Raw genomic sequence first — 62,342 nt, forward strand, 5'->3', positions numbered from 1 at the left:
TATAACTCAAGTAGGAAATGTGTATATACTGGCAACTGCTCCATCTTGGTTTTAATATCACAATTTCACAGAAAAATTCAATACAGCGGATAATGTGGTTTTAATTTGTTCGTGAACTTTGAAATCATGTTCCTCAAATCCATCACATTATGGATATATGCATGTTGACAGGTTTTAACCGGAGGATTTCCATAAAAAAATACATAATCTGTATTTGTAGCACGTTTTAATACATGGCTGTGTTTTTCTCATTTTGAAAGGTCCAGTTACATGCTTCCAGAGTGATGTGATGAATCGCATGAATTGCAAAAAGCTGGAGCTCAGAAGCACAAAAGGTTAAAATACTCTTATGTAAAAAAAAAAAAAAAAAAAAATATATATATATATATATATATATATATATATAAAAATAAATGGATGAATTATTGCATTACATCTTAGTATGAAGCAAATACAACCTTAGAAAGACAACGCCATTATTAACTTAACAAACAGAGTAAAAAACCACATGGGCAACACTAAGTACCCTCTTGGTTTTCTGTAGGATTTAAGAGCGTAAGTTGCTTTTAGTCATCAGCCCTTGATGAATTGATCATCAGCAGGTGTGCAGATCTCCATAAAGGCAGCTTTTCTGCAAGTGTGTGGTAACACAATGCCAAGAGCGAAAGACCTAATCAATGATCTTTGAGAAGAAAATATTAGCTCACTATAATCTGGAAAGAGTTATAAAAACTTTCCAAAACAATTAAAGTTTCAGCAATTTGCAGTGAAAGAGATTTAAGTGGATTTAAGTGGGAAAAGGCTGTAAATCTTCCAAGGTGTGGACGTCCATTATTTACCCCAAAAGTCAGACATAATGCTAAGACAAATGAAAAACAACAAAGAACTCCATCTCAGGCCCTCCTTAGTTACTTTTATCTATTCATACAATCTATCGGCTTCGTTGAGACTTTTATCATGGTAACTTCCTCCGTGAAAACCTTGTCCCATGATGTTTTACACAAATTTTAGACATAAAAGGAGCATCTTTCATTGAGGAGCATTCAAATGGAACTGGAACCTGAAAGAAGATCACATGAAGATCTTCATGATCAACACAGCTCATGCACTGCAGGATAAAATGAAAATTTTTTTTTTTTAAATGAGTTTAAAATTGAACTTTTTAACAGAAAGGCGTGATGATTTGGAGACGTGGATCTACTGTACAAGCTGTGGGCTGTAATCACTTGGTATTCCCCATATGATCTTAGAAAAAGTATTAAAATCTGTTTCTTGCTTACCCCAAAAGTCGGACTGAATGCTCAGAGAAATAAAAAACAACAAAGAACTCCATCTCAGGCCCTCCTTAGTTACTTTAATTTACTCAGACAATCTGTCGGCTTCGTTGAGACTTTTATCATGGTAACGTCTTGTGTGAAAACCTTGTCCCAAGATGTTTTACACAAATTTTAGACATTAAAGGAGCATCTTTCATTGAGGAGCATTCAAATGGAACTTAAATGTGCTACGACTTCAATATGTTCAAGCCTGAAAGAAGATCGCAGATGAGGCTCTTCATGATTAACACTGCGCAGGGTAAAATGATTTTTTTTTTTTTTTAATTAGTTTAAACTGAACTTTTTATCAGAGACATCTTGTACTCTGAGGGGGGATGATTTGGAAAGGTGGATCTACAAGATATGGGCTGTAATCCAGTGGCGTCAATTCAGTCGAAGCTAAGGTATGGCAAGGTTTTGAGTCACAGAACTTAACTAGAATATCAATCAACACGTCCAGCAAATACTCATCACAGAAGTCTGCTATGTAGCTTATCTGTGTGGTCAAGAAAATTGGAACTTTTTCAAATGCAGTCTCGCTCACTGCAAAAACTCAAAATCTTACCAGGAATATTTGTCTTATTTCTAGTTAAAATGTCTCATTTTTAGCCAAAAAATCTTTTTACACTTAAAACAAGAGTCATTACCAGAAAAATAACTTATTTGACCATTTTCAACTGTTTCAAGTAAATTTTCACTTGAAATAAGTAGAAAAATCTGCCAGTGGAACAAGATTTATCTTTTAATTACAAGCAAAAAAATCTTGTTCCACTGGCAGATTTTTCCACTTATTTTAAATGAAAATCTACTTGAAACAGGTGAAAATGGTTGTTTTTGAGTCTTGTCTTAATGTAATGAGATTTTACTAAAAATTTGACATTTTAACTAGAAATAAGACAAATATTCTTAAGATTTTGAGTTTTTACAATGTAACATAACTAGTGAAATTGTTCATGTTGTTCTGATTTGCATTTGTAGTTATTCTATATGTATTGAGTAATAGAATAATCAATACAAATAGACAGAGTAATTCCATAAATGTATTTAAAAAACAAACATTTACATTTTCCCTTGAAGCCAAAGTGTGGCGGCTGCCATACCTTGCCATACCCAATTGACGCCCCTGCTGTAATCCCTTTGTATTCCCCATATGATCTTTGAAAAACAAAAGTATTCAAATCTGTTGCTTAACTTGTAGATCATCAACATTCAACATTCATAACTCCAAAGGGAGTTTCATAGTTTTTACATCCTCAGACTGCAGACTGGGCTCCGTTTCTATCTAATCACATTCTGTGTTGCATGAAGCTGGTAAAAAGTGCGTGTGTGTGCGTGTGTGTGTGCTGGATGAGAGGGCGCAGTGTGTTTTCCTGTAGATGGGGGGGCCGCTCACAAAATGAGAGAGTTGTCTGCGCTGGAGCGGCAGATGCGAGAGACGCGCAGCGAGAGCCAGACGCGCCGCGTTAATTAGCGGCGGATATATTAACGGGAATAACCGGATTATGAAGGATTTGAGCAGGAGAAATCGCATGAATCCGGTGTCATACAAGGCGAGGGATTAAAGTTGTGGCTCCACGCCTCCCTCCTGCCCCGGAGCGCAGTGATGGGGATCGACCGGCGGCGGAGAGCCTGGCTGGCTCTCACCTTGAACTTGGTCGCCCTGTTCCTGGCCGTGTCGGCGCTGACCACCAGCTACTGGTGCGAGGGGCTGAGGAAGGTGGTGAAGCCCTTCTGCTCCGGCCCCGTCACCACCAGGCAGTCCTTCTGCATCATGTTCAACAGCTCCAACATCAACGACTCGCGCCTGGTCCAGTACATCTGGGAGACCGGCGAGGACAAGTACGTGATGAGGAAGTTTCACACGGGCATCTGGTTCTCCTGCGAGCAGAACATCAACATGACCGGTAGGACCTGCTGCTTATTCCAGTCAAACTAACTCAACAATTAACCCCAGGAATTAGTTCAAACGTCAAACGCTTCTGTGTTGAGGTTTCTGGATTCTTCAAAAATCATGTATGTTCAGATGATCTTTAAAGGGGGTATATATCAATCAATCAATCAAATTTTATTTATATAGCACCTTTCATTCAGGTACATGAAATACAAGGTGCTTTGACATTTTGATTGAAAAATAAGCATAATAAACAAATAAATAAAAACTGGGAGACCAAAAAATAAAAACTGGGAGACCAATGCACCCTGACTTACAATATAGAATATATAAAATTTATAAAGTTCAAGGATTAAGGCTAAAAAATAATCAGTCCACAACAATAAAAAATAATAAAAAACATTATAAGAGATAGATAAATAAATAAAACAGATACCTTTAAAAAATGTTAAACAGAATAAAACTATAAAATGTGATGCTACATAAAAGCCAGACCAAATAGATGAGTTTTTAGTCTACGTTTAAAAATGCCCACATTTCCAGCTCCTCTCATATATTATGAGGGTTTTTTTTCCACCTTTGGTGCTTCTGATAATTAATTTTGGGTTTTTCCAAGTAAAACAGTGGCATGTTCAGATGATCTTTAAATTGGATACATTATGGGGGATCCCCCCCCCTTTGGTGCTTCTGATCATTCATTTTGGGTGTTCCAAGTAACAAAACGGTGGCATGACACAACTCTTACTTTCATATGGACTCAGTAGCTCTGCAAATCTGCCATTTAGTGAGTGGCTGTGACGCCATAGACCAGGATCTTCTCCTATTAACAATCAACTAAACTGAACAATTAACCCCAGGAATTAGTTCAAATGTGAGATTAAAAATAACCTTCTGCTTTGAGGTTTCTAGATTCTTTAAAATTCAGTTACATGTTCAGATGATCTTTAAAGGGGATGGATATATTACAGGGATTTTTTTTTTCCTCATTTGGTGCTTCTGATAATTCATTTTAGGTGTTCCAAGTAACACAATTATGTCACATCACAACTCTGTTATTTTCATATGGCCTCAGTATCTCTGAAAAAATGCCATTTAGTGAGTGGCTGTGACGTCATAGACCACATTGGGTATAATTATCCAGCCTCCACGTCTTTAACTCCTTCCAACGTCCCTTCACTTTGCATTCACACCTCAGAATTGGCTTGACTGAAGCTGTAACATCTTTCTTTAAAAAGGCTCAATTTTCAGAAGAAAATGGGAGAAGCCACGACACGTTAAGTGTCTGACACTGCCCCCTAAAACCATTTGTTATGAAGGGAGCTGTAAACAGTAAACACATGGTGGGAGCATTTTTATGTATTTTGATATTTCTTGAAGATCCAAAGAAACTGTAGAAACTTCCATTAAAATATAATAATAATATTGATAACCTTATGTCATAAAAGCAAGGTTACAGGTGGATGGTTAAGGTGATGTTTAATTTTCTGTTTGGTATGATACAGGACAGGTCCAGAAATATCTGCATGGTTCCCCAGCTGTGGATGTATATGAATCTACAGATTATGTGTCTGTATTCAGAGCACCATGAACCATGAAAACATGTTTTGTGTCTCAACAGTAAAATTCCTGTCTGCTATTTGGGGGGTGGGGGGTGGTGGCAGACCTTGTTACTGTGCTAACACAGGATGGAAATCCCTTCCCAGATTGGATCAGAATGTGATTTTATTTTACATCCCAGCTTTATCCTTGTCTCACGGAGTCTACCTGGGCTCTCAATCCCAGTCTGATACCATGACGGAATACAGATGAAGCCCCTGTGTCACTTATCAGCATGTTGCAGTGGGGGCTGCTATCATCAAGTGTCAATTAAATGTCTCATTTGCATGTTTTGTTTTGTGTTTGTCTGTTTTTTTTGCAGGTGAAAAATGCAGGAATTTTATTTATGTTGCACCACTGAATGAAAGAGGTAAGAATTTCATTTATATACACTGTCATTTTGACGTTGGAGCATTCTGACTTCAATATAAGTGTTGTAATGGTGTTAAAAATGGGAGGGGATGGGGTAAATCCACCAAGCAAAGCAACACTTTGGGGCTTTTTGGGGGGGTTTGTTTATTTTGAGGCATGAACTCTGGTCTCCTGCAACACTGAAGCTATAAGAAAGCCGCTGAGCCTGAAATTAATGTTGAAAAAAATGAGATTTAACGCAAAATAATGGCCAATGTGCTTATAAGAATGCAATAAAGCTGTGCTTATTGGGTCAGTTAAAGGTATCCAGCAGTCTGAGCTGGCAGTTGTTTCCATGGTCAGACTGTTTAGGGCTTTTATTTTTTTATGTGAGTGGCTCCAGTTTTTTATTTTATTTCATTTTTTGTGGAAAATGCAGATCATCAAATGGCTACTAGGGGCTGGCTCTAAATGTGAGGCTCCAGTGACCCCCATGTTAAAATGTGGAAACTTACAGGAAACGAACTGTTACATCCTGATTGATTGATTGATTGATTGATTGATTGATTGATTGATTGATTGATTGGTTGGTTAATTGATTGATTGATTGATTGATTGATTGATTGATTGATTGATTGATTGATTGATTGATTGATTGATTGATTGATTGATTGATTGATTGATTGATTGCAGGAATGTACCACAGACTGTTTTAAACAATGGACGAAGCATTAGGTCACATGACTTTTGGTTTCTGAAAAGTGGTTCTGAGGTGCAGCCATGTTGCTCAAGAAGCTGAAACACACCCACCCATGTCAATCAAAGTTAGCTTTGCTCCCAGCTGCTTCAGCTGAACGCTGCAGAGCTGCCGTCCAGCAGGATAAGCCGTTCAACAGGTCGACTGGACTGTAAAATCAAAAATGACCTGCATGTTTAGCCGAAACTGGGATAATACAAACGAGTGGTTGCTTCGCTGACCGGGGTTGCATGACGTTTATGGATGAGGAAGTGATAGCGCCTAGCCATTGGCTGAGCCAACTGTCAATTAATCATATTAGAAATATTGATAAAAAAATTTATATAAAATCTCCTCTAAATTTGGACATTTTAACATGGAAGTCAATGGAGACCGGGGTCTCTGGTGGCCAGTCAGGGAACTACAACCAATCTTAGTTCCAAATGAGCTTTGACCCAGAAGTTAGGTGGTTGGCGCTTTTTAACAACACATGTATTCGTTTGGCACATTGGTCAAAAACAATATACAATACGTACATGACGTGCAGTATCGCGTTGACCTCTAGAGGCGCTAGAGCAGGTAAGTGAGCCGTCAGCAGCTCTGCAGTCGGCTGCACTGGTGTGGCGTTGATCAGGCAGAGGAATCCTACGCAACGTGTCGATGGTCAAACCTCGTGGAGCACATTCACAGATACCGTCAGTGTTTCACGTTGCAAATTTCCTGCATCAGTAAAGCCAGAGAAGCAAACTCTGCGCTCAACATCTTGCACCGCTGTTTTTTCTGTGCTGCAACCCCAACAAAACAGTTCAATCCGGACACCAGCTGTAAGAAATGCCACTGGAAATTGGCTAGTGGTTAGTTGAGTACCGTAGCGTCGGCAGTCCTCGTTTTACCTAAAGCTAAAACTACTAACTTGTGCTTAAAGGTATTGTGACATGAAAAACAAATTTTTCTTGATTTTTTGTGTTTTGTTGGGTGTCTTGACATCAATTACACCCAAAAAAACCGAACTTTTAACATTCAGTGTATTGTGTGCTTTCTGGGATTTTCCGCACAATTATGCAAAAACGGCGCATCTGGTTTGGTGGCGGACCGTTACGTAACGGTCCGCTAAATCACCGCCCCCTCCACCCAGCTCCCTGCCTCCTCTCCTCTCCAGCGCACCATAAAGGCTGATTTATGGTTCCGCGTTACACCGACGCAGAGCCTACGGCGTAGGGTTACGCGGCGACGCGCACCGTACGCTGAACCCTACGGCATAGGCTCTGCGTCGATTTAACGCGGAACCATAAATCAGGCTTAACACGGAGCTGTTTAGAGCCTCTTTTGTTCTAATCACCGGAGGAAAACTGCTAAGAAGACCCGCGGCGGGGCTTTCAAGATGGCGGCAAGCTAGTCGGACGCATTTCTCTCGCCTCCGCTGGTGTGTTAGAATTATCTAAATAAATGAAACAGAATATTATGGAAAAGTGAGCTATTTTATCCCCATAACCAAAATCCTTGATGGGAGACAGAAAATCGAACAGACTCCGAGGCAAACATCAAGCTAAGTTGGAGTTCAGTTCTATTGGAGGCCGAGGTAGTGGAAAGGCTAGCGTTGGTAGCATTAGCATGGACCCGGAGGAAAAGTCCGGCATGGAAGACGGAGGGGAAGGCGCTGGAAATGCGCTGATTCTAGAAGCTATCAGGGATCTGAAATCTGACTTTTCTAAGAGACTGGACTCAGTCATGCTGGCAATAGAAGGAGTGAAGAAGGACGTTGGGGAATGTAAAGAACGTGTCAAAAGTGCGGAGACCCGAATCTCCAGCGCGGAGGATACTGTGGCTGGGCTACAAGCCAAGGTGCAAAGATTGGAGAAACAGCACGCGGAGATGGCCCAGAAAGTTATTTCCATGGAAACGAGGTCCAGAAGACTGAATTTAAGACTAGTTTCTCTGCCTGAACATGCTGAGGGGAGCAATGCTTGTGCTTTCCTGGAGAGGTGGCTCCCCGAAACGCTCAGAATAACGTCTGGGATAACCGTGGAAGCGGCTCATAGGATCGGTCAGCGGAGGGACGGCAATGCTCCACCAAGAACCATGATCATGAAGTTCCTGGATCGCCGGGACCTGGAGAAGGTGACGCAAGCCATTAAAGCTATAACCACAGCCAAGGATCAAACCCGGGGTTCCCCTGGGAATATATTGTTCGAGGGAAAGCCCGTCAGGTTCTTCCCGGACCTGCCGGCTGAAGTGATCAACAGGCGGAAGGAATTCAACTCGGTGCGGGACCAGCTGCGCGGGATCCCTGGGATCCGACAGGGCATGCTGTTTCCAGCTAAACTGTTGGTGACCTATAAGAACGCGACTCGAGGCTTTGAGAAACCTGGGGACGTCAAAGACTTTATTCGCCAAATCCAGGAGAAGGAGAAGTCTACACCCGCAATGGATGCGCACTGAAATTGGGAGCCGGGCTGAGTTGCCGGCCGGGGGAAACTAACGTGGGCTGGTCCGTGGTTTTGATACACCTGGGTGAGACTTATTTTATTTTTGGGTGGCGCGCTGTGCCTTAACTGTCGGCGCATTGCGCTCACCTACATGTGCGGTGTCTGTTACTCGTGACTGAGTGGGTGTTCTTTTTTTCTTTGTGTTGTTGTAGCGTGTCTTAAACACGGAAATATGTTTCCCACAATGCAACGTTTGCCGGTTTGTTTTTTTTCCGGGTGAATACCTGAGGTCAAGGGGTTGTTTTGAAAAGTTTTACACCAAGCTGGCGCCGATGCTGGCGCACTACGGTATTACACCCTTAATTATAAAATCATCAGGTTGATGTGTTCCCAATGAGTAGTCTTTACACGGGGTTTTCTTGGTTGAAGGAATAAAGTATTTATTTTAGTGTATATATAAGAGTAGATTTATTTTCGAATTCGATTTATACATTAATAACTATATTAATAATTATAAAAAAAGTCGTTTTATTTTATTATTATTTTATATTTTTATTTAATTTATTTTTAATTTTAATATTTTTAATTTTTAATTTATTTATTTTTATTTTTTTATTTATTTTTCAATTTTTTTCAATTTTTTTTTTTTTATTATTTATTTATTTATTTAAAAAAAATTTTTTTTTTTTTTTTAATTTTTTTTTTTTTTTTTTTAATTTAATTTTTTTATTTTTTTTTTATTTTTATTTTTATTTATTTATTTATTTTTTTAAATTAGTTTATGATCAAACGAATGGGGAAAAGGGGGAAAAGTTACTGCAGGTGTATGTATGTGCACGTATGTATGTGTATATGCGTGTGCATGCGAAGATGCGTGTATATGTAATTTGTTAGGGTTCACTTTACAGTTAAGTTTGTATACCTTGTTTAATGTTCTGTTTTCATTATTATAATACAAGGAGGGAGAGTTTAGTATAGGTCGGTTGGTATTGTGTGATCATTCCTCACTGGGTGTGGAGTGATCCCCTGCCTTTTGGAAGCGAGAAGTGGGGAGGGGGGAAGGAGTCCTTTACGTGGGCTTACAGGGTTTCTTCGTGGGGTTCGAGACTGTTTGATACAGTCCTCTTTTCAATGTTTCGTGTGTCTTCTGTGTTTATGGGTTCTTTGTTTGTAGGCGCTGCTCTTAACTCGGGTTCGGGTCATTTATTTGAAATATGGGAGAATGACTAGGGAACTAGAGGTGAAATTCACGTCATGGAATTGTAGGGGTCTACAGAAGCTTAAAAAAGTTAAACAGGTGATGAAGAGATTGAAAGATATACAATCTAAAATTGTGTTTTTACAGGAAACTCATTTGGCACCAAATGAGGACATTAAGATTAGGAAGAGATGGAGTGGGGAGGTATTTTCGTCTCCCTTCACGTCCCAGGCGAGGGGGGTACTAACACTCATTCATAAATCTATTCCATTTAATGTTTCTAAAGTGGTAACAGACAAAATGGGGCGATACCTGGTGATCCAAGGCAACCTTCTAACTGAACGTCTTATACTAGTAAATATATATGCACCAAATAAGGACGATCCTAAATTTTTTACAGATTTATTTTTGTTATTGTCTCCTCTTAGAGGTCATTTATTGATAGCGGGGGATTGGAATGTAACTCTCAATCCCCTTAAAGATCGATCTACCCAAATAGATAAGACGCACTCTAAGAGCAGGGGGGTTATTCAACAATTTGCTGAGGAGCTAAATCTTAGGGACATATGGAGGGACAGGAATCCTGAAGCATCCATGTACTCATGCTACTCTAGTACTTATAAAACATATAGTCGAATAGATTTATTTCTGGTTTCTGCTAGCATAGTATGTAAAGTCAAAGACTGTGTCTATGATAGCATCCTAATTTCAGACCATGCACCTAACAGCTTGGTTTATGTAGACCCAGGTCGGGCGCGGGACCCTCCTAAGTGGAAATTTGAGCAAAGCTGGCTTCAGAACCCTGAAATGATCAAATTTATGGGGGAACAAATAGATATATATTTCGCCACAAATACTGATGAAACGTCTGCAAGTATACGATGGGAAGCTTTTAAGGCCTTCTTGAGGGGTCAGATTATAAACTTTACAAGTTCCAAAACAAAACAAAATAAACAAAAGATTTTACTATTGGAAACCAAAATTAAAACACTGGAAGCTTCTTATTTTAAGAAGCCATGTCCGACTTTACATCAGCGAATAATATTGCTACGAGCTCAGTATAACAAAATCTCTGCTGAGAAGGCAGCTGCAAATTTGTTAAAACTCAAACAAACTATTTTTGATCAGGGGGAAAAATGTGGGAGGGTCTTAGCCTGGCGAATCAAACAGCTCCAAACTGAAAGAGCAATTACTAAATTAAAAAATGATATCGGGGATCCAATTATAGACCCGGTTGAAATAAATGAGGCATTTAAAGATTATTATAGCAAATTATACAGGTCTGAGGTGGAACAGAATAACCTGGATCAAAGCTCTTTTTTGGACAGCATTAATATCCCTAAAATTCAAGAAGAAGATAATGCAAGGCTGGGTGCAGATATCGGTACGGGTGAAATTTTGGAGGCAATATCTAGTATGAATGCAGGTAGATCGGCGGGCCCTGATGGTCTGCCAATAGATATTTACAAAAAGTTTGCAGATAAACTGACAAAACCCTTATTGAACATGTACAACGAATCCTTTGAGGAAGGGGTGTTGCCCTTCACTTTGAGAGGCGCCCTCATAACGCTGTTGCCCAAACCTGGCAAATCAAACGATAGATGTGAGAACATGCGACCAATTAGTCTTCTAAATTCTGATTTAAAAATACTATGCAAAATTTTAGCAAAGAGATTGGAACCCCTGCTGCCTACCGTTATTTTGGATGATCAAAATGGGTTTATCGTAGGCCGGCAGGGCTTCCATAATGTAAGAAGGGTCTTGAACATATTACATTTCCAGAAGGGGGCGCCAGACACAGCTTTTTTGTCTCTTGATGGCGAAAAAGCGTTTGATAGGGTGGAGTGGGTGTTTTTATTTGAGCTCCTAGGTAGATATGGGTTGGGGGAAAAATTCTGCAAATGGGTGAAACTCCTGTACAGGGATCCATACGCAGAAATAATCACAAACAATATGATATCTAAACCGATAGAGATCAGCAGGGGCTGTAGACAGGGATGCCCGCTGTCCCCTCTCCTATTTGTCTTAGCATTTGAGCCCTTTGCCATCGCTGTGAGAGAACACAGGTTAATAACAGGTATAACAATAGGAACTTTCGAACAACGTATAGCACTATACGCCGATGACGTAATCCTTTTTCTTAAAAATTTGGACACAACCATTCCGGCCCTGATGGATCTGATTCAAAAATTCGGCTACATATCTGGATATAAAATGAACTATTCTAAATCGTCAATTATGCTGTTGAATTCAGAGGAAAGGTCTGAGCCTCCTGAACATGTGTCCTATTTTAAATCTGTAGACTCCTTTAAATATTTGGGAATACAAATTGTTCCGAACGTGGAGGATGTGGTGAAATCCAATTATGACCCAATAATATCAACAATTGTGAATTCAATTGATAGATGGTCAGGTCTCTCAATCTCCCTGATGGGCAGGATTAATATAATCAAAATGAACATTCTTCCAAAATTATTATATTTATTCCAGAACATACCCCTATTTCCTCCTTTGGACTTCTTTTCTAGGATCAAGAAATTATTCACTAATTTTATTTGGAATAACAGACGCTCTAGACTCCGTTTGTCTCTGCTATACCTTCCTTATTATAGGGGCGGGTTACAGTGCCCGAACTTGTTGTGGTATTTCTGGGCGGTTCAATTGAGAACCTTGATGTTCTATTTTACAAACTGGTCAATGGGGGGGGCGCCGGCATGGATTGATCTTGAATCCAGCTCTCTGAAGCTTCCATTCCCTACCTATTTGTATTCAGATAACCCTAAGAATCTCAAAAAAGTTACGCATAACCCTATAGTTAAAACCATGGTTAGAGTGTGGCAGGAGGTGAATAAATATATGGGGGCGCCTTTGCACCTTTCGGGTTTCAGCCCAATCTGGGGAAATAGCCAATTTGCACCGGGTAGGAATGATGGGGGCTTTAAATCTTGGTTTAACAAGGGGGTGAGATGCTTAGGAGATTTATTTGATTGTGTCAGTGGAAATATGCTCTCGTTTGAAGAGCTGGTTAATAAGTATGATATCCCTCGCACTCATTTTTTCAAATTTCTGCAATTGAGGAACTTTATTAGGGTTAATCGGGATCGGTCTGAGCTGGCCCCTCCTCTGTCCACATTAGAGAAGGCCCTGGTCAAGAACCCATCTGGTAAGGGGCTTATTTCTTTTTTTTATGATTTAATAATGTCCTTTTCACCAGAGTCTTCTGAATATAAAATGAATGCCTGGAAACTAGACTTGGGAGATGACCTGACAGAGGAACTTTGGACTAAAGCGTGCTTGAAAGCCCAGTCACAAACTGGGAATACCCGTTTCAAATTACTCCAGTATAACTGGCTTATGAGAACATATATTACTCCAGAAAAAATTAATAAGTTTAACGGAGCTATACCTGATTTGTGCTATAGATGTTCTATAGAGAAGGGCACTTTGTTCCACTGTCTCTGGTCATGCCCCAGATTAATGGAATTTTGGAGGGAGGTGGGACAGGAAATTCAGAAAATACTGAATATCTCCATTGTACCAGAACCCAAACTCTTCCTGCTGGGACTCTATCCAGATGGTCACGCGTACAGGCGAAGTAAGCGGAGGTTTATTGACATTAGTTTACTACTAGCCAAGAGGGTTATTGCTATGTCTTGGAAGAGTCCACACAAACCAAGCATCAAGAAGTGGTTCCAGGAGATGTCACTGTGCTTACCGGTGGAAAGGATAACATATATCATCAAGGACAAACAGGAAATCTTCGAGGAAGTCTGGGGTTGTTTTGTTGACTATATGAAAAATGAGAACCTAGATCATCTAATGGAAGAGCCTGGAGGAGAGTAGTGCCTTTGTCTGTGTTTTGTTGGTGTTTTTATTTTTTATTTTTTTCCTTATCTTAATGTCACTGGTCTCATGTAGTGTTGCTTTTCTGTTTGTTGTGTTATGTTTGAAAAAGAAAAACAATAAAAGATATTGTTTAAAAAAAAGAAGACCCGCGGCCACTGACTGGACTTAAGATAAGGGGACACTGCTGCTTCGCATGCCTTTATTTTTGTGATTGTTTGCGGTGTACTGCTTTGCCGTGCTGCTTTTCCGTGCATGCTTCGCCTGTCGCTCCCGGCTTAACTCTCCAACGCCGCTGTTAGCGTATTGCTTGTGGGGAGCTACGGTGCTGCCTTCCAGTCCTCTGGTCACGGACTTCATCCCCGGGCTGTAGTCGCCCTGTCTGGGCTGTGTGTGTGGGTGTTTGTGGGTGTTTGTGGTTCAGTGTGCGCGCGTGTGTGTGGAGACGGCAGAAGTGTGTAGCAGTTGGGTTGGAGGAGGTTTGGAGGAGGAGCGGGGCAATGATTGACAGGAAAGGGGGAAAAGGAAGCGTTTTTCACTGCGCAAAAAAACACTGTAATAAAAAGCCAGGCATGGAGTACTGGATTGAAGTTTTTCTTGTTATAACTTTTTAGACACATTTGAGGGATATTGGCCAAGACTTTTAATAGTGTTAAAAGCATGTTAAAAATGATGTCACAATACCTTTAAGGGGGACAAAGGTGAGTGTTTTTCTCATCTAACAGTGGGTTTGTATCCCATCACACAGTTTGATCAAATGGATTTTTGGCGTCTTGTCTTCATGCATTCTTGCAAGAATCAGACTTGTTCATTCTGCCAGTTTTCCCTTTCTTGGATTAACTCTAGCTGAGTGGAGTCATCTCCTGCCAATATAGCGTCGACCGCAGCTCCAAGACACGAGCTTAAACCCACGGGTGATGTCACAGAGGGTTTGCCTAAACTTTCATTTCTGCTGTACTGATCCTTAAACCGCAGCAACAGTTCAGTCTTTCTTTCCCTTTCTCAGTGTATGACACACCTTTTCCTAAATAGATAACTGAATTAAGACTGTAGTTGAAATTAAAGATCTCTGCATGAAGTAATTACAGCTACTGCTGGGAAATAAGTGCAGAGGTGTTCGGTAAAATCAATCACTTTTATTAAGTTTTCTCCCACCTCATCAGTTCCTTCATTGCTCCTTCCTTGCCTCGTTCACATCCTCAGTGCTTCCCCTTCGCTGCTTTGGCTTTCTTTATTTTTCTGTATTAACATTTTTCCTCCTGTGACCCGTTCTTGGTGGAGCAGCTGTAGTTTTTGCCTGACTAAGGGATTTTCTATATTCATAAATGTGAGTTTAAACTTTGCAACTCAAATAAAAACGCTGCAAATTTCTCCAAGGATTCGATTCTTTATAATAGACTGAAGTAAAGTGGAAAACTGTCAGGACAGAATAATAGGTGGTAAACAAAAGTTGCTTCCTTGTTCAAAGCCACTGCGTCTTTTTCTTTCCACGTTAAAATTATACTTTAAACAATTACTTTGCTAATTCTTTTTTTCAGATAAATAATTTAGGTTTTTTTAATTAACTGACATGTTTCAGCGATTCCTTTCGCCTTCATCAGAGTCACAAGATGTGCGTGTGTGTGTGTGTGTGTGTGTGTGTGTGTGTGTGTGTGTGTGTGTGTGTGTGTGTGTGTGTGTGTGTGTGTGTGTGTGTGTGTGTGTGTGTGTGTGTGTGTGTGTGTGTGTGTGTGTGTGTGTGTGTGACCCGTCATTTATCAGCTGATGTTGAAAGGGAGGCTCGAGTCACCTGTCAGATTGACAGGTGAGTCAGGCCCTCTGCTGTCCGATGATTCTGGCCTTCTCCCAGTCCATGATGTGCTTTTCCCTTTTGCAGTGATCGGTGATGCCTGACTTGTAGTGTTCCTGTTATGCCTTTTCTTTTCTTGCTCTTGTTTATCTTGTTGTTGTCTCCTTCTCGCATTCCTTTTTGTGTTCTTTCTTTCTTGTAATGAAGCTCCTCCCTGTCTCCCCGATGTTTGTTTTATTGCATGAGTGGCATGGTATTTCGTAAGGTGTTACATGTACATTTGTTTTTTTGGGTGTATTTTGTCTGGAGGATAAACCAGTATCTGACGGGTGTGTTGATGTTGTGTTTTTTCATTAAACTAAACTTTAGTACAGCAAGAAATGGTCAGCAAACCTACTCCGTGGTGCAACGAGGAGGTCCATGTGTCTCTGATGCCTTGTTAGCAGCAGCTAGCTTTGCCCTGTGTTGTCGCTGTGGCTTCTTCTTTTGATGTTGACTTGTTCTGCTGGTATCATGTTTTCTGTGTCGATAAAGGTGTGCAGGCTTTGCTGTGGCAAGCAAGTACCACTTGATACCGGGTGGTTTTAAGTTTTAAAGCAAATTTAGTCAACTAGCTGTTCATTGCATGTTAGCGTTGCAGCTGCAGAAATGTGCTCATACTCAGTACCTAGGCGTTTGTTTTTTTGCTTTTCTTTGTTGTTTTAAGATGCTGTCTTGAGTCATGTGCAGTGTTTATGTGTAGTTTGGCTGCAGTATGGCATGACGCTTCTCCGACGTGTGTTTATTTGTGGAGATGCACTACAGCATGCTAACTTCTGTTAGACTGTTTCTGTGTGGACCTTGCTTTATTTTTAGGTTAAACTTGGCTTCAGCTGGTAAATAAATGCAAATGTACCACAATCTGTGGGTAGGGATCCATTCTTGACTTTTAATTAGGGACAAAATTAAAATTAAAGCACAATTCTTTAGTGGTACTGCAGTAGTTGTAGGTATCAGTGTTTACGTTAAGAGGAAACTCATCTTTCCCTCGTGAACAAGACCCTGAGATGCTTAAACTCCTCCACTTGAGGCAAGACCTCTTCATCTACCCGGAGAGCGTTGCCAACCCATTTCTGATTGAGAACAACGGTCTCGGATATGGAGGTGTTGATTCTCATCCCAACCGCTTCGCGTCTGTAACAGTGATTAGTACAGTAAAGCGTTTCTATACCAAATCCAAGCCAGATTTTCCCTAAAATTAAATTAAGTTATTCATGTGCACAAAACTGGTAAAAGAGAGGTTTAAACCTATGCTGTATAACTTCATGTAGAAGACATTCTTATGAGCTGTAGTTGGAAGACTTGCATCAAAAAAAAGGTTTTCCACATGTTTTTGAATAGGATTTAACCTTTTGTGGCTGTTGTGTGGTGAGTAAATTCAGCCATCCTCCGACCACAAGATTGCCCCATTCTCCCAGCAACTCCCACCACCGGGTCCTAGGCCTGGTTGGATGGGGAGCTTCCTGAATATCTTACATAATCTTATGCCAAATCAATATGCAATCATCTTTCCCTACTAGAGAAAAAAAGGTGAAAAAAACAGCTTCTGTTCGGAGACGTATACAAAAACATTAACCTGGTGTGAAGACGAAGAAATACATGGTACGATGTTGAACTTGTTGCAATAAAGGAACAGATACAGAACGATGTCAGAAAAAATTGTTCATTTGACACCAGATATATATTTGAAAGCGAAAAGGTAAAGCAAAGTAAACGTTTTTTCACTTCTAAGGTTTTAACTTAATAAGATAACAAAGTATAATTTTACAAACAAATCGTTGTGACTGGCTGTGGGTCGGAGTGGGAGGGTTCGGGTTTGTGATTACTGACCGTTGGCTAAACTTAGAGGTCATTTCTGATTTCTCCACTGAAACAACATTTGAAAAGGGAGGTCCTGTTGCAGATCTTCAGCTCTGGGAGCAGGGAGGAGCAGCCAAAACAGTCTGCAACTCCACCAAGGAAAAAAGCTGTTAGAAGAAACTTGCAGCCGCTTTCAATTGAAGAAAGGAGCAACTTTCTTTTTGGGAGCATGACTGTGTAACTTGTTCTCTTGTCTACAATACTTATAAAAGTTGCAGGTTTATGCGTCACTGAAAAACAGATTTGTCATGCTTCAGTAATTTTTCGTTAAAAAGTGCTGTGCACAGACTTCAGCAAGAATTGAATTACAGATGGGAACCAATGGACTTGGAGGTGAGTGATGGACACAGGGAGAGAGATTGGGAGCATCAGGAGGACAGCGTGGTCGTTGCTGGATTTTAAGCTTCCACAGGATTTGTTTTCGGTTAGAAAAAGATTCCTAAAAAAAAAAAAAAAAGACATTAAAACTCCAGTGTCTGGTTGCCTTGGTTTTTCTGTGCAACCTTGAAAAAAAAAAGACAAAAAGAGAAAATTAATAATGTACAACCATCTAAATCACTGAAAAAAGAAATCCAAAGCAGCAATTTGAATACGTGTTACTAGGCAACTCGTGTTTTATTCCCCTTAAAAATATAACAGATTCTGGCTGAAACGAAGAGATCTTTTGACAGGATGGTGCTCTCCTATAACTCTATTTCTTTTATTTTACATCCGTTAAGACCATGAATCACTTCTGGTGTATTGCTTTTATGTCCAGTTCTACCTCTTACTGGTATTGTATGATTAAGATATTTAATATATGAAAGTAAAATTAAAGCTTTTACAAATGTTCTTAATTGCAGACATTTATAATGTGCTCTGATAGTGTTTCATAATCATTTCCACTAACCCACTCAGAGAGATATTTTACTAAAGTGTAAAATTCAGTTTAGCTGAAGGATGTAACTGTTAATAAATCACAGAGATATTTTGGGAAACAGGCATATTACTTTTATTACACAACTTGTGATTAATTATCCACAGTAACTTTCTGCCCTTGGGTGATACAGGCAATTACACTGCAGCTTATATTTAAAGAGGTCTTCAGTCTGCTGCTTTCTTTTTTGTGCGTCCACCATCCCACAGACCAGCGGTCAGGATGTTGTGGATCTATAAGTTCATCCTTTCTGACGACAAAAATGAATGACATAACGGATACAGGGACTGGTCCACCGATGTCCTTTGCTTCTCGCTCCTTCTTTTTCCATTCCTGCTTTCATCACTGTAAACCAGAAACGGGGTACCACCCTTATTCACGGCCACTTTCCCCGGTAGAGGACGTACAAAACCAGTCGCAACTGGAGCAGGCTCCGTACAGAACTCTTGCAGGAACATTCATGGGTCTGGCTGCAGGCTGCAGGGAAGTGGAAGTCCACCGCCATATGTGATCCTGACCCCTCGAGAGTGGAGGTCACGTTCTTCCGGGCTGGAGGGAAGTTCAACTTTCACAGGTTGACAGACGGATCCAACAAGCCACTACTAAAAAAAACAACCCAAGATGACCTATCCAATGGCGTCCTCTGCACCCCTACTAGTAGAAACAGACCATTTCTTGGTTAGAGGAAAATAATCTTTATGGTATTCACCCTTGCTTAACTTCCACCTTTATTTACCCCCCCCCCCCCCCCCCAATCACAACAACGTCAATGTGTCTGATTTTTCCTCCTCTTTGCTGTTGCTTGTGTCATCACCAACTGTCTCCACAGGAGTGCTGTGGCTGTGCATCGTGGCAGAGTGCCTGTACATCCTCCTGCTGGCCACCGGGGGCATCCTCATGTCTCTAGAAGTGTGTCACTTTGGAAACGTCATCGACGGCCTGAAGCTCAACGCTTTCGCTGCCATATTCACCGTGCTTTCAGGTGAGAGCCATTGTGGTATTTACCATCTGTGCAATTAATTGAAATGTACATGAAATGTTGAGATTCAGTGGATCCACTACTTCATGGTAAGGAAGAGAGGTTGGCCCTGTGAAGGACTGGCAGACTGTGCAGGGTGTATCCCTTCCTGTCGTCCAAAGAGAGCTGGATAGGCTCCAGCAGACCATGACCCTAAATAGGAAGAAGCTGGAAGGGAGGGATGGATGAATGGACCATAAAAAGGGTATACACTGTAATTCAGCATTAACCCTTTAATCTCCACCCTATTTTAATGCCCATCTGCTTCTCTGCAGTAGGGTCCCGCAGTTGGGACCATAGATAGATAGATAGATAGATAGATAGATAGATAGCATATATATATATATATATATATATATATATATATATATATATATATATATATATATATATATATATATATATATATATATATATATGCTAGGGGTGTAACGGTACATGTATTTGTATTGAACCGTTCGGTATAGCGTGTTCGGTTCGGAGGCGTACCGAACGAGTTTCCACACGGACACATTAAGTAGAGGACCGCACGTTGTGGAGCAGAGCGCTGCTGCAGTTGCGCTCACACTGAGAAAGTATTAAGATTAAAGAAAAAAGCACTAACTAATGAAGAACTAAAGAGCTAAGCACATAATTGTGACAAGTCCAGTGTTTCCCCTACCATTGTTTAGGCCTGGCGTCATTTACGTTTATGAGCGCCTCTGCAGCGCTGTTCTGCAACGTGAGTCAACCTGCTTCGTTGCCTAGTAAAGCCTGAATTATGGTTCGGCGTTAAATCGACGTAGAGCCTACGCCGTAGGGTACGCAGCGACGTGCACCATACGGCCGCTCGCTGCGTACCCTACGCCGTAGGCTCTGCGTTGGTGTAACGAGGCACCATAAATCAGCCTTAACAATGCGAGTACCGCTGCTGAGAGCGCGGGCATATTATTATACATTATGGGATGTATAGAGTTTGTAGCTAGCCAACTATGGCGCCGGCCAAAAAAAGAAAAAATATTGCGGGCGACAGACAACATTATATAAAGAAATGTTTCTGCCAGGTACGTGTGTTTGTGTTTGCATGTGACGCTGCAGGGAAGCATGAAGGAAAAAACCGCCCGACGACACATGCGTCCGAGGGGTCCTAGCGCCGGCACACGTAGAGCCAATGTTATTTTGTGTGTGTGTAATAAACAACTAGCACGTTTATATTTTGCATGTTGTTTTCTTACTGTACCGAAAATGAACCGAACCGTGACCTCCAAACCGAGGTACGTACCGAACCGAGATTTTAATATATACACACATTTATAGCAGCGGACAGTTAACGTTAAGAAAGCGTTCATATTCTGTGTTGGATTTGCAGAGGGTTGTGTTCGGATCCATGGACGCTGAGAGAATCAAGCAGAAAACGTGTCCAAAGCTCAAACTGCCTCCAAATCTCAGCGGAGGAATTAACAATGACCTTTTGTCTAATCCGCCCCCTTGAAAACGATGCCGGCCGCCACACTCTGAGCAGTGACTTAGCAGAAATAGATACTTGGCTCAACAGGTGACTCGCAGTGTTTTGGTGAGATGACAGTTCAAAAAACCCTTTTATCAAGAGTTGTGCCACACGTACAGCCTCCATCTACACTTTCACCCTCTTCTTTTTCACATATATACAGCGTCCTTTCATAGCAAAGTACCAGGTACAGTTCTGTTTTGGAAGGGTTTGTATATAACGTTAGATAACAGAGCTCTGCAAGGGTGAGGACTTGCTTCATCATCACTGGCACTTTCTTTTTCTGTTTGTCGTGCATAGTAGTGAGCTGTACATGTGAAACAACAAGATTATTTTATATGTGAATATAACCACAGTTAATTCTAATCACTGACTACTGGCTTACACATGGTCTTAAAGGGCTACGTTTCTGTCGCTTTTTGACCCACGGACATTGGTAAAACTTCACATGTAAAAGGTTTCTCATTCCTTTAATCCATTAACAAACAGACTCGACTTAATTGATATCTGTAAAAATGTGTGGTAATAGCTGTACTTTTGAAATATGGACAAAAAAAAGCAAACATGTTCTACCTTTGCTACTGGACTACTTAACACCAAAACAATGTCCCCATCTCCAATCCAAGGAGATGAAATTAATTAATCATATAGAAAATTGCTCCCCTCTAAATGCTCTATCGACCTGGTATTAACATCCATGCTGAGTGGTCCTAGCACCAGTGGGAAGCTTTAAGTACAGCTCTAAATCTTCCCAAGACACATTTGAAGACGCATCAAGATCCAATCACTCAAACCACATATGGAGGTGGTCTGGGCCACATGTGACCTTTTTGTGTAGCGTAAAACCAATCTGTCCTGGACCACACTGATGGACCGCCCACATAACTGACCTTGTGGACCTGAAACTGCGAGCAGAATGTCACGATGACCAACCAGACAAAGTTCAAAGCCTTCCTTTTATTTCTTTGGATGTTTGGAGGGCACTAGTGGCATGAGTGAGAGAGTAGGAGAGACCAGAAAGTAGACACATGTATGCGTTGGAAGCAGAGCCGCCGCAAGGGGTGTGCGAACCGTGCGACCGCACGGGGCCTCGCGCCCCAAGGGGCCTCGCGCTATGGGCCGTTTTTTTTTTTTCATTTTTTTTTTCGTTTTTTCCCTTATAAATATCAACAGTCACGTTCCATTACAGACCTAAATGTGTACTAGTCTGTGCATATCAATAAATTTATGTGCAATGATGCGCGTGTCTGTTGTTCAATACAACTGCGTCAGACCAAGCGCAGACACAAGCTGCTCTGATCCAGACGGGTGGAGTTGGAACAAACTGTCACACAATGTCGAGAGAACGATATAAATTCAGGAAATTTCCATCAGGGGATGAAAAAAGAAAAAAAACAAAGAAAATGGAAGAGTTTAATGCCTCTCTGAAAGCCTCGTTAGATAAATTTGTTACAAAAATCACCGATCCGACCGGGTCTCAAGCAGCCGCGGGGCCCCGCGTCGAGGCAGTCGAGATGATGATGAGGCAGGGGAAGGTATCCAGTATTTTGCTAATTGGAGAGTTAAAATTGCGCATATAGACACCCAATCCGACCCGAAAAACCCCAAAATTTTGCGCGCGTGAGCGTAGCGAGCGCGCGAGGGGCCCCCCCGGCCATTTCGCACAGGGCCTCGCAAATCTCCCAGTCGGCTCTGGTTGGAAGCATTCTGCACGTCACCATCCAGTTATTTTCAATGGAATGATGTCACGTGTTGCTTAGCATTGGTTCCATCCATTGCATTGGGTTTGTTGGGTTTCTTAAAAGTTGGTACATTTTCAACATTCGACACCTCAACGCATACGTCAGCCAGTCAAGTTGCTAGCTAATGAAATTGTACGTGAAGGTGGGACATCGTCAAAATGCGCCGGCCAAAAGTAAGACATTTGCTCGGTTGTTTATGGTGTGATGAAAGCACGTTAGAAGGAGCACCCGTCGTGTTTTAACGCATCAGCAGAGGACCAAGTCAGAACTGAAACCTGGACCAGCTGCAACAAGGACATCTGGGGTTTCTGTTTTTTGTTTTTCGTGTTTATCTTGGTTCTTCTTATTTGGTCTTTCTTTTATGACGTGCTTCATGTTTTATTTTGAAAGTCTGTTCACGTTTGTGTTTAATTCTGGTTTGACGACCCTGGCTGCAGTTGTAGTTGATTGTTCACACCTGTGTCTCCAGCCCTCCGTCCTGATGAATGCTTTTTCCTTTCCCTTGCTCTCCATGTTGGGTTAGGACTAAACATACTATCTGTTAAACATCCAGTTTTGCTGCCCTGTTGTGTTCTCATGTGCTCCTTTGTGGTTTTTCTTCTCTTCCAGTAGTGGAGGTCTTTTGTGTTTATGTTTTTGGATTCCTGCCTGTGTAATGAGGGACTCGATTAGATGCTCTTGACGCCTCTAACTCTCCCATGATTCGGTTCTTAAACCTCATCTCCATATGCTGTATGGGTTTGCTACTCAACCCCGTGAGCTAAAACTTTCTTGAATAACTTCTAAAGATCACCTAAGACACAAGCTGGTCTTCTTTTGAGCTAACAAACATCCGTCTGAACTATGTTTTCACTAACAGTCCGAATAGTAACAAATGTGAAACTGAACCAGCTGAAACCTTGTTTTTCGTCTTGTTTGAAATGTTCCTAAATATATGTAATTGTGCCTCAAGTGTATGTATTGTGATTAAAGTCAGGACCTGAGGAAGTAGGCCTGTAATCATTATATAACACAGAAATGCCTCGGATCAGCAAGAAAAAAAGTTAAAACTTTCATGTAATTCCTAGGACAAAGATCTGGAGAACTCCTCGTGCAGATATGAATATTTAGGCGTTGTTCAGCTCGAGGCTGCATGCTGATTAGTTTGGAGTAAAGATGCTATTCTAGTGTGTCTTGTGCTTTGATTTGGGACTCCGAACAAAGAGACGGCTAACTGCTTTTATATCTTGTGAGCTGCTGAAGCGATGCAGGCTGTGTCTTTAATTGTTAAATGTCATTCAAACTTTGTTTTATTGTAATTGCTGAGGGCCTAATAGGTATCATTTGGTTTATATTGTCATCCCTGCAAGTCCCGGAGGAGGAATGGACTCTTGAGGTGCCTCCAGATGACATTTGTCAAGATTTGGCGACACATAAATAAAGCTGGGTTGAAATTAACTGAACAGGAATTCCACTGACGTTTCCACAGGTTTAACACGCTTACCAAGAACCAAGAGAAACCATTTGAGGTATTCATAGTAACACATACTAAGTTAAGAGTAAACATTCAACATTAAAAGACCAATATTTAGCATTACCAAAGACAGAAGTTGTCTGTCAGTGAAAGAAGCAAGGGTGAAATAAGTTCATGTCCGTTTTTGTTTTCCAGCTCACCTCAACACAACCTATATGGACTAAGATGAAAGAAAGTCCATATTCCCCCTCGTGTCTCTGGGTCGTGTCCGTCTTTAATGCAGCTAGTTAGCTTGTGACTAGCATCATTAGCGAGCTAGTAGCAGGTACGGGTCATATCTGCTTGCTGCTATCTAGAATGAAGTTGTGGTTGTGAGCAAATCAAAATTGGACAAAATAGACTTATGGATAAAAACCGCCCAATAAATTACAATGAGCTACAGCTCTGAGGGGGATTATTGGAGGAGAACATTTTACTGCATTTATCATGTTAAACTAATAGGAAAATAAAGTTTAATAAAGCTACGTATATATATATTTACTGTATAGACTCACTGCAGACGCTCATATCTGTGGGCAGCAGGTGTTTAGAGGTATGTTGCACTGCTTAACACCTGAAAAGGTCTGACCGAAGAACGGTCCATTAGTTAATAGTCGTGTTGTTTAGAAGATTTTCATGTGTTTTCCTTCATGTTTAGCAACTGTTAAGCATTTTCTCTTATTAGTTATTATTTCACTTTCTATTCTCAATTATCTCCTTTATCATTTTGTTGAATTTCTTGGAGTCACTGGCTCTGATCCTGGTGCTCCTGCAGGTAGAATAAAGTTTCCCTCTCCACCGCACTTACAGTTAAGGCTGAAATATGGTTCTGCGTCAAAACGATGCCGTGCCTACGGCGTGTGGTTTTCGTCCACGCAGACCACACGCCGTCACCTGCGCCGTCACTGACGTGCACCTCCCGTCAGTGACGGGAGGTGCACGTCAATTGTAACTACAATTGTAACTACACGTCGAGGCGACGCAGACCACACGCAGACAGAGAGAGCTGTGATTGGTTCACTTGGAAGCAACACATTTCCAGTTTCCGGTTTGAAGCAGTAGTGAACTTTCAGGGCTCTTTTCTTCGTTTATATGTGATTTTTTTTGTTTTGGTATTTTGCACAATAGTTGCCCTTATCTCTTTGATTTACTGTGACCGGAAAAAGTCGGATAAACCATTCAGAAAAAGATCGCTAACTAGTGGCCGCGGGGGATGCTCCACCGTGGAGAAATGGAGTGACGGAGAAGTCCGAAGGGTTCATGACGGCGTCACGGCTGCGGCATGTGCTCTGCGTTGGTGTGACGCAGAACCTTAATTCAGCCTTTAGTCAGTATCTTGCTGCAAACACTGAAGGACTTTAGTACTAAACATTGTACTTTAACTAGACGTAACTCCACATAGTCTGACTAAAATATCCAGCTGTAAACATCTCTAATCCAGTCTGATGTCCAGATACTCGCGTATCTTTGTGTACCGCATCTTTGTCTTATCGTGTGCAAAGCTGGTCTGGGTGTCTATAGAGGAACCCATATACTTTCGACACAACTGGATAAACGGTTTTCTTTAAGTTCCCTGTGTTCCTGTTCTTCTGCACCTCCAAGAAAGAAGAGAAAAAATGCATTTAGCCGCTCGGCGTGATCAGACCTGAACATCTGCAAGAGCTTCACTGGCAACGGGGGAAATGCCGCCTTCAGAGCTGCTGACCGCCCGTCAGTCATCCCGTCGTTGTCTCCACGGATGTTCGCTTGGAGATGACGGGAGTTGAACTGGGAGTTGACTTTAAATCAAACTGATCTTTTCAACCTCGTCTGCTTCTTTTATTTATAGAAAACTCTCCAGCTGCAGGTGAGGTGACCCATTTCAGGATCATACTTACTGTTGTTTTGCTGACGTCTCTTGAAGCTTACAAGACGGCGGAGGGTTCAGTGGTCCTGTACGATCAGATGCAGAAAGACATTTAAATAATTCTTCTCTTTTGAATTGGATGACCAGCAGGAGTGACTGGAGGAACAACCAAACTTTATTGTAGTCGTGTATCTGTCCGGTAATCCACTGACCATAGAAATCCCAGATGTGTAGGTGCAGGACACCTACAGATGTTCTGGCTAGCAGACACATCTGGGCACATCTGGTACTACCTCAGATCAGATGAGACAACCCGCTGAATTTAAGGATATTACTAAGCGGAGGAAAAGAAACTAACAATCTGGGCCTCTTTTGGCATCTAGGGCTTAGTTACAGCACTGGCAGGTGATATGTTCGCCAGACGTGTCCCAGCGTCCAGGAACTGGGCCAAACTTGGGTTTTGGCATGTGTCGCATGAGCGGGATGTGGACCAGATTTCTTAACTTTGTCTTGAGTGAATAGCATCAGTCAAAGCCGAATTTGGAAAAGAAAAGAAAACTGCAGAAAACTGCAGATCCGGGCCGAGTCTGGGCCACACGTTCTGTCCCGGGTTAGAGGCTCCCATTGGAAAAGTACCGCAGTGATTAAAATGTTGCAGCAGCCAACGCTGAAACCATCCCTAGCTGCAGAGTAACCTCTTTTTTCATGACCACAGCTCAGGATGTTTCCTGACACGGTCGTTTAAGGGATGAGGAGCTCCTTACTGCATCGGCCACTTTCATCAGCATCTTCATCTCTGCAGTACTTTACCGGTGGGAGTCTCTTACCAATTTGCTTAGTTAAGTCCAGGTGGCGGCTGTTTCTGGTCAGTCGTTTTCATTTGGACTTTTCTGCCCTCTGGTGGACAAAAGATGCCTCTACTGTTCTGTAGAGGAGACAAAGCAGGTCTTTTGGTGCTCCGTGTGCATATGAAATGCTCCGTCACTAAAAATAGACCTGTTGGTTTGACGTTTATTGACTTCATATGGAACAACTTCACCCTGTGCATACAAAGATGCGTAACTTTTATGCGTAACAAGATGCAGAGACTGAAATGTTCCCGTCATCCTGACACCAAGCTGTCCCTGATCTGCATGGCATTATGATAATGCTGCGCTGTGTTATCTTTAGGAATAAACATGAGCATTAAGAGGGATGAGACGGGAATTTAGGTGTTTGTTGCTGAATCTGGTGCGCTCTTGTTCAGTCCCAGGATTTGCAGGATGGGCAGCTTATGTGGTAATCGGATTGGCAGGCTCCGATTGCTGTTATTTATTCATGCTCAGTTTAATGGTCAGTGTATAAGAGCCGGAGCCTTCGTTTCGGCTGACGAAATCTCCCACAAGAAGGAAAGAAAAGAAAAAAACTATTTAAAAAAATGGACTCTGAGTTCACTGATCGGAGAGCTGAAGCATCCAGCAGTCGTCAAAAAAAGCTTCATCATTGATGGGAAGTGGACTGTGTCCGTAGTTGCTTGCGTAGATCCACAGTTTGGGATTTCTTCACCCCATCGTGCTTCAAATGTCATTAGAAACATCCGTTTTTCACCTGAAAACACCATCAATCCAGCGACTGCTACCCTCCACATTCATCCCGTTCCTGACAGGCGGGAATGTCGAGCCTTTGTTAGATCAGTCTCTACCTGAAAATGGTGTCCTTTTCAGCGTCATCACTCTTGCTAAACCTCGAGCATGTCCTCGGGATTTACTTCCTATGTTCTGAAATAAACTGTCACCCAGCTCTTGCTTTCTTTTTCCCTCGAAAAAAAAAAGTTAAAAGCCAGTCGATGCAAGTATGTGTGGAGCATTTAAAGGTAGAGTAAGTAATTCTACAGGATTTCTAAACCTGTAAATATCAAAGGTGGGTAGAGTAGTCAAAAATTGTACTCAAGTAAGTACTGTTACTTCAGAATAATATGACTCAAGTAGAAGTAAAAAGAAGTCATCCAAATAATTACTTGAGTAAAAGTAAAAAACTACTCAAGTACTGAGTAACTGTTGAGTAACGTCTGATTTATTTGTTTTAACACAACCATTCAAACAGACAAAAGTACAAAATAATCATCTTCAGGCAAATTCAATCAATAAAATAATAAAATAAATAAAAAATAGCTTAAATTAAAATAATCTTAAAGTAAATTCAAGTACTTTAATAAATAATAAAATAACAGAATAAAAACATAAATTAAGCACAAGTAGCACAAAATTTCAAGCCTTTGTACTTTTCTTTGTTAACCAGGCAGAACTAGAACAAGTCCATGAACTCATAGAAACTCTGTGTGTGTTTGAGTCTGTGTAAATGTGACAAAACATGCAAAAACAAACATTTTTCCCAAAGAATCACTCAGTGATGTCATGAGATTGACGCGTACGCGGATAAAAGGGATAAAAGAAAAGTAAGAGCTCAACGTAGCCTAATGTAGGAACAGTTTCTTCTTCACAAATCTACTCAAGTAAAAGTAAAAAGTATAGTGATTCAAAGCTACTCCTAAAAGTACAACATCTCCCAAAACTTACTCAAGTAAATGTAACGGAGTAAATGTAACTCGTTACTACCCACCTCTGGTAAATATCTCCTCGCTATCCTGCACCCCATAACCATAACAAACGTTGTTCCAGCCAATCACTGACAGGAGAGAGGTTTGTAGTCAAGGTCATGAAGGTGAACTGGGGTAGAGGGTCGGAGGATTGAGAGAGTTGGTGGTGGGGACCACCGGAGGGAGGGGAAGGGAGGAAGTACGTCTATATTTTGTTGAGGTTCTTTTCAAATATCAACAGACTTGATGTCATACAAAAATTACTTACCCCACCTTTAAAACTTAAATAATGTTCATGATAATAACATTTGGCTGCTATGGATGTATGGATGGATGGACGGACGGACGGACGGACGGACGGACGGACGGATTGATTGATTTGGGATCATGTAAACTCGCCCCCAGAGACACACAAGCCCAGAAATACGTGATAAACATTCAGGAAGAGAGGAGCAGAGTGGTGGAGAAGTGAAGTGAAGCACGTACACGAGCATCACAGGAGCGTTTTATGTTAATGTGTCAGCTCACAGCCAAGAGTCGGTGTTGCTACATGGACAACAACGCCCGTGTTAGTCTGACGAAGACAACACTCTGCATAGGAATGTACCGTGTATCCCCGACCCGAATCCAAATGAGGTCATCTTTGAATTAAACAATAATTGCGTTAACAGCACAGTGCAATCCCTTGACTCCAGACACGTAAACATTTTAATTGCAATGTAACTTCATTTAACAGCGTTTTGGGACACCAGAGGGCCTCCATGAGGAGCAGGAGCAGAAACGCTTCAAAATGACGACGATATATTATTAGATGGCACTACAAATAAGACATTTTATTTGAAACTGTTTCAAAACCAAGAACATAAAACTTATGTCTTGTTAAATTCTGTCCTGTGTGTCTGCAAGAAGTGCAACCTTTCCTCTTCTATTTCTTTGCTTTCCCTTCAAGTGCTGTCACAGTTTCCATCTCACCCAGTCTTTTGCATTTTCGCGTGTCTCACTGACCAACTCCATCTTCTCCTTCACCACATCCAGAGGTCCCCTCTGTTCTTTTTCTTCATTCTCCATCGTCGGGACCTTGTTCTACCCATCCTCTCCTTGTTTAAACTGTCCTGGTCCTGGGATTTTGATTCCAGGTCTATTTGATTCTTTCTGTGTTCTCCAGTTTGTTTGCTCTTGTGTCGTTGGACGCCGGTTTTGTTTTTTGATTTTATCTCAAACCCTCCGTGTGGTTGGTTGTTCTTCTTGCCCTCCCTGGTTGTCAGCGTCCCATCCTTAGTTCATCATATTGTTGCCGTGCTCCTTGTTCAGCTTCTGCATTCTGGACTTCTGGCTTAAAGGACAGGACTTTTAGTTAAAATGAAGAAAATTATTTTTTTTGGGACATTTTGGTTCAGGAATCAGTTCAATACTCTCGTTAGCGTACAGTATTATAATAAATTATTTACGTTCCAGTTTTTCCTTCTGCAGACCAAACACTTTACCACATTTATTTCTTGTGTCTCTCGTTGACCAACTCAATCCCAGCTGAAAGTCCCAAGAAGAAGCTTGTTACTCTTCTGCAATTCAGCGCTTTGAGGTTCACGTCAAGATCCAAACTTTAGAACAACGTGCACACAAATGGAAACACGCCAGCAGTTTGAAGGTTTTCTGTTTCGGTCCTTTCGTCCTCAGTCCGTCTATATTTGACGTCTTTCTCTGGTCCTCCGTTGGGTTTTGGAGAGCGCGATCTGCTGCTTGCACGTGTAAAAACAAACACAACTCAAGCTGTTGTGGACAGTTATCATCATAAAGTGTGAGGATAAGCAGAAGAAATCTTGCTGGACAATCAGCATCCAAACCAGCACAGAAAAGTGTCATTTTAACTGAAAAGAGTTGAATAAACAAATCTCAAGAAGGTAGAAAGTGATATTCATATTCTTGTCAAAAGCCTGCAGACCTTTAAAAACCAAGTGAAGAATACATTAAAAAAAAAAACTCAGATACATTGAAAGTGCTGAATTGAAAGGCAAGGCAAGTTTATTTGTATAGTACAATTCAACAAGGTGATTCAAAGTGCTTAAAACATGAATAAAAAGCATGATTTAAAATTTAAACGAAAGCGAAAGTAATAAGAACAATAAAAGCCATGTGTCATTTTTATAACTTAAATTAAACTGTTAAAACTGATGAGTCATTCATCTACGTACAGTAGTTAAGTCGTTAGTTAAGTCGTTCTTAAACTGGTTGTAAAAATCTGAAAATAACCACTGTCTTTGTTCAACCAAAGTCTGTAAACATGGGTTTTCCTGCCGTCTCAACTCATCTGCAACGTTTGACTCAAACATCCAGATGTTCAGAGGAGCAAATAAGGAGTCTGGTTGTGATTCCTCCTGATGTGCACAGCTGCACCTCATTCTGTTTATCTGCTGGAGTTTTGGTCACGTGTCTGAAGCAGCGAGGCCCGCGGAGCCGCAGCGGCTCCTTGTTCAACACCGCCCCCATGTGGCGAGACTCTGGAAGTGCAGTGGTGAGTCAGCGTGGGTCGATAACCTCCGTGTGTGTGTGTGTGTGTGTGTGTGTGTGTGTGTGTGTGTGTGTGTGTGTGTGTGTGTGTGTGTGTGTGTGTGTGTGTGTGTGTGTGTGTGAATGGCAGGGCTGCTGGGCATGGTGGCCCACATGATGTTCACCACGGCCTTCCAGCTGACCGTCAGCCTCGGCCCAGAGGACTGGAAACCTCAATCGTGGGACTACAGCTGGTCCTACATGTGAGTATTCCTTTCTCTTTCACTTTCCGCTTTACAAACGTTTCTATTTATTTTTCTTAAATTATAGAGAACGGTTATCAGGGCTGGATGGACTTGTGTTCGAGGCTAATAAATGCGGCTCATGTTTTAAGATTATTTCAAGAGTACAAAAGCACTTCTTCTCTTCTCTGGGGAGACTGCACAAGTCCTGGTACAAGTGTAGACCCGCGACCAATAAACAGACCCCAGAGCTGCCGTTTGTATGGAGCCAAATCAAGGCCAAAAGTTTTGCTAATTTGAAAATAAAATTTGAACCTGAAAATTCTTTTTTACAGTTTCAATTATTTTTTTTTTCAGTATCAGATCTTTTTTTCAGTTTCAGAACTTTTTATTTCAGTTTCAAATCTTTTTTTTTCAGCAGAACAGAGAAGGCGGGGGACGTTCCTCAGTCCTGTTGCCTTCAGGAAACGTAGGTTGCAGAAGTTATCAGTAGAAGTATGATTCAACACTGTATATACACTTAGATATTCACGTGATTGGCAGTGGAAAAAACTGATATTAGTGACACATTTCTGTTTAAAAAGCTGTTTTAGACCGTACTTGGCACCAATCGCAGTATAAAAGCAACTGTACTGTCAGACTGTACAGTTCAACAGCCACACTTTAAAGTTTAACAGTGACACATTTCTGTTTAAAAAGCTGTTTTAGATCGTACTTGGTAGTATGTGGAAGTGGGAAATGTCAAACTTTAAAGTTGGTCTAAAACAGCTTCTTAAACAGAAACGTGTCACTAGTATCAGTTTTTTCCACTGCCAATCACGTGAATATAGTGTATACAGTGTTGAATCATACTTCTACTGATAACCTTTGCAACCTACGTTTCCTGAAGGCAACATGACTGAGTAACGTCCCCCGCCTTCTCTGTTCTGCTGTCACTCATGATGCCACGCCCCTCTCAGTTGATGCCACGCCACCCACGCCAAATCGGGGCCAAAAGTCTGAAACTGAAAAAAAAAAATTGAAACTGAAAAAAAAAGATTTGAAACTGAAAAAAACAGAAGTGAAACTGAAAAAAAAAGATCTGAAACTGAAAAAAAGATTTGAAACTGAAATAAAAAGTTCTGAAACTGAAAAAAAAAGATCTGAAACTGAAAAAAAGATTTGAAACTGAAATAAAAAGTTCTGAAACTGAAAAAAAGATCTGATACTGAAAAAAAATTATTGAAACTGTAAAAAAGAATTTTTGAGGTTCAAATTTTATTTTCAAATTAGCAAAACTTTTGGCCTTGATTTGGCTCCATACGTTTGAAGATGTGGAACGAGTGAGCTTTTCCTATTTGCATCGCCACGGGGTCACGAGTTAACTGAGGACGCGGCTGCAGTTTCCTGACACTTCTACCGACTTCTACCCAAGATGGACTTGGTCTCCGTTTTTCAAGCCTGCAAGTTGACTTTTCCAACTTTTGTTGCCCATTGTGTAATAATACGCTGCACATATATGAAGTTGGGCAGAACCTTTAGGGCCTTTTCATCTTTTTGCATCAATCACAGCTTTGTACGATAGTCGTCACGGTCAAGCGTCTTGATGCTGAACAGGCGGTCAGAAGATTCTTCACACATCCTGCCGGGTTGATCCTTGTGAGAAATGATGGTGAACATTTAAAAAATCTGATCCAACTTTTGTCGACTTTGTAGCATTTATTTTAGTTCTGGTTTTTCTGCCATCAAAACCGCTTTAAAGAAGTGCTCACAAAACAAAGCTCTGTCAAATTAGCCCCAAGAACCATCACCAGAAATGGATGTCTGTCATTTTCATGTGTTGTTTTGTTTTTATTTAAGGAGCCAGATTTATTGTGTTTTCACTTTAGCCAAGTTGCACCCTCCCTCCTTATTCCACTTGTTCCTTATTACTTCAGCAATTCGTGGTCTCAGTTATTAAGCAAAATGGACAGGACCACAGAAATCCACTGGCTTTGTGGGGCATTTTTTAGTGGACAGATATAACCGTCTCATGTTTTTATTTTTAATCTGGATTATGCTGATCTGTTAAATTAAGAACAACCCAATACCAGGAATCAAACTGTGCTTGAGCAGGAAAACGGACTTTAGGGGTCAATCATGTTTGGAGATAGTGTGAGAGCTCCCTTGGACGGTCCAGGGGCTTCATCGGGGCCTTCAGGTAATATTCTGGGCAGCAGGTGTTGGACAGAAGGTAATTTCCACAGAAGCAGTTCCTTAACGCCACCAGCAGGAGGCACTGTTGGTGTGAAAATTGCATGACCCAAGTCATTCAGCAGCAGCCCGAAAGATTAAGCAACTGCACATTCGCTACACTGTCAAAGGTGTGGACACCTAAACAAGTCCACGTGATCTGGCCACATTTCTTAAACATAAATCAAGAGTGGGATTGTTCTGCTGCCGAAGCCGCCTCCGTTCTTCAGATTCAACACTGCTGATTGTCTCCTATTTTTCAGCAAAATAGTCAGGCAATTAAGTGGGTGGGGTGTGTGGGGGTGCACGCATCCAATATGCTTCATTTAAATTCACATCCAGATGACGTTACCACTGATGGATGTTTTTGTGGTGATTCTTTTGTCTGCTGATCGCGTGTCAAAACAACACCAGTTTCCCATCACAGTAATTGTTACCTGACAGAAAAACAGTCTGGGCAGCTAATAATTATGGACGGAGTAAGTGGCACGTAAACATGCTGAAATAATGACAGAGCTTGTTTTTTAAAGTATTTATTTTGAAGGAAAAGAAGCCCGGTATGTGATGATGAGAGTTTTCATGTAAAGCCACCTTTTTTCTTCTTGCTGGCGTTTAATTTATGGGACATTTTTACATATTTGAATCAATCATTAGTGGTGTTAGTATGTTTTGAGAGGATTTGAAGAGATATGGACATATAATGTTGCCTTTCTTTCGTAGCTTGGCTTGGAGCTCCTTCACCGCCTGCATGGCGTCCTCGGTCACCACCATCAACCGCTACACCAAAACCATCCTGGAGTTCAAGCACAAGCGCAGGAACATCGAGAAGAACCTCAAGATCAAGCAGAAGCTGCTGGAACTGGACTCGCCGGAGCAGGTGTGGGACATGTACATCAGCTCGGTGCCCAGCACTGCCGAGGAGCTGCTGGACCTGTCGTCCCCCAGCGACCGCAAACTCTCCAACACCTCCATTTTCCTGGACCTCAACGACCTGCCCGAGCCGCAGGGGGAGGAGTACTGCTAGAGTAGGCGCTACGCCACACCGAGTCCGTCGTTTATGTTTGATGTAAATACTGCAAGGGAAACACGGGGGGGTCGAGAATTCCTACGACATGTTGTTTACCACAAACTGAGCATGTTTTGAGCCAGCTGGTGAAGTCTGTAGTTCTGTTAACGTTGTCACTGGACCTTTAGTTGAGTCGATGTTTCAGGTTCATCAGACAGTTGTTGATGAGTACATGAGATACATCAGATCAAAGACACAATAAAATGAAGAAGAGCTTAAAATAATGCCTTCTGAGTTCATCAGAGGAGAATAATGAGCAAAAACAATAAAGAGGTTGAGACTCCAGCAATACTTTGAGTAAAATGAGTTTAAAGCCACACTATGTAGTAACACCACATCTGACCGCATGAGGGCTTCTCGACCTGCTCTGTTGACTGTGGTAAGAAGTCCGACACATCTTGTAATAACCACTTTGTCCCAGTAGAGGTACACTTTGTAGGGCATAGTACCAACCATCTAACTTCCTGGTTCAGTCTCACGCTAAGCTAAGTTTCGTTGCAGTTCATCGACTGACCGCTAAAAGTTCAAAAAGCAAGTCAACCTCCATTAACCTCCGTTTAAAAAAAGCCTGGTTGAAAAAAAAACAATTTTGGTCTCGCCAGGAGAGTTTGTACAAAGCATTACATTTATTTCTAATATGATTGATTCACAGTCGACATCAACCCCGTCCCGCATCCTTGGTTGACATAAAGCAGGTAAACAAGGATTTCCCAGGAACGTCTAAGATAAATGTCATTGAATCTTTTTCTTTCTTAACAATTGTTTGTCAGGGAAAATTTGCATTGTCTCTATAGACATGAGTGTAAATACTGAAAAGTTCAACAATATTTTGGATTTAGTTGGTTTCTCATGTGAAGCATCACATATTGTGACTCTGCTTTGGGCGGAGTGGAAACGTCAATGATCCTTAGCGCGTCATATCCCTTTTTTAATGTAAAGAGAAGCAGGCTGAACTTCTCAGATGTTGGCTCCGAGGTGCAGTGATAGATTAGGGATCAAAAATTAAGAACATAAACATCCACAGGCGTCATTCAGGCGCACTGGCTTCTGACTTTTTGTCCAGCCGCGAAATAATTTACACTAAAACTACAGAATCAAAATTAAAGTAATGTGGTGTGGAAGTGGAGCGCGCTCACGTTAACCTCTGGCGCACATCTGGATCACTTCCTGTAAATCAGTGACATGTGAACGGTGCTCCCTCTTCGTGCCTCTCTAGTATTAAGTACCACAGAATCAGCAGACCGGTTGGTGCGCTTCATACAACAAATAATTAAAAACTGAATTATGCTCATAGGAGGTCCCCGATCCGTCAAACATGGAGTGTGTGGATGAATAATGCATAATCAATAACGCTGCCTGTCTGTTTGCTGACGATTGTTTGCCATCATAATGTTTTATTTGCCAACTTGTCCAGTGGCCTCGTCTGAGATCTTCTTTTTTGCGTAGATTCGTTGTTTGTTTTGTTATTATCAAAGGGAAAATGGAAAGTAAGACAATGATGTCTTCTGTGATTAAAGGCTACTCGGTTCTGAACAAGTTGCTGCTACTTCACAAACGGACTCAACCCGGTCACTTCGTTTTGGGCTGCCGAAGTTTAAATCGGTCCCTCATCGAGCCGTTCGGGTTTGAGGGGTCCTCTTACACCTCTGAACCAGTTTAGAGTTTAAAGGAGCTTGAGGCAGGATTTATGAAAAAATTTCGTAAACGTTTTAAGTTTTCTAGTAACAAGGTCAGATGAAGCGTTCCAAACCAAAACGAATGAGCCCTCTAGTGTATCTCTCCGTTGCCTTGAACAGCCTATGTGCTGCAAAATGTGCTGCAGTGCTGGGGCCGAGTTTCCCCGTTCTCCCGTGCCGGCTTCGCTGTTGGCTGCAGTACCCCCGACGGCCGTCGTGGTGAAGGGTGGCGCTAGAGAGTCTCATTTCTTAAAAGGAGCCTCATGCTCCTTTAATCATCCTCAACTTTAAATCCTCGCTGCTCCTCTGATGTGGAAAGTGGAAACGCTTTCCTTTGGTTTTACACGTTAGCAGTTGTACAGTTAACTTAATACAGAAATTATCTCATTAATGCTCCACCTGTTTGTATGATAGTTGCTTAGATGGTAATAATCCACTTTAAGGGTTACTGAGTGTAAAACGTTTCTACAGTATGTTTCCGTGGTTCCTGAAGCTGCAGGACAGATCTCACATAAGGCACTCACCTGAGGTGAGTGCTCATTAAGGCAAAAGTCAGGCGAATCCTTTTCAATTGATAAACTTAAAAACTTACTTCTAAAATGTTGCTGAAATTGACCAACAAAAACAGGAGAATTCTGGTTTTCGTTTCGTCACCAACAGTTTCAGTTGTGCACAGTGTCTGCCAGTACCTTTTGTACTGATTGTTAGTGTCTGAGTTTCTGATGGTCTCTGTCTTCATGTCTTACAGTCTCTTAGGCAAAACAACAACAAGCATAAGTATCTCCACAGGAATGCCACAAAGCAGGACCTTTTAAAGCCACTTTACGTGTTAATACCACTTCTGCCCACATGGGGGCAGCATTTCAGAGGAAAGTTCATGCATCAGCCCGTCTGTATAAGAAAAACGGGACAAAACCTTTGTGATGTCACCCACAGGTTTTGTGAAGAGCACTTTTTGAAGCCTCTCTTTCCTCATCCTGCACAGTGCCGCATTTCAAACAAGACAGGCTTGGGAAGCTGGCTAGAACACGCCCACTTCACTTTATTCAAGTTAATTATTTTAATTTGGCTGACAACACTTCTGCTCACCTATAATGCTAATTGATAGGTTAGCATAAAACAGGGTAGTTAGCAGATTTCCAGTTGAAAGGGTCTTGAAATGATCTGTTGTGATTCCCAGCTTTTTTAGCCGGATCATGTCAGAGGAACTGCAGAGCTGCGAGCAAACATGTGCTAATGGTCGTCTAAATGCAGCAATCATTTCTGATTTCACCAGTGAAATGACATTGGGAATAAGAAGTGTCGCAAAAGCTACCTTGTGTTAGCTAAGCTTTGGACACTTCCAGACCAACACAGTTGTAAAATTAACACCACAACAAATCGTGTTCTCTGCTAGGTCTTCATTCACTGCTCGTGTGTCAGTACCGTGGTTAGCGCTGCCGATCAAAAGCCCCCACTTTGAATTATACATAAACTTGTTGCTTTATTTAACTTTACCGGATGTCCTACAGCAAAAAAAATGACTGGGTCGGCTTCAACCTGGACGTTGGAATGTTTGCGTTTGGATGTAAGACTCGACAAAGTGCAGCCCTAGTGGGACAAAGTGGTACTGCAAGACGTACCGGACTCATTAGCACAGTGTTGACGGTGGCTCTGCTGGCCGGATGTGGCGCTGCTGCGTAGAGCGGCTTTAAGATCTAGCAGCAAGACGTCGTTAGGTCGGTGACGTTGGTCCTCTGCTTCAGCAATACTAGGGGCAGCTCAAATCTCTTGATTTAAAAAGGAAATGAAGGCAAAGTCCAGAAAGCGCTCTAACATTTACATCAAGTACATTCAAGAGTCGTCTCATCAAAGCTGTCCATGGACCGTCCAGGGACAAAGACACCCACATGTTAGAGATAGAAGACATGTTTTCCCGCTCAATCCAACTGAAACAAATAAAACACATCTTATATCATCTTATACTTCAGCAGGAGTCATAGTTTTTGCAAAGAAATGTTTAGATTGTGTCTCCGAAGGGTCGGCTTAAGGACTTTGCTTTTTGAACCACAAATGGACAAATACTGTGAATAGACGGTGGTTGGACTGTGGAGGACGGCTGTAGGAAGTGCTGAGTGCCTTTTTACATCCAGCAACACGTCTCGGATCACACAACACGCTCCACAAGAGCTGCTTAACAAGGCCAACGCCGTTTCTCCGACTACTGCTCCGGGAGAAATGTCCGGTTGCCGGTGGAAACCGCCAAACCCATCGGCCGGAGGAAAGCGCCGCCGTTGAAGCAGTCTGTGTGGATGTTTACTCGATACATTTTTCATGTCTTCATAGATGCCAACCAGAATTGTTATTTACAGTCATTAAGTGCATTTTTCTCAACATCTGTGTACTTTATTTACTTGATAATTTCAAAAGTGAAACGTGACGTCGACGACCTTCCGGTGTATCCGGTTTCATCACCTCTGGTTGCAGAAGTGCTTCAGCATGAGATTTTATGTGTATATCTTAGTATTTACAGTGGATATTTTTATGTAATGTCCCTCAGTTACATATTTGGTGGATGACTATTTGCAACGTATAATCTTATAAAGGTAAAATAATAAATCATTTGGTTTTCTCATCGTTTGCAACTTGTTAAAATGTTCACTCTTATTTCCACAAGGTGGCAGTGTTGGCATTTTTTTTATTCACAGATGGTTTTTAATCTGAGTTACTCACCAAGATATAAAAAAAGAAAGTGAGGAGAAAAGGATCTGATTAAAAATAGTTTTTATTATTTATGCTTTCCAACTAGTGCAAATACATGCAAACTGAAAACAGACAACCCTGTCAGCAGAAGCTGGAAAGCTCCGCACATCAAATCCAAAGAAACAGTCAAAGGTCAGTCTTTTCAGTTATGAATCTTGTTCTGCTTGTCGTCCAGTAACCCCCCCCCCCCCTTCCTGACACTACCTTGCAGTATAAGCTGGTGTTTTTCAGTGGGATGCTACCCTAAGCACAGCATACAAATGTGCCAAGTGATCCACACCAGTTCCCCTACATCCATTTATCCACATTCATTATTCAGGAATACAAAACCACTCAGTCAAATCTGAGCTCATACAAAGATTCTCTCACTCGCCCCTCTGCTGCTTTGCTGCTTGCCACATAAAAGATTCAACCCCCCCCTTTTTTTCTTGGAGACAAAGCTTGCAGGGTAACACTCGATATTTATGCACTGATTGCCCTTAAATTCTTAAACTCTTGAGACTAGAGATGCAAACAGGTTGAAAAAGACAGTTATGGAAATTTGAGCACATGAAAATACTTCCTTCGTTGAGTTCCTTGTACCGACTGAGAGTCGAGAGTAAACTGCAGAGACACTAAAAGCTACACCGTCGATTAACTGTTCAACACTTCAACACAGCCTATAACAACCACAGTCTTATCAAAACCTCGGCACCAAAACCACTTCAACTGAACTTCTATGATATATAAAATGGCGCTGTTGTCTTTCATACGCTTGAACAGATGATTGACTGGTAAACTTGAAGTTTTTGACACTTTAACGAGTCGATATGATGGGACTTGGCTGCTCAGAGACGTATGATTTGCATCGTCTCCTGGACTTTGAGTTCTGTCTCCATTATACGTCTCCATTAGAGGCCTTTAGTGTCGAGGTGAAAGGTCACTGCCATCCAAAGTCTTCTCCTGCCATCTGATAGAAGCGCTGGTTGTGAGGCTTGTAGAAATCCCTCAGTTTCTGAATCACCTCTCCGTCTATAGAGACATGCGTCCTCCCTTTCGTCTTCCCAAGGCAGTGAGGCTTACTGCTGCCCTCCGGCTTCTTCAGGCAGGGGAAGCCTTTCGTCTTGTTGAAGTAGAAGTGCTTGTCCGTGACTATCCTCTGAAGCCCCAGGAAGTCCTGGACTTTGCCCAGCTCTCCAGCCGGGTCTGAGATCAGCTTCTCCCCACTGACCAGATGGATCTGAGTCCTGGGGAACCATGCCAGCCAACGCTCCATGTGCTCAGCGTAGAGGCCGATCCACAGAGGGCTCCACAGAGAGTCAATCTGACCTGGAGTCAAAGGTAGGGAAGGCAAAGAGATCAATTTATTCACATTATCTGACATTTCTACCTCCCTTATCAACATTATATTGTAAAAAAAAAACCATCATGGGTGGTCAAAGATGATTACTGTTGATTCATTGGTGATGTTGCACTGGTAAGATCTCGGGAAGGGAGCAGTCCTTCATTATAGCACCTTCCATTTGAACTTGGAAGACGGGATTTTCAAGTTCTTATTCAAAAATGTCGTGAGGTTCAAAATTTAAATTCAGAAATACTCCTCACACCTCTACTTCATTAACCAACAAAGTAAAGACACTGCTCAGGTCTGTCTTGATGTATTTACATGATCGGTGGGTCGGTGCAATGCGGTGTTTCTGCTAAGTTATGCATAATGCATTATAAAAAATGTTTCTGTCTCGCTAGCCTGAATGTCTTGTGATACACTACCAACTAATGTCACATTCACTCTGATCGAATATGTTCAATTATCCTGCCACCAAAACAACACCTGAAAACACTGCTGGAGCCTAAATGAGCTCTGCCAGAGGAATCACAGCCATCCATCTCCGGCTACACAACGGAAAGCTTTTCCAGCTCTCAGCTAGCTGCACTGATCGATTCAGCAGCTGAAGCCAGCTAGCGGCCTCCAGGTAAGCCACCTCCGCCCCCAGACGTTTCTAGGATCGCCTGCAGTGGGTCCCGTCGGTGCTATTAACAGCACAAGAATCCATGTTATCTTTAAAATAGGAGTATTTAGCGCTGATTGCTCACATGTTAAATTCACAGAATATGCTAAGCGCTATGTAGCTAATTTGAGGACAGCTAACCATTTGACTAAATAAGACTACCGCTACGCCACTGCAGAAGATCACAGAGCTGCTGACCGGCACGGCGCTGGCCGCTCGTTTGCCGTAAGCTAGCGCCATGCAGGATAAACATGGCAGCCATGACGCGTACATGCATATGTTTTTGTTATCTTACTCCACATTAAGAGCTGTAACCAGCAAACGAATAAATACAATTATTGTAGTTGTGACTAAATTGCCCAGTTTTTTGTCATGAAGTGATTCCAAGTGACGGCACTTTGGTCTGAAGTTATATGAACATGTAAATTGGAGCTCCTGCATGAGATCACACTAGAAGTTGTGTTTCAGTGGTTGAAAGACGGCGTGTTCTGATAAATCAGCGTACCTGTGGTGCGGTTCTTGAGGGCGAGACTCTCGAAGGGGGGGATGTCGGGGGTCTTGGAGATGATTTGCGTGTAATCGGATATGGCTCGAGTCACCGGGTCTCGGACGACCACAATCAGCTTCACGTCCTGCGACATGGCATGAACCCGTGCCGGCGTGTCCACGGTAACGAAGTAACGAGGCGTCTTCTCCATGACGATCTGGCCGTCAAGGGCTTTGGGCATCATGCTTCTGTGAGTGAAGGAAAATAAACAAGTCAATGCATAGATAGATATGGTCTGTTCAAGCGTGACCCGACAGGACACTTAAATAACTCGTGAAGCAGAAATTAGATTCAATTTAATTACAGATTAAACAGATTTTTACATAATATAGTCATCAGCATCTTGCATCAGTTTGGCATGTGCTATATTTACCATATTTTTGCCTTAATTTGTTAAGTTTGGGGATCCAGTAAGAATCTTAAACAGTATGAAGTGAAAAATTGGGTACAAAAATAAAGTTTAAGTTTGTGCTATTTTCTGCACACTCCACCGTTACACACAAGGACTGTATCTACATATATCTTTCTGACTGAATAGTCTCAGTTTGCTGTTTGCTCTTGAGCATTCAGAAGTGTGTTAACACAATGCCAGAGAGGAAAGACAGCAGTATTGATCCAAGAGAAGCAATTGCTGCTGCGTGTCAGTCCTTTAAGGATTATAAACCCATTTTCAAACAATTCAGCATCGATCATTCTGCATTAAAAAAGATTATTCACAGGTGGAAAATATTCAAGACAGTTGGCAATCCTTTCAGATGTGGACATCCCAGCAAGTTTACCCCAGCGTCACACAGAAATTGCTAAAAGCCCCAGAACTATATCTCCACCTCTACAGGACTCATTTGTTTGAAAGGGTTGCAAGCAGAGTGCGTTGAGCGCACCAAGACCTTCGTGCACCAACGTAGTCTTGAGTGCACTTGCCGCATCTGTGCAGTAGCTAAAGCTCGGCTTAAACTGGGTCGTGCAGCAGGACATGCAACCTCGGAAAGAAGACTGTGCCAAAATACTTCAACAGCAAGGTGGGAGACCGATAATGTTGCACAGGAGATGATTACTTCAAGAACTGGTGGTAAAAGTGGTCCAACAAGCTCTTGAGTAAACAGGTGTAGATAAGTTTTTACAAACATTAGCGGGTATTCAGGTTAAACCCACCCGACAGGAACCTCTAACAGCCTCTTCAGTGGGCGTGTCTCCATTACAGTGAGGCGCCACACAAGAACCATGGACAACAACAAACACCCCTGACCACCAGGTTGGGGTGGTGCACATGCTTTACTGTTCACGAAACGCCAACAGCATACGAGGAAGAATGCAGCAAAAGAAGAGAACAAGCAGCAGGGGATGCTAGTTGCACATAAACTGTGATGGCAGAAATAGAGGTTAAAAGAAAACCCCCAGTCGGACCGCTACATTGGCATAATACTCTAACAAGGCCTGAACCGACTCGTTGGTCCATCTGTCTGATTTGTGTTTATTTGAGAGTCCTGAATGTAATTTAGAAATCTCAATTAGCCCTCCCCCCCCGCCAGGTACTTCCTGTTGGCCAACCTGAGTATTGCTCCTTTTTATGCCGCTTTTGCAGGACCGTTCCTGGTAATGGAGACACACATCAATGATCTTCCCGGAACAGCCGCCAATGAAAACAGACCTAATGCCTCCATTACGGTTTAGTGTAAAGTATGTGTTATCTTTAATCTGTTATTTACTTTATTATAACATCTGAGCAGATCATTTTTCCTTGTTTGGAGGTTGGAATTTCCTTCTTTCTACATTTATTTACCTCGAACACGTAAACAATTTCCAAGGACAATGGTTAAATGGTGAGGTCACCCTCCTCTCACAACCCCACACCCCGTCACCATGTGTCATACATCAAACAACACCTATGACAGTGGCACAGCAGTGGCAGAGTTCATTCATGAGCCCAATGATCCAGACAAATGAATGAGCAGGTGACGGCAACGCCGCGTGAACACAGGAGTCTCTCTTTGGACGTGTCTCAGCCTGCTCACTTCCACTTCTGCACCACAGCCCGGCAGATGGGACTCATTTGGAGGTAAATGACTCCAGAGGCCCCACAGGACCAGCTGGGGGTTCAGGGACATCTGCCAACACACCTGCCACTACACACCTGACCGACTGACCAAACAAACACCGCCACGGTCGGAGACAGCTCTGAATCAGTGGCTCAAATTAAAGTGCAAGTCACCTTTTATGAGGGACTTTTCATTTTCTCACCTCCTGACCTGCATCGTTCCAAAACCTCACTGGTTTTCCTTCACTAGGAGCGCCAAGCAGGACCTTGATAATAAAACCAAACCGCTCCTTCATTAGGCAGGGTTTAATTGAAGCATGGGTGGTAACCGACAGCTGCACAAAGGGGCTTAAAGATACACTTAAATTTGAAGAAGCAGAAAGCATACGCATAAAAAAATCAGTTTATTTATTGTTGGTTCTTAACATGCATGTTACCCGTATGTTGTAGTAAATGAAGGCAGATCTTTTAAAATAAATAAAAAGTTGAGATTAATCACATCTATGAAGGTAGATTTGTGTCCTTATTATTCAATCAAAAAAAATGTTACTTCAATCAAAAAAATATGTTCAATATTAAAAGCCTTCACTTTAATTAAAAAAAGCATTTCCAATCAAATAATAAAAGTGTTTGAATTAAAAAAAAAAATTTGAACACTGCTTTTATTTGATTGAAAAGGTTTTTTTTTATTGAAGCAGCATTATTTTGATTGAATAATAAAGACACAAATCTACCTTCATACACATCTTGTTAAAACCACTCTATGTAACAATATCACTTCTGACCACTGGGGGGCAGAATATCTGCGTATCGCTTTACGACATTGTCACACATCCGCCTGATATCTATATCTGGCTGGAGCTCGTCCTAGCTGGTTTGGACAGATTTGATTTGAATGAATGTTCAGTAATATCAGTTACCATCATAAGTTAGCATAAGCTAAGCCAGCCAACTACAATGACTAGCTGTGATTGACCCGTACAAGTGATCTGGTAATCAACAGGTTTAAAAAGCACCCTCAAAGAAAAGGGATGTCACAGGAGGTTTTTTGCCCAGGCCTTGGTGTAAGATGCCACACTGTCTACTTCTAGTAGGACAAAGTAATACTACAAGACGTACTGAGCCGTCGCCACTCGTTAAAACTGGTTTCTTGATCAAAAATGCTGATATATCGGCCTTCATTGGTGTTACTACACAGAACAGCGTTATACTTTATAGTATGACTCTTAGTTACTGAGACTTTAAACGCCTCAAAGGCTGGAATCAAATGGATTTGTCTTTTTTGTTTTTATCCTTCTGTCATGAATTAAAAGTCTTTGTTGACTTGAGTTGTCCCTCTTACACGTGTGAAAGTTTGAGTTTATAAACTAAACACAAACCGTAAAACAGGTTCCCATGGAGTCCTGAATGACACGTCAATGAAGGACAAACAGAGAACGACCAGAGGACATGCACACACACATATACACACATGCACACACACACATATACACACATGCACACACACGTACACACACATGCACACACACGTACACACACAAAGAGATGATAGCAGGGAGGACAGGATGGTCTAAGTTTTTTTTTCATCAGCTCAGGTTTCAGATCCGCCTGAAACACAAGCTCTTATCAATAACCCCAAATCTGACAAACACACACACACACACACACACACACACACACACACACACACACACACACACACACACACACACACACACACACACACACACACACACACACACACACATTTACATGCACACATTCACACACACACAAACACACACATTCACACAGCGATCCCCTTCGATCTGATCAGTGTGAGGCACTGCTCGCCGCCACTTAGCCTGAAGACTTCCCTTTTAACTCCAATACCCTGAGCAGGAGGAGCCACACAGTCTGTACACACACACACACACACACACACACACACACACACACACACACACACACAAGAACACACACACACACACACACACACACACACACACACACACACACACACACACACACACACACATACACACACACAGCACAACACAAACATACATTCATTATTTACTCATTAGTCCACCTCTCTATATCATGCTTCTGGTGTCCCAGTGGAACCATTTCTCAAAGTCTAATACACACACGCATGCACGCATGCACGCACGCACGCACGCACGCACGCACACACACACACACACACACACACACACACACACACACACACACACAAGCAAGGATGGTCCTTAAAGGGTCTGGTAAAAATCCACCACACCCACCTTTCATGTCTGCAGATTGTTTGTGTGTGTGTGTGTGTGTGTGTGTGTGTGTGTGTGTGTGTGTGTGTGTGTGTGTGTGTGTGTGTGTGTGTGTGCCCTGAGTGTTTTAAATGAGAGGGGAGGGTGACTGATGAAGGAATGATGGGAGTGGATGCAAGCGTGCCTCCATTAGCAATCTGCCCGACAGCCTCGGAGCAAACAGCCCGTACCATTACCTTCGCACAAAGAGCTAATTACTGCCCCTAAGAGCGCCATCACAAGAAATCATCTATTAGAAATATGCTTCTGTTATGAGCCCGGCACAGACACATTAATTGACAGTCCAGATAGCTGTTTTTATAATAGCTGAGCTCTCTTCCCACTTCTGACACAGAAGGCCTTGAGACGTTCAGGATCCGTCTGCAGCTCCATGTCTGGTGTCCGACCACGTAGATAGAGACGTGCACTTCAGTTATTTACGACTTCACCAAATCAGAAACAGTCTTTACTTCAGATAAACTGAAGTGGCACGAGGGTAAGTCCAGTAAAACTTGTATGGTACCGTTTACTTTCTGATGTGTTACTGTGTAATTATTTAAGTGTTCATCTGGAAGATGGATCGATGATTGTGTACAAAGGTGAGGCAGCGTATTACAGAAACAGGTCAAGTGAGAGCCCTTCCTCTGTGCCCGGGGCAAAAGTGAGCCGCACTGACACACATGTTAAAATGCCCAACTTTACAGAAGAAATAATCATTTAAAGCCCGGTATGGACAAAGCCTGGTCTCCATAGCTGGATTTCCCATCCATGTCACTGCGTCGCCAATCCTCGCTTCAGCTCTGGTGGTACTTTTTGGTAGCAACATCTGAAATTAAGGTGAATTATTTGGTCACATTGACTTTATAGTCATTTTAGTTTAGATCATATTTTAGGATGAGCTAAGCCAAGCTGAAGTAGATAACTACTGTTAACTGAGTAAAAGTGGGCGTGGTCAAGATGGATTCCAGGCTTCCTCGCTTCGCCCATTCTTTGGATTAACAGATTGGCGTCAGAAACCCAGTGAGTGACATCACAGAGGTTTCTCATGCAGTCTCTGAGTAAGACACAATAAAAGGCCCCTCTGATGGGTTAAAGTTATACTACAAAGATCAATGACCATCACCGCTCGTCACAACAGTATTTTCAGTGAATGCTACGTTGGTTTTTCTTTCCTATGCTTACATTCATTTGGTAGATTTTTAAATGTTTTATCTAATACACTATACATCTTACATTTAGATTTTTTTTTATGATTGAAATATGAAATATTAACTAGCAAACAACTGATAAAACAGAATCAAAAGGTCATGGATGGTCGTGTGGTGATTTTAGGTAAAACGCAGCGCACAGATCTGCTGTGGTGACAAAAATGAGCCACTTGTGCTACCATTCTCATAAATTGGGACATTTTATACTTTGTCACACTAGTTGTCCACGTCATTGCATCATATGTCAGAGACTGACGCATGAACTTCCTTGTGATGAGCTGCCACCATGTGGTCAGAGTTGGTACTGCTCTATAGGGTGGGTTATTAACACCAAGGAGCTTTTGTTGTTGTTTTTTTCTCTTCATCTTAAAATATGTTCCCCAATCTCATTTTAAGGAATGTGTGATTAGTTCAAAGAAGATTTGTCTAGTATTCCCGTCTATCTGGAAAAACATTGCAAAGCAACGGCTGACCTCTGTTGTCTCAACGACTGCGTATCACTTACATCACATGGTCACATATCAACAAAGATGATATTTAGCGTATGGACATCATAGCACAGGAGAGTAAGAGACTGAAGACACTAGTGACCCAACAGAAAACGAGGGCGTGACCAGGCAGGAGACTGAACATTAGTTAATGGACAGTCTTAAAAGCAGCTTAACTCGGTGCTAAACATTGCAAAAGAACCTTTATGCCACCTTGAAACAGATCGCATCGTTAAATCATAAGTTAAGGCTGCCATTAAAAAAGCTCTATTGAAAACGGATAGATGAAACATTTCCAAAGGCCTGACTGCCGGCTGAGTTAGTCGACATGCACGGGATTTGCATTTGGGCCAGGCATATTCTTCTTCTGCACCTTTGGGCGCTTTTGTACAGACACCATAGTTGTAAAAGATGTTACCATCAGCAGTGTGGTAGAGGACCTGGACAAACTTCCTGTGACGTCATCCAGGAAGTTTTCTGAATGAGTTTGAAGCCTCTTTTAACGTTAGGATCGATAGAGATTGACTCATTTTTGGAGCCAGCCCAGAGTGGTCAGTTGATGAACTGCAACTTTTCTCATTTCCTTGTTGGCTTCAACCCGAAGTTGGAATTTCGGCGCTTGAGTCATGCCCATAACTCAGACATTTTGACTTCAGTTTTGCACATGGAAGCGATGTTCATCAGTGTTCATGTGGTAAACAGTGCAGTGACACCAGAGTCGAGGTTAAAAGACAACGGTGATAACTGCTGGTAGAGGTGTGACGTAACTAACTTAGTATTCGTCGACAATATGGCAAACAGTAACCTTTCTGATATTGTTCAGTTAAGGGGGGGGTTATTATCCCTCCCCTGTGTTAGAGGCAAACAGTAGAGGTGAACAGGAACGTCTGGAGACACCATGTGTTACAGAGGAAATCCCCCTAAATAAGACAGAATAATTAACTGGCAGGTTAAAACTCCTGTTTTAGCTTAATCCTTAAACTGCTCATTTACTACTGAGTGTGAGATCAAACATCCGCTATGATGAACACAGGGATTATGCAGGAGCTTATGTTAAGCCTCTGCTTGCCTTTGAGGAACCTTTCTTTTGTCGTCCATTTTTCAATATTTCAGCATAAGCCGCCCAACCCCGGCGAATTACTTTAGGCCAGCCAAGGCCACTGGCTATTGATCCTAGGGGAGCTAAGGGTAACTGCAAGTAGGCGAGGGTGGACGGTGTACAACCGGGAGCGGCGGGGATTACATGTGTTGAGACTGAGAGCAGCGAGACGGGGTTGTAAGAAGTTCGGAGTTGCTGCTGACAATGGTAATGCAGCCGGGGCTCAGCTGGAGCGCAGAGTGGCAGGTGGAGACTGTGGGAGCCAGAGCCCTCTGGAGCCCCATCAATGGCATGCTGTGTCATGTGATGTGTGTAGCATGTGTGTCTGTTAAAAAATGTGAACCAATTACAATGTCCATCCCTAGTTCAGCAGGAAATATCCATCAGAGAATCAGGGGGGGTTTAAGGGTGTGCCGAATCAGAAATGTAAAAATCTGCTTTCGCTATCTTTGATGTTTGATCCAAGGATGAAACAATGACCAATCAAAGAGCAGTGGCATATTGACTGTGCTCACTGAACACCTGACTGTTTATTTATGAGCCAGATATGAGATTTGGATGTGTACTTGGGTGTTTTGGGGGGGACCAGTCATCCATTTCCTCTGTATGGGGGACCATTAAGGAATCAATCCATTGTGGCCGTGCCCTGTCCACTTCCAGGAGACATCCATCATAGAGGGGCCCTGGAGCCCCCACCTCGCCTGTGTTTTTGGTTTCCTAACCCCAGGGGAGAGCCTTAATGAGGGCCAGATCGCCCCACCCGTCTGGGCCTTATGGTGATCACCTTCAGTACAGTATAAGAACAGGACCGGGCACACCTGAACCCCACTTATGCACTCACACAACAATTATAACCCAAGGCATGATCCAAAATCAAATCATTCCTCATGGCTTCACTCACCTTACATGTGGTATTTCAAGGAACGGGATGTTTTGTCCCGCCTGTCCCAGCCCTTTATGAGCGGAAGGCAGAGGTACAGCCTGGACAGATCGCTACAACAAACTTGAGAGAATCCACTACGTAAATATTGCCGCTAACTCCAGCAGCACGTCAGATCTAAGCATAGCCAGTATTCGTCGATTTGCACGGCAATTATATCCCATTGTACAAACGCAAAAACACAAGTAACCACATGTGCTGTGTCATTGCAGAACAAAGGCATCAATGTATGGGTATGAATTTTAAAGCTTCCCTTAATGAGTTTGATACGAATTGCAAATGAATCAGGTCAGTTGGAGCAGCTGAAAGAATTTCAGCCTTCAATTCACATTACTGTGTTCAACGGCCTCTAGAACCTATTTTTAACAAATAGGTTTTGAAACATCTCTTTTTCACAAGAGATGTTGGAGTCCTCTGTAAAAAAGATTACTTGTAATAAATCTCTTTGGTGCATCTACATCATCATTGTTCTCAATGATGAAATAACTCAACCATAAAACACAATTTCTCATTTCACATGGTCAATGTGACATTATTTGTGTAATTCTGTTCTCTATATTGGACCAGATCACAAGCTTTGTGGTAAATGTGTCACTATGCTCATTAAGTAAAACTAAATCAATAATTTCTCATCAAATGTCGAGAAATTGCACACGGGTTCAACATTTTCAAGGAAATAAAACATGACCTGACCTGACATTTAGTCAACATTTGAATTTTCCTTGGTCCATATGTGGCTTGGAGTGGCAGCGTTGACCCAAGATGATGTGACTTACATCAAACATGACGGACATGTCAGGTCACGTCTTGCCCACTAAGGCGGTAAGTACCAAAAGTAGCCCAGATTATGTCCAAATGTGTCTGGATTTGGACCTAATCTGTCTGGGAGGTGTGAAGGGTAAACTCCTTAGATCCTTAGATGCACATTTTTACGTTCTCTATGTCATTACAGCGGATAAAGTGCAATTACTTAATTACACAAAGAAAAGCGTTTTGCATTTTGAGGCACAAAGCGTCCACTGAAGTGGTTTTGGGAGTTTCAGGACCAGACGCTGCCCTTCTACCAACATGGACCCACCTGGACTGGTCAGCCATCCTAAATCTTTGTATCAAAGAGGAAAATAATTGGTCTGGTTCGTATGGATTTGGCTCAGATTTTTATGTACCAGCAGACACTGTCTCTGGATGCAAATGGACAGGCATGCAACCAGTCGGGGAACAATGTGTGTGATTTGGACAGAATAAAGCACATCCCTGCACCGTGGTTGGTTCGGTACTTTCTGTAGGAGGGGGAAATGGCTGTGGATGGGAAGAGAACCAAATTTATTTCATAAAAGAGGAAGGTTACCAAGGGAACGGGTATGACTAGCAAGTATGCAGGTATGACGCTGTCTTCGTTTACATGGCAATTCTGTAAATATGTGGTAAATAGTCTGGATAGCTTCAACAGAACAATATGTAATTGCGTCATTAATTTATCTTTCATGCAGAAATCTTTAAGTGATCTTGCAGTTTGTGCTGCAAACTGCTCTGAAAACAGTCAAGCACTTTACATTCCTCTGCCTTCAGCTAAATTTAGAAATAATAACGCTACATTTATCAAGAAACTGGATGTTCTTCATCCTCGGCTCCATTTATCTCGTGGCTTTATCCTTTGTCTGCTTAACATCACACACTGCTCGTATCCATCCACGTCGGAAATAAGTCGATCCTAGAACAATCTCCGTCAACTGAATAGACTGCATTGATGTAGTAATGTTCTAGTCTTTTGACTAATTAAAGCACTTTAACGCTACAAGTTATGATTATCCTTTCACACAGTTCTTCATGCTCTGCAGTGATTTTTATAATGGACACGACGGACAATGCTGAGCTCTGAGGAGCCAAAAACCTTCAGATTGGTACATATCCCATCCCTCTTGATACCCTGGCTGACCTACATCCATCCATCCATCCATCCATCCATCCATCCATCCATCCATCCATCCATCCATCCATCCATCCATCCATCCATCCATCCATCCACCCATCCATCCATCCATCCATCCATCCATCCACCCATCCATCCATCCATCCATCCATCCTTCCATCCACCCATCCACTTATCTGATTTCAGGTTGGGGGTAAACAGCCTAATCAGAGAGGCCTAGACCTCCTTCTCTCTGACCACTACTTCCAGCTCTACCAGAGGAACACTGAGGTATTTCCAATCCATCCGAGTGATGTAACAATGGATGACACTCCTCCCTAGGGACGCATCCTTACCACATCCCCAAACTACCTCAACTGGCTCCCCTCCTCGTGGAGGAGCAGCAACTCTGAGTCCCTCCCGAATGGTGTAAGCTCTCGCCCTGTCTCTAATGGAGAGTCCAACTCTACAGAGGAAACATTATTTCACCTGCTCGGTTTCCACAGTCTCATTGTTTCAGTAACTACCCACAGTTCATGATCTTAGGTGAGGGTTGGAACGTAATTCAGACAATAGAGAAACCAGCTCAACTCTGGTACGGGGGCGGCACGACCACAGACTTGGCACCAGTTGAACCCCTGCTCCATTCCTCTCGTACCACAAATGCCCCAAGATACTTACACAACTACAGCACAAGTCACTCCCACACCCCTGGATGGCATTTCACTCTTTTCTGACTTGGAACCATGGTCCGGGACAAACCGCTCCAGTGCAAGTTGGTGACCACAACTTGATGAAGCCAATATCGTCTACACACAAAGGGCAGCTCTGACAGAGTCCCCACTCCCACTGGGACGCCGTATCATGGCCTTGCACACCTCCTTCTACCAGGAATTGTGTCTTGCTTAATTGTGAACACTCACTTTACTCAAACAAATCAGACTTGAGGGTTTAAAGGTATTGTGACATGAAAAACAAATTTTTCTTGATTTTTTGTGTTTTGTTGGGTGTCTTGACATCAATTACACCCAAAAAACAACGAACTTTTAACATTCAGTGTATTGTGTGCTTTCTGTGATTTTCCGCATAATTATGCAAAAACGGCGCATGTGGTTTGCTGGCGGGTCGTGACGTATAGACCCGCTAAATCACCGCCCCCTCCACCCAGCTCCCTGTCTCCTCTCCTCTGCAGCGCACCATAAAGGCTGATTTATGGTTCTGCGTTACACCAACGCAGAGCCTACGGCATAGGGTTACGCGGCGATGCGCATCGTACGCTGAACCCTACGGCGTAGGCTCTGCGTCGATTTAACCATCGGAACCATAGATCAGGCTTAACACGGAGCTGTTTAGAGCCTCTTTTGTTCTAATCACCGGAAAACTGCTAAGAAGACCCGCGGCCACTGACTGGACTTAGGATAAGGGGACAGTGCTGCTTGCATGCCTTTATTTTCATGATTGTTCTCTGTGGTTCGCCCTGCTGCTTTTCCGTGCATGCTTCGCCTGTCGCTCCCGGCTTAACTCTCCGACGCCGCTGTGAGCGTATGGCTGGGTTGGACGAGGTTTGGAGGAGGAGCGGGGCAATGATTGACAGGAAAAGGAAAAGGGGGAAAAGGACGCGTTTTTCACGGCGCAAAAAAACACTGTCATAAAAAGCCAGGAATGGAGTATTAGAGTGAAGTTTTTCTTGTTACACTCTTTTAGACACATTTGAGGGATGTTGGCCAAGACTTTTAATAGTGTTAAAAAGAGTTAAAAATGTTGTCACAATACCTTTAAGCTCGCTTGGGCGGAGTAGGAATCACCCCAGTGTGGCTGGCTGTGCCCCGTAAACCAAAGACGCCCCAGTCAGCATACGATGCCACACACCAGCCTTATCTTTATCAAAGAGGTTGCTGTGTGTGATTTTAAAGCAAGTTCTTGGAAGTAATTGGTTAAATCTGTGCCAGTAAGTGAGAATCAGAAGTACATCAATAAACTTTGCTGAACCTCAAGAGTGAAATACTGGCCGTTTGTCTGGAGGACGAAACAGTCATCAGGACTTTGACAAAACCTGAAGAAGAAGCAGCAAGCTGTGCACACTCAAGCGAGCACACACTCGTGTTTTCCGGCTCTGGTGACAGTCCCCCAGGTTGAACCAAAGGTCAGCGGATATGTGTGACACTGCGGCAACACTGACTTCACCCTTTAACCCCCCTCCGCTGCTTTAACCCAGGCCTTATCTCTTCTGCCTCTATTTAATCGCCCCCTTTTTCACACCCTTCACCCGTCACATCATTGTTCAGCAATCAAAAAAAAGAAGAAGAAAAACATTCTCAGGCGAGCAATTTTAACGGACTCTTTCAAGATCTGCACGGAGGGAAAAAGCTCTACGTAACCCGACCCCCGATGGGCCTCTGAGAAGGAGCTGGGGTGAAACCATCCCCGACCATGCCGACGCAGGATAAAGCTTCCTGCTAATTGTAACAGAAGCCGAGGTGACCAAAGCTAACCGCCGCGATGCTGCAGCGAACCCAAGGTCAGGCCGAGGACATAGGACTATCGATCCCAGACAGAACAGCGGGCAGGAAACTTCCAGTCCATCTCGGAGCTCATCGCAGCGCTGCTCCAGATTGAATCTCTGCTCCAAACACCATTAGTGGGTCTTTGTCAGAGGCTCTGATCTCAATTACCCCGCTGAAGCTAAACGGCGTTTCACTCACAAAAGAGAGGGAGAGCGGCTCCGTGGAGGATAGATCTCTCTTTTTAATTCAAACTAACCAGGTTTGAAAGGAAAAATGTCTACACAGAAGTAAGGTCTATCAGCACCCCCGACCATCACCCCCAGCACCATTTGATGTTTATGTGAAAACTGGGCTATTGCCTTGAGGGGATCCCGTTGCTTTATTACAACCTGGGTCTCCGTGTTCGTTCTCTGGACCATAATTCATTCGGGAAATAGTGGCAACCTAATTAAGACACTGAAACAGCTGAAAACCCGGAGCGCTGGCACACGACACAAACAGGCAGACAAGCCCACAAGTCATCTGAACTTTTTAGGGGAACAAAATCAAAAGTTGATGGGTGAATTATTTTCCCATTTTACTATTTGTAAAAACCCATCACAGTTTTAAAAGCTATCATGTCTGGACTGGATCAAGAGACGGATACAAACATTGCAGGAACGAGGGATCAATCTAGTGATGTCAAACCCGACTCCTTTAAAGCATCCGAGTCTACCGAGTTTACATATATAATAAACATTTTAAATTTAAAACATAATTTCTGTGTATTATTTCATATATCTGGCATCAAGGGGTTAAAATGTTCTTTATTTACGTCTTTTTTTCCCCTTTTTCCAACTGATTTATGATTTGGTGTTAAAAGTGATCAAATCTGCTCCTCCCAAAAGTTCTACAAAGCCTGGCAACCATTTCTATCCTACTTTGAACGGGAATTTCTTTCTGCTGATTCAGGCAATCCTGGCACTTGATTCTATTTTAATTTTATTTTAATTCTACCTTTTTTTTAATTTTTTTTTTATTTATTTTTTGTTAATATACTTTCATTTAATTTTTATTTATTTACTTATTTACTTATCAATATTACATTACTTGTTTTATTCCCCCCCCCCCATAGGTTATGTGTGCACTGTTATTGTGTGGCTTCGTGTTTGAATGTTTATGTGAAAAATCAATAAAAATATTTGAATAATAAAAGTGATCAAATCTAAATCCATGAACTAAATTCAGCAGAACCTATTTTCAGACGTCCAAAACAAAGACACACGTCCTTTGTCGGGGGGGAGTATTGTGGGCGTGTGCTGTTTGTTGTGAAGTGCTGTGAACACATCATTAACTCACAGCGTAAAGTGACCTGGAGTCAGAGGTCAAGTCACAGAGCCGTCAGCGATGTCAAGTGGTTCAGCGCCCGGCGTGGCCCATCTGGCCCGAGAGGAGACGTGACAGTCTGCTGTCACGCACACATCACCTAACGTGACACACGTGCACACAGCAGGAGGCGCCGCGAGAGCTTTCCAATTCTGCCAGGATTTGGGGATTTTCAGGCTCGTTGCACGTCCCCATAGCTTTGACATTTGGTCGCTTTGTCCACGTAAACCAGTCGACACAGAATCACCACACAGGAAGTAGATGTCGACGCTGCCTCTATACGTTCCTGACAGGTTGAGACAACGACTCCCTGAGCTCCGTTAATACCCCTGACGACCTTCTGTGATATAACGTAAGCGGGTTAACGACGCGCCAGACATTCCCAGATTCAGACCCTTTCTTAATCTGTCATATCGGGAGACGTTTTCAGTCCGACAAAGATGTGAAAAGGTCAGATAGCTGAAACTGAATTTACCACTCAGATGGGGGAAAAGTACAACAATATTCAACTGAAGCAAAAGTACTATCTAAGTATTTTTATTTTATTTATTTATTTTTTTAACCTTTATTTAACCAGGTAAGTCAGTTGAGAACAGTTTCTCATTTACAATGACGACCTGGGCAAAAGTATCTGATTTTAGAAACTGACTTTAGAGCAAAAACAACACAGTTATTAATCTCAAACCAGTTGTTCTTAACTGAGTGACCACTTTTATAAATCAGAGCTCAATAACTGAACAAATGAATGTCTTCATGGTCGCGAGGCAGCTTAGTGAAGGCTTCGGAGAAGGCTAGAAAGATTTTGGTTTGACATCATTCTGTGTCCTCATGCTTACATGGGTCTGGGCCTGGTACTCCTCCCATTTACAGCTATTTCCACCGGTGCAGAGCGCGCCAGAGCAATCCCAACAGGACAGGGACGGGGATGGTGTCAAAAACCTGCATGGGAGCGTCCATGAACCGCTATTCAAGTCTAACGCTAACGACCGTGAACCAGCGTTCCTACTCGACTGCAGACGTTTTTGTTTGTCTTTTGTTGTTATCGCTCTGCTCATGTCACATACTTTGTTTCTCTGATTGGTTGAAAGCTTATCCAACAGCCTCCTGAGTAAGTTTGCCCCTTTTTTTCAGTTGGTAGGCGGGGCTGCTTGTACTCACCTGACCTTCATCGTCATTATCTACCCCACTGCTTTATATCCTTCTGGAAACTCAGAGGAATCAGCTAAGACCCCACGCTTGGGATGAGTTTATGCCCTGAAAGTTCTTAATCCTGGTTCTTCTGCTTCTCAGCTGGTCCTCTGCCGGCGGCTGCCTTCTACCTTTTTGATGAAGGATTTGTTCCATATATCCAGCTCTGGGTTGTTTTTTTTTGTTAAGTTTCTTTTTCTTGGAAATGAATTTGGCCTCTGACCCCAGTCTCAAAGTCCTAACCAGCATTTGAGTCTGCTGGTTTTCTGATCCGATACATCAGGACCCCCGTCGCCCCCAGAGAGCTGGGACTGGTTCCAGCAGACCCCCCTGACACTGACTGGAAGGAAGCACGTATGAATATGGATGGATGTTGCGGATGCAGATGGGTTGCAGCCTTTAGCTCATCCACGGTTCTCTCCTCCGATCTCCCAGTGGAGTCCAACCTGCCTGGAGGACATGACTGGCTTTGACTTTCCATCAAGTCAATATTCCCGCTACTATAACTGAATAGATGTGATGAGGGTCGAGCACAAAGACCAGATGGTGGAGCAAGAATCTAAGATGTGTTTCATAACAATATATAATAAAAGCACATACTTCTCATGGAGATGAAGCTGATAAAAGGGAAAATACAGGTGCTAGAAATTAACCTCAGACTCCTGATCTCAGTCGTTTCAATGAAAATCGAATCAAATGAGTCTTTAAAGAGTCAAAATCAAAGTCTGATATTATCACAAGTTTTTTTGTCTTTGTTGTTCCATGAGTCAGTTCGTATCAGCAGGTGATAAGAAGCATAGTCATCCTCCGATTCACAAAAGAATCTGGTTGTCATTGAACAAACAGCAACTTTATACTCTGGGTTTAAAGTCTTTAGATGTGAGAAGTTGTCAAATATTAGCATGTTTTGCAGCTTTTGCAAATTTGTCGCCATTAGATGAAAATCCGATCATATTTTAGAATAAATTACTACAGAGATCCCTTTAATTCCAGCAGGTTTGTTTATGGTAACAATGGACAAAGCATTCGGTCACATGACCCATTAACTTCTGATGAAGCACGTTTTTATGCATATGGAGCGGCGCCATGTTTCTCAGCAAGCCCACGGGAACACGTCCACCGCATGCCAATCAAAGTTAGCTTTGCTCCTTCAGCCGAACTCCGCTTAAATATCTGCCGAGGTCCCAGGGAAACGTTTCCAGCGGGACCAACCGGGAATCTGGGTTCATACAAACGGGTGGTTGCTTCGCGAAGCGCAGTAGCATGACTATTACAGATGAGGAAGTGATAACGGCCCGTGATTGGCTGAGCCGACTGCCATATCAATCATATTAGAAAGAAATCTATTGCTTGATATGAACTTCACCCGCCTCAGAGTTGACATGAGTGTGAAATCAAGCGATTGAGACTAAAATGTTTTATTGAGCCAGGCTGTAAGACATTTTAAAGGAGCTGTATGTAAGAGCAATAATAAAACGAATCATAAAATGACCCCGATATGTCAACAGACATTTAAAAATCATGTTCATTTCAAATACTTATGTCACTGACAACAGCATTCAAGCCAGGATATTCCAGTTTAAAAAGAGGAGTTGCAGCCCTCAACTGATGTTTATGTTGTCATTTTTTGTTTTGGCCTGAAGCTCCACCCTCCACCTATCTCCCAATCACGAAGTCAGTATTGTTTCGGCATCCGGGTTGCCAGCTCGGCTCTAATTATCGCAGCCATGGCAGCCTACGTTCCTGCTGCATTCTGCAGCCTACCTGGCAACCTCTGGTCGGGGGGAGGAGGGGGAGGGTACACGCCGCTCAACAATATTTTGAAAGTGACTGCAGTACCAGTTTTGGACATTTCTTACAGACGGCTCCTTTAACCTTGGAGTCGATGCAGATTGACTCGCTTTTGGAGCCTCTAGCGGCCAGTGGAGGAACTGCAACGACACTTAGCGAGATGTTTGGCCTTTGGTCAGGGTCTCTTCGTCATATCCATCATATGTGTAAATAGCCCCTTAGGGGACATCGGGAGATTATTATTTTTTGCGTAATGATGTGGGATATTTACTTCTTAGTTCATGCAGCACCGTGGACACAACAAAGCAGCACCCACACCCTCGGGAGAGGTTCATAGTTTTATTTAGAGACCGGTCTGCAAAACAGAGATATTCAAATGGGTTCACGGGTTTCACATCTGAAAAGATACTAAAATCCAGCAGACAGTGGTAGTAAGGGCTACTCAGACCTTGTGCTACTGGAATGCCAGTTCTGCATGACTGGCATACCTCATTGATGGCATTGTTGAAAATGCGTGGCATACCTTATAAAGTAATCTATTGTGAGGTAACACAAAAGACAAAAACATCCCCATGTCCTCTAAAGCACTCCAAGGCTCTTTTGTGTATTTGTTTGTTTTTTGTTGTTTTTTTCCCAAGGAAAGGGCAAGGATAAGGACAATGCTTGTAATTAAATTATTCTTCAAATGAACTTGAAAGTTATGTTTTAACATGTGCTGCTTTAAGAAAAAGTTAAATGACAGATTTTAAAATCTATTTTTAAAAGTGCCACACACACAGATTCTCTACTTTCAGGTTGTTAAACAGTCCCGAGTTTGCTGCACAGGCGGGAGCAGAGCCACATGACAACACTAACATCTGGCTCCGGCTCCGGATGATTACTGCGCTGCACTCCGAGACTCATCCTGCAGGCCTGGCTCTCACTGTACAAACACAAGCGCACACACACGTGCACGGCACACGCACGGATATACCGTGCACAGATTGGCAGTGCCAGATGGCTCAGTCTGTTTGGCACCTAAACCTCGGCAGAATAGCTGTAGAGATGTTAGGGTATGCATTTCCACGGGGAGAACCTGCCTCACTAATTATCTCAATGCTGTCATTTTTTTATACACATTTTTTTTAAATAATAATAAAATAAAAGTTTAAAAAATCACCACGTGACCAAAATGTAATGAAATGACAAAAGCAAACATGTGCGTCACAGGGTTGTTAATGTGAGTGAGAGAATGAACAAACTTTTGTCTCTTGTGGGTTCTGCCACAAGAGGACAAATCTTCTCCCTTCGGTGCTTTAAAGTTTATTAAAAGTGCAAAAGGAACTCCTTCTAGAGCTCTGATTCCGTGCCTGCGTTGAGGTGGACCTATGGTTGCCACCTTTCAGAAATAGAAATAAGGGACACCTGATTTCAGCAGCGCAGGAGCCAAAAAAAAAGCCCCTAAACTTCTAAATTGCATAAAAAAGTGTTTATTTTATATGAAAAAACAAAATGCTTTGATTTAAAGTTTAAAGTGCTTTAATAGCATTGAACTTGCATGACTGTACAGACAACCAACCATACTAGTAACTGAAATATCCTCCTATTCTATGTATGTCCACATCAGCCCCGATGTATAATATAGCCTACATGTGAAGAATATGGTGTAAAAGTTAATTTATTTCAATAATTCAACTAGCAAATAGTGTAAAAGTTAATTTATTTCAATAATTCAACTAGAATACTGTGTAAAAGTTCATTTATTTCAATAATTCAACTATAATATACAGAGCGCAGCAGGTCCTGTTGTCCTGCCACAAAGATTTTGCTGGCCTTAATGTTTCCTGTGTTTTTATTTTGTTCAGTATGGTAAATTGAGTGTTGATGTGTGTGTGACAGACGTGTGTATGGGGCGTTAATGAAAATACAGGACAAATCGCGTCCCGTATTAGTTCAATACGGGACGCAACATTTTGGGTGGCAACCCTAGGTGGACCGTTTGCGTAAAGTGCGCGTACCTGTACCAGTCCAGTCCTCGTGCGTAATGCCGGTCGAAGAAGTGCGGCTCGGAGCCCAGCGCGCGGATGTCGGGGTGCAGCCTGAGGAACTCCAGCAGGGCCCGGGTTCCCCCCTTCTTCACCCCGATGATGAGCGCCTGCGGCAGCCTGCGGGTGGCCGTCCACTCCTTCCCCGAGCTGTTGGTGTCCGGTGTCCGCGGCTCCGCGGCGGCCGCTGCGCTCCCGTTCCTCTCGTAAACCCATCCCGACCCCGTCACCGCGAAATCCCGCGCCGACGGCCTGAGCTCCGAGTTCTCCGCCAGGTCCGAGTTGCAGCTGCCGGCCAGCAGGTAAAGCAGGGAGAAGCAGAGGACGCTCAGCGAGGAGGCGATGGCGAGGCGGTGGAAGAGCCGCCGCAGGTCGGAGCCCGGGCCGTGCGGGTGCGGGTGGGAGTAGTGGTGCTGGCGGGGGTGAAACGCTGCCATCCCTCGGGTGTCAGGACACGAGGGGCCATTCCTGCACGAGTGGGACTCACATCCCGACCCGCTCCCGGACTCTCGGAGAGTCTCTCAGTGCGTCTCTCAGTGCGCGCCGCGGCTCCACTCCTCCTGCATGCTGCGCGTCCGTGGCGCAGCCAGCACCCCCCTCCTCCTGGCACGGATCAGATCACCCGGTTGTGGTCCCAGTTGAACAAAAACTAGTTTTGTTTCTGCGTGATTCTCAGAAGAGGCGGACACTTATTCACCCACGCTGGCGACGTGGGGAGATGAATACAGCTTTGATATCTGAAGCTGCAGGGGATCCGTGCGTCTGCGCGTCTTTCCACTCCACGGGATTACTTTACCTCTCTCCACAACAGCCCGTCTCTCGAGGATGCACATCCTGGGATCTCTTTCTCTCCCTCCTCCTCTCTTTCTCTCTCATCAGATATCTTTGACTGGAAGGTTTATAATTCCTCTATAGTTTATCGGGGGAATCCGGTCATTTTAAAGGTTCCTGGAACGAGTGGACTGTGGAGACCACCTTAAATGTACCTTTATATCTGTCCCCTAATGTGATCAACTGCCCGAAAATGGTAATAGAGCTTTTTATTGAGTTAAGAGCTCATTTAAACTTGTTTACGAGCAGCTATTCAGTGACCACGCAAACATGCGGTAGACCACAAAACTCTTGTCTGGCTGTTTTGATCAAAGTCTGATATATCCACGTGTCATCCACGTTAAGATACTAATAGCAAACTTGGCAACTCGGAAATTTTTTTTTTTTCTTGAAATATCAGCTTCAGTCTAATTTGAAGTAATATTTACTTACTTTTGCAAATTTATGAGAGGCTTTTGTCTAGTGCACGTGGTCTATTGTCCTTACTGTTGCCAAAATCCAGCAATAGTTCTTCTTAACAGTACATCAAGTTTGGACTTTCTTGTGAAAATGTACTTCGGAAGACAAGAGGTCCATAGAGTATACAACTGGACCGATCCTCTGTTTGAGGAGTAACTCATTTCTGAAGGCAGTTTCTCAAAAACATTTACTGTAAAAAAACAACAACTCAGAACATTGAGACTCATAATGGATCAACTTTTCTGGCAAAAATTACTTTAACCATTATTTAGTATATTTTTTTGTATATTTATTTTCAATGGTTTTATGATTTGGTATTTAAACTATGTAATAGATAAGGTTGGGTGGAGAAAATCTCCATCCATTCATCCATCATCCAAGGTCGGGTCATGGGGCAGTAGCCTAAGCCGGGTAGCCCAGACTTGCCTCTCCCCGGCCACTTCGTCCAGCTCATCTGGGAGGATCCCGAGGCGTTTCCAGGACAGACGAGAGACATAGTCCCTCCAGCTTGTCCTGGGTCTTCCCCAGGTCTCCCCCAGTGGGAAATGCCTCACCGGGAATCCGGTCGTTTTAAAGGTTCCTGGAATGAGTGGACTGTGGATACCACCTTAAAGGTACCATTATCCTGTATCCAGGAGGCGTTCTCACCAGAGGCCCGAGCCATCTCATCTGGCTCTTCTCGATGCAGAGAACGTAGACCGACTGGTAAATCAAGAGCTTCTTCGCTTGGCTCACCTCGCTCTTTTACTCTAAAAAGAGCAGACATGGGCCACCTTTGGGCCAAACATGCTTTGCTATCTCCCCTCTGCTGGATGCATCCTTGACCAAATAGGCCGAGCCATAACACATCATGGGATACAGGGGATGAGCTGTAAACTTTTCACTGGATCAAAGTTTCTTTGTGCTTTGTTGATAATCATCATTGTACATAAGAAACCCATTTGACCTGTACACAAAATAAATCCACACAATAAAAAACGAAATGAAATTCTTCAAGCAAAAGTGATGTTTTATCATGAGCTCAGTGTTAACGCTTGTGGTTACAATTATATTAATCAGGATTTGACTCTATGGGTGTGAGAAGGCCAGGCTTTGGACCTTAAGGACACTGGAAAATAGATGTCTGTAATAAAATCTTCTGTA

General features: G+C 42.6%; 2 protein-coding genes across 3 annotated transcripts; one reads left to right on the top strand and one right to left on the bottom strand.

The window, feature by feature from the left end:
• The first annotated feature begins 2,741 nt into the window (after nt 1-2,741).
• gsg1l2b (gsg1-like 2b) lies at nt 2,742-34,780 on the top strand. Of its 2 annotated transcripts, XM_061707844.1 has the most exons (5): nt 2,742-3,220; nt 5,126-5,173; nt 18,791-18,943; nt 30,756-30,867; nt 33,778-34,780. In XM_061707844.1, exons 1-5 carry the CDS (start codon nt 2,920-2,922, stop codon nt 34,079-34,081), a joined length of 918 nt encoding a protein of 305 aa, XP_061563828.1. In that variant the 5' UTR covers nt 2,742-2,919; the 3' UTR covers nt 34,082-34,780. The 2 variants fall into 2 exon arrangements, with proteins under 2 accessions (XP_061563828.1, XP_061563829.1); XM_061707845.1 differs by lacking the exon at nt 18,791-18,943.
• A 3,771-nt stretch (nt 34,781-38,551) lies between these two features.
• Nucleotides 38,552-60,733, bottom strand: hs3st3l (heparan sulfate (glucosamine) 3-O-sulfotransferase 3-like). The gene is made up of 3 exons (XM_061708677.1): nt 59,883-60,733; nt 41,035-41,264; nt 38,552-39,849 (listed from the first exon to the last, which is right to left on the bottom strand). The coding sequence occupies exons 1-3, from the start codon at nt 60,344-60,346 to the stop codon at nt 39,461-39,463; spliced, it is 1,083 nt and encodes a 360-aa protein (XP_061564661.1). The 5' UTR covers nt 60,347-60,733; the 3' UTR covers nt 38,552-39,460.
• Between the last annotated feature and the right edge of the window lie 1,609 nt (nt 60,734-62,342).

This window comes from Cololabis saira, chromosome 19 (assembly GCF_033807715.1).
Source record: "Cololabis saira isolate AMF1-May2022 chromosome 19, fColSai1.1, whole genome shotgun sequence".
Taxonomy (NCBI): Eukaryota; Metazoa; Chordata; class Actinopteri; order Beloniformes; family Belonidae; genus Cololabis; species Cololabis saira.

Coding starts and splice junctions, on each gene's coding strand:
- hs3st3l (XM_061708677.1), bottom strand. CDS start 60,346: ATGGCAGCGTTTCACCCCCGCCAGCACCACTACTCCCACCCGCACCCG. Junction 41,265..59,882: donor CGAGGACTGGACTGGTACAG/GTACGCGCACTT, acceptor CTTCACTCACAG/AAGCATGATGCCCAAAGCCC. Junction 39,850..41,034: donor CCTCAAGAACCGCACCACAG/GTACGCTGATTT, acceptor CTTTGACTCCAG/GTCAGATTGACTCTCTGTGG.
- gsg1l2b (XM_061707844.1), top strand. CDS start 2,920: ATGGGGATCGACCGGCGGCGGAGAGCCTGGCTGGCTCTCACCTTGAAC. Junction 5,174..18,790: donor TGCACCACTGAATGAAAGAG/GTAAGAATTTCA, acceptor CTGTCTCCACAG/GAGTGCTGTGGCTGTGCATC. Junction 30,868..33,777: donor GACTACAGCTGGTCCTACAT/GTGAGTATTCCT, acceptor TTTCTTTCGTAG/CTTGGCTTGGAGCTCCTTCA.